The sequence below is a fragment of the Panthera uncia genome, chromosome B1 (assembly GCF_023721935.1).
Source record: "Panthera uncia isolate 11264 chromosome B1, Puncia_PCG_1.0, whole genome shotgun sequence".
Taxonomy (NCBI): domain Eukaryota; kingdom Metazoa; phylum Chordata; class Mammalia; order Carnivora; family Felidae; genus Panthera; species Panthera uncia.
This window is the reverse complement of record NC_064811.1, coordinates 62,714,330-62,786,418: the sequence shown is the minus strand read 5'-3', so window position 1 is coordinate 62,786,418 and position 72,089 is coordinate 62,714,330. Positions and strand designations below refer to the sequence as shown.

The 72,089-nt window shown below is 38.4% G+C and overlaps 1 protein-coding gene and 1 pseudogene across 4 annotated transcripts in view; one reads left to right on the top strand and one right to left on the bottom strand.

Annotated features, from left to right (window-relative positions):
• BMP2K (BMP2 inducible kinase) overlaps nt 1–14,691 on the bottom strand; it is a 130,061-nt gene extending 115,370 nt beyond the window's left edge. For all 4 annotated transcript variants that reach the window (XM_049632098.1, XM_049632100.1, XM_049632099.1 and 1 more), the window contains exon 1: nt 13,973–14,691. In XM_049632098.1, the coding sequence (XP_049488055.1) occupies nt 13,973–14,147 (175 nt within the window). In that variant the 5' untranslated portion in view covers nt 14,148–14,691. The remainder of the gene's footprint in view (nt 1–13,972) is intronic.
• A 9,919-nt stretch (nt 14,692–24,610) lies between these two features.
• Nucleotides 24,611–56,013, top strand: LOC125922379 (PAT complex subunit Asterix-like; annotated as a pseudogene).
• Nucleotides 56,014–72,089: the final 16,076 nt, after the last annotated feature.

Sequence of the window (72,089 nt, the reverse complement as noted above, 5' to 3'; positions counted from 1 at the left end):
TTACACTTGCTCGAAGTCCCGACTCCAATCAAAAGCCAGGGCCTGTATGTGCACAGGAGTCAATTAAGGAGGCCACATGTAGTGGAAAGAGTGCTAGATTAAAGTCATGAGACCTAAATTCCTCCCTCCACAACCAACACTAACAGTGTGACTTTGGGGCCATCACTTACTCCACTTTCTCCCAGTTAAATGAGGGAACTGAAGCTACAATTACGGGAAATTTAATGAATGATTCACTAGCATTTTATTTTTTTTTTTTTTAACGTTTATTTGTTTTTGAGACAGAGAGAGACAGAGCATGAACGGGGGAGGGGCAGAGAGAGAGGGAGACACAGAATCGGAAACAGGCTCCAGGCTCCGAGCCATCAGCCCAGAGCCTGACGCGGGGCTCGAACTCACGGACCGCGAGATCGTGACCTGGCTGAAGTCGGACGCTTAACCGACTGCGCCACCCAGGCGCCCCAAGGGGGCCTGTTTTAGATCACACCAGAAAGGCTCCCAAGCTGTGAACCCACACTGTTAATCATTTCCACAAACTCTGAAGGAGGTATTATCCTCATTTTATAGCTAAAGAAGCTAAGGTTCAAAGAAGTTATGTAAAGAACACAGTAATTTAGCTTTTGGGGGCAGGAGCAGTATTTCAGTTTAGGTTTTTTTGAGTCCAAATGCATTGCTTTTAACTACCATATCTTACAACCTTAGGAAAGGAAATTTAAAAAAAAATTTTTTTTAACGTTTATTTTTGAGAGAGACAGAGAGACAGAACGTAAGCGGGGCATGGGCAGAGAGAGAAAGGGAGACACAGAATCTGAAACAGGCTCCAGGCTCTGAGCCGTCAGCCCAGAGCCCGACGCGGGGCTCGAACCCACGGACCGTGAGATCATGACCTGAGCCGAAGTCGGACGCTTAACCGACCGAGCCACCCAGGCGCCCCTAACTAGCATTTTAAAAGAAAGACTGTGGGGCGCCTGGGTGGCTCAGCCGGTTAAGCGGCCAACTTCAGCTCAGGTCACGATCTCACAGTCCGTGAGTTCCAGCCCCGTGTCGGGCTCTGGGCTGACGGCTCAGAGCCTGGAGCCTGCTTCCGATTCTGTGTCTCCCTCTCTCTCTGCCCCTCCCCCGTTCATGCTCTGTCTCTCTCTGTCTCAAAAATAAATAAACGTTAAAAAAAATTTTTTTTAAATAAATAAAAGAAAGACTGTTAGTCCAATAACACCAGTTAGTATAATATTTAAGAATATTTTATAAAGGAAGCTGAGAAGGTCTTACCCTCAATTCAGATTCTTGTACACCACCCATCACCTCCACTCCTATATTTAGCCTTCCAAAAAGTAAAAATCAATGAACTGAGCCCACAATATCCATAATGGCCCATCATAACTTTTTAAAATACATATAGCCTTTACTAACAAAAGACAGATGCTACTCTAAGGTGAGAACAAATATGAACCTTAAATCCATAACATGAGTTTCTCATACGAGAAATTTATGGACATTAGTTACATCCAACTTTGAACATTAAAGCATGCAAACTCCAACATTCCTTATGGACAGAGTACTACCAGCAGAGTGACATAAACAAACACATACTTTTTTAAAAAACCATGGATATTCAACTTTTTACATCTTTTTTTAATGTTTATTTTTGAGAGAGAGTGTGCGTGCACATGCGCATGAGAGCAGGGGAGGGGCAGAGAGAGAGAGGAAGAGAAAAACTCCCAAGCAGGCTCCACTCTGTCAGTGCAGAGCCCAACGCAGGGCTTGAACCCACAAACATGAGATCATGACCTAAGCCAAAATCAAGAGTCAGATGCTTAACTGAGTGAGCCAGCCAGCACCCCAGATTTTCAACATTTCTTAAGTTCTCACTTCAGTGAGCTGAACAACAAAATCCATAACAGCTAGCTTCAGAATGCTTTATTTTTTTTAATGTTTATTTATTTACTTTTGAAAGAGAGAGAGAGAGAGAGAGAGAGAGAGAGGAAGAGAAAGAGAACACAAGCAGGGGAGGGGCAGAGAGAGGGGGAGACACAGAATTTGAGGCAAGCTCCAGGCTCTGAGCTGTCAGTGCAGAGCCCGAAGTGGGGCTTGAATTCACAAACTGTGAGATCATGACCTGAACTGAAGTTGGATGTTTAACATACTGAGCCACCTAGGTGCCCCAATATGTTTTAAAGTATATATCAGTTTGGATTGAGATCCTTAGAATTTCTCCTTTGGATTTTACTGAAAGATAAAAAATTAACAGATTTAAAAACCCAGTTAACTATTCACTGGGATTTGAACTAGGCTAGTTGGTAAGAAAACAAAACAAAACAAAACAAAGCAAAACAAAACAAAACAAAACCTTTTCAGGTCTACATTATTACTTACAACACAAGTTCACTATCTTACAAACAATCTTCTATTATTGCTCACAGAAAAGACTATTAAAAGCCTATGCACAGAGAGCATATAGCCATCCTACTTCTGGAAAAATAACTCAAAACACATGTCCTACTGATCATGAGTCAGTGGCATCATTTTTTTGTATACAAAGAATAGACCATTAACATTCAGTAGGAGAGATTCTGCTATGCAGGCCAGAGAATGAGAAAGTGGGTCATGGCCAGTGATGCATAATCCCACTCCCCTAGTAAAGGAGTCCTGACAACATTCATTAAGCAAAATATTTCACTATATATTACATGTAAGTCATTTTAATACTAGTATCTTAATGATTCCAGAATGAATAATAAAATTTAGACTAACCACTGACAATCTCATTCAAAAGAGAATACTTAAATATGTAAAAAGCTCCAGCCAGTCTTAACAATGATCCAGCCATAAAAAATTAAGGAAAATAAGTGAACACAGCAATTAGGCAAGACAAGTGGTGTGTTAGAAACCTCTCTTCCAGAAAACCAAAGGAGGAATAGAAGAATGCTGAGTGTGATAATGATCAGTTATTAACAAAACTGCATAAAGACTCAGTTGCTACCCTCTGATCTGCTACTCCAGGCTTACAAATTCCCTAATCAAAAAGAAAACTGAATGTGTCTCTAACTAGAAAAGCACCCCCAATACCATACACACTGGTTAGAGGGGTCCCGTAGAGTAATAATCAAGTATTTTCTACCCCAGAGCATTAAACATATAAGATCCCCTTCTTCCTAATCTCTCATTCTCTTACATACCAGTTGTCCCATTAAGCCTTGGTAAACTATCAACCACTCAAAAGCCATAGCCAGTTGACCATCTCCAATATCGTTACTTTAAGAATCGGTATTCAGAGCACATACTTTAGGCCTGTTCAGTTTGCCCTCTCTGCCCCACAGTACTGGCTTTCTTTAAAGATGACATGGGTCAAGGGAACTCAGGCTAGAACATTTTTGAGAGTCACACTAGTAAGAAGAGCAATGCAGTATCCATAAAACAAAGACGTACTATTTGTGTAATCACTACAGAAATGAAACATGCCAGGAACCCAAAAATAAAACCGGCAGTATTTTTTTCATTTACCAAGATAATGTACCAACATTACCATCAAATATCTCTATCTACTTATTTTAGTTTCCATATAAGGGTGTACCTTGAAAAACGGGGCCAACCTGCTCCTAAATACCAACTAAACTGTTGGATATGTCAAACATGATTGTTATCCAGTTGTCTTATATGTTTAGAGGCCTTCTGGCTGCTTTTCAATTTGAAAACTAAATCTCTTACAAATGTACTGAATACCTATCATGAGTACAGCACTGCTAGAGAAAAAAAGATGAGTACAAGCCAAATCTTAATGGAACTTTAAATCTTGCAGTAAAGGAAACTTTTTATTATACGTTTTCTTGGACTAGAGCAAAGCTGTGAAAAATAAGTGCAATATAAGCAACAGTTGCTATACAGAGCATCAAAGGAAGGCATAATAATTACACCCATTTGGTTGTGAGTAGGGTTTCATAGAAAAATAAAGACTGCCAGAAAGTAACTATATATATAAATGTGTCCTGCAAGATACATTTCAATAGTGGGGAGCCAGGTGTCTGCATTCTAGGCAATGTAACAACATAAGATAACAAACAGGAATGAAAAAGCAAGAGCAAAGTGTAGAAAATATCAAGTGCATGTGCAGTAACACACACCTAGGTTACAGCCAGAGATTAAGACTAGAGGGGAGTTGGGGTCACACTGCAGACCGCCTCCAACCCCATGGTAACAAGTTTGTATTTCACGTGTATTCACATGGTTAGGCAAATGATCAGAAGTCCATTTCAGGAAGAAAAACTGAAAGGAATACAAGAGCTGATTTGGGAGTCGAGAGCCTACAAGGGGAAGAACAGTCTGCATGAGAACATAATTCTCTGAGAAGGATTAAAGACCCAGACTAGAATTGACAGCACTGGAAACAAAAAGTAACGGACTCCTCACACACCTCATGGGTAAGCTTTCTATCCAATAAAGAACTCAGAGCAAGCACTGTCATAACCCTTCCTTACACATTTTTCCAAATAAAAACCTGAAAAACATGAAAATTTCTTCACTTTCAGATGCCCTCCAAAATACACAGGTTATGAGTCACTTGAAGAACACAAACTATTAAAATAACAAAAGAACCAATTAAGGTGGCATATCCTCTGAAACTAAATAGTACTCTGAAATGCCACATGATTTTGAGTGACCATCCCCTTATCTCAAGGTGTACTACAAAAGGCAACTTCCTAGAAAAGAATTTTTCACAATGATTAAGAAATAATGGTATACTGTGGGATAAAATTACTAATCTATACTGAAGCTTGTCAAAGAACTCAAATGCATGATTATCACACACAATCCTGTCATTATGGTCTCAATCTTAGAATTGTTCCTCTTTATCCCTCCTTTCCGATGCTCCTCTTTTATCAGAGGAGCAATAAGGATCAGTTACATAGAATCAGAGAATGCTAAAATGGAAAAAGATGTTACAGATTCATCTTCATCCACTTCATTTTTTTTCTTGAGGAAACAGAGGTCACAGTGTCACAATGCAAATTAGTGGCATAACTGGGAATATCAGCTGGCCCAACTCCCAGCTTTGCCTGTTTTTAATAGTTGCCTCCATGAAGACACCAATTCAAAGATTTAATGAAATGTTAAAATAGGCAAACTAGTAGCAACAACTGTTTCAAATTTTAAAATAATATTCACTGCGGGGCACCTGGCTGGCTCAGTTAAGGGTCAGACTTCAGCTCAGGTCAGGATCTCAGGGTTTGTGAGTTGGAGCCCCCACATCAGGCTCTGTGCTGACAGCTCAGAGCCTGGAGCCTGCTTCAGATTCTGTGTCTCCCTCCCTCTGCCCCTGCCCCACTCAACTCTGTATATCTCTCTCACACAAAAAATAAAAAGTAAAGACATTTGAAAATTTAAAAAATAAAACTAATATTCACTGCAAAATGCCTCTCTAAAGGCTACATCCCAAACTATACCCTTAAACTTTACTGGAATTCTACAAGACTAGGATAAACCAAAAATTCCATAAGAAAGCATATCTGTAAAAAGCCTAACAACCAACCACTCTCCTTCAAAGAGACGCAAATTGTTAGCAGAAATGTGCTGGCTGATCTCATTTGTAAAGATGATACACACAGACAAGAGAATCTCCAAATTAACTAAATGCCCAACTATTTAAAACAGCTCAGTCATTAACCACTCAACTTCCCAACTCAAGTTTCCTAAAAATAGTAGGCTTGTGGGTAGACAAATGGTTCACCAGATGGATGGAGGTATGATAAAAGCAAGGAATAAACAGTCTCAACTCTGTGATGAAACCTTTCTGTAGCTTTGAAATCGCCACTCAAGACTCCTAATTTCAGAATTCCAAGTCAAGCCTTTAATCATTTTGATAGCTACCATATAGATTCTAATAAATGTTTATGTTCTACTTCAAGTTTTGCCCAAAAGGAGGAAAAGAAAGGCTGAAAGAGAACCAAGAAAATCTACAGGATGAGTAAAGAACACTAAAGAAGGTCCAAAATCAATCGAAGGACAAACAGTAATTCCACCTTCTAGTTATGTTTCTTAATATAAACAACATCAAGTACCTTTTGTATTTTTCCCCTCCTGAAGACCCCATAATGCCATAATGGAAAAATGCCAACAAACATTAATTTATTTCTATTATTTTTTAAATAATCAAAGACAACCTTTCCAAACTGTTCAGCATGAGCACATCAATATTAACCACACAAAGCTGATGACAGCTGAAAGCAAAGAAATTTGATGTCGGTGCAATTTAGAACCATTTTTGGAGATAATATATAATTTCCACTATACTGGTTTCAAAAAATTGAAAATTGGGAATTGCTTTAGTGTATCTTGCCCTTGAATAAAACTGCCACCTCTAGAGAAAACATAGCAATTAAAATTGTAACCAAAGAGCTATCCCTATGATAACATAATTTGAAAGAGAAGCATGTGTTAGTAATGCTACAAATCACTTTCATTTCATTGTCAAAGCATACGCTGCTATTCTATATAACTGATTGAAACTTAAAAACTGTATGTGGCTAAATGCTATAAAATAATTATCTCATTAAAATAATTCAAATTTTTTACAAACATAAATGTGATACTCAATTCAGGATAAATATAATACCTAAACTACAAGCAAGTTACTATAATTCCAAAAGCAGATTTCACTGAAAGCTTATAACCAAATCTGAACCTAAAACTGGCCTACATTTATTGAAAGATTTGGCATGTATGGTTAGGTACTGTCACACATTATCTTGTTAATATCACACTTTACCTTTTAATCTCCATAACAAATATTAACTCTATGTTATAAAAAAGGAAGCAATGCTTCCTTGAGAGTTTAATTCAACAACAACAACAAAAACAAAACTGCTGGACAAAATACTGAAGATACAGAGATAAATAAGATCCTGCCCTCAAAAAGCTCACTGTCAAAATCAATTATACAATATAAAACAATTTCATTGAGTGCCTGGGTGACTCGGTTAAGTGTCTGACTTAGGCTCAAGTCATGATCTCACGGATTCATGAGTTCAAGCCTCACTCAGGCTCCATGCTGACAGCTCAGAGCCTGCTTAGGATTCTCTCTCTCCCCCTCCCTCTGCCCCTCCACCACTCGTGCTCACTCTCTCTCAAAAATAATAAACATTTTAAAAAATAAGTAAAATTTTAAAAAATTTCATAATTGCATGTAACAATACTTTTCTTTTTTAAACTTAGCCACCTTTGCTAAATAAAGAAAAATATGTCAACAGTGAAAAATAACTATAAAGGGGCATCCAACTGTTCTTTCTTTGTTGTTTCAAGGAAGCTAACAGAAATGACACTTTGCCTTAAACTTTGTCTTCAAGTTTGTCTTCACCTGTAGGGAACCGTTGGATCACTGTATTGTACACTTGAAACTAATATAACACTATATGTTAACTATATTGGAATTAAAATTTTTTAAAATAAATCTCGCATTTAAAAGAAAAAAGGTGCATCTTATGCCACTATTGACATATGCCACTGTTGACTCCTTCTGTTTCTAGCTTTTGACTGATGAATAAAGCTGCTGTGAACATGCATGTGCAGGTTTCAAAACAAAACAAAACAAAGTCTTCTTTCACCAATGGAGAAAATTCAGGGTCCCCTGACCTAAGCAGAAGACCTTTGATGGGACAAGAAATAAAGAGCCCTTCACTGGTGCTTCTCAATTTGTAAATAGGTCTTAAATTCTATTGAAGAACTCCATCTGGATTCATCACAAAAAAAAAAAAAAAAAAAAAAAAAAAAAAAAAAAAAAAAAAAAAAAAAGCCAAAAAATCATTTCCTTTGAGAAGAATTTGAAGGTCCATGATATGACACAGCAATCTGTGTGGTTCAAAAAGCAATTAATAGTACTTCTAGCCTCAAGAATTTTACTATCTGCTAGGGGAAATGAGACAGGAACAATAACCACCTTAGTGTTTCCATGTGCTTCCATAATTGTATCTCAAAACAAAAGATTAAATGTGAAGAGGGAGGGGAAAAAAGCAAATAAATAGCTACAAATGTCCTCAGGAAGAAGGCAGTGATCATAACTAGCAGTTAGACAACTAGGATTACACAGGCAAAGGTAGTGATAGGCAAGATACAAGATTCAGTCACAGAACAACAGGGAATGGAGCATACTGTAGCTGGAGCAAAGAGTATTATCAGGAAATAGCCTGATTTTGAGCTCCACGCGTTGGGTGTAGACATTGCTTAAAAATAAAATCTTAAAAAAAAAAAAAAAGCTAAGCATGAAGAACTGTGAGTGCCTGGCCAAACAACATGATCAAGATGACTCTCAAATTGTCCACTCCCTCCTCTTCAAGGCATCAGATTCTCCTGGTATTCTTCATAACTCTGGCAGCTCCTTTTTTTACTCTAAATCAGTGGTTCTCAAGGTGTGGTTTCTGGACCAGCAGCATCAGCATCAGTGAGCCAGTTGTTAGAAATGAAAATTATGGGCCTTACCCAGACATATGAAATCAAACCTTGGAGGTCAGGCTCAGCAATCTGTGGTTTACCAAGGCCTCCAAATGATTCTGATGAACACTAATGTATGAGACCAATGTTCTACCAGAGTCTTTCGGTGAGCCTTCTCCTTCTGTACTCTCTCCCTCCATTATCCTGCCCCAGGGCTTTAAATAACAGCCAAATGCTCACTTATCAAAAATACCTATCTCAGGGAAGCTGGGTGGCTCAGTAGGTTGAGCATCTGACTCTTGATTTCAGCTCAGATCATGATCTCAAGGTTGGTGAGTTTCAGCCCTGCATTGGGCTCTGTGCCGGGCGTGAGGAGCCTGCTTGGGATTCTCTCTCTCTGCCCCTCCATCCCTTCTCTCGCGCGCTCTCTCTGTCTCTCAAAAATGAATAAACTAAAAAAAAAAAAAAAAAAAAAAAAAAGATCACTAAGCCCAGACACCTCTGCTGAGTACCAGACCATATACTCAGGATCCCACATGACGTTTATTTCCTCCGAAACATCCCAACTAAATATGTCTGGAACTCCTGGGTATCTTCCTAACCTTTTCCCCCTAAAAAAACAAACAAACAAACAAACCTGTTCCTTCTCTACTCTCCCACTCAACAAATGGTACCTCCAATCCAAGAGCTGCATAAGCAAGTCATTCTTTTAAGTTCCTATAATACCCTCCCCCCAATCCAAACCATCACCAGGTATTCCCATTTAAGCACTGTAACGTTTGTCTCCATCCCCACTGCCACCATCTTAACCATCTAATTTGTATAATTCTCAACCAGTCTCTATGTAATAATCACCATGATCTTCTGAAAATACAAATCAGAGCATATCACTGCCCTAATTTGAAATTTCAATAGCTTCCCACTGCATTTTCAGATAAAATCTAAAATCCTAAAGTCCTGGATCCTGGTCACCTTTCCAACATCATCTTGGGTCCTTCCACCATCTGACTGAATCATTATACTCTGCAGCTCTGGGCATGTTTCAGTTCCTAAAACTCTTACCCACATATAGACCTCTCTCTTCATACTCCACATTACCCCCACCTTCACACCTCTGCCTTTACCTAACTTTTCTTATACTTCAGATTTCTGGTAAAATACCAAAAAAGGTCTTCCTTGACCCTCCAATATAAACTGAATTATTCTCTCACAAAAAACCCTGTGCTTTCTTCTCATGACAATTATCAAAATTAACTACATTAACTTAATGATTTTTTAATATTTATCTTCTATACTAGACTGTAAATTCCGTAAGGACAAAGAAATACGTTTTGTTCTCCACTGTATAAACAGTGCCTACTACAGAGCCTGACACATAAAAGGCATTTAATAGTTATAGAGTAGTAACAGTTGTCAATATTTTTATTAAATCTTCCCCTTGTGCTCTCTCTGTCCTCTCTTAGAAATTTCAACTTACAAGTTACTGGGCACCCACAGATAATTTCTGCAAATGAATTATCATGCTTAAATCCATCATTTTCAGACTGATTTATATTGCAAAATCAAATGTATTTTACCACCTTCCTGTAAAATTAACAGTAAGAATCAGTTAACACTTAGCCTAAATTAACTCACCCTAATCTAAGCAATTATCTAAGAGAGCTACTGAGCTCCTTCTACAGAATTCTGTAGTAAATTCCTGGCCTCCGATTACCTGTACTGACTGTACCAACAACCCCCATCCCCATGACAGAAAGTTGTACCCATGCAATCATATTCAAAATACCACTCATACCCCACCCCCATAACCTCACAATTAGATTATCTCAACAAATTATGGATAGTGTCCCAGCCTCCAGGTTCCCCATTTCTTTAAGCACTTTGTACCAAACACGTTTAGAAAAAGAAGTCCCCTACTTGAGAACCAACTTCTTCCTGTTACCAATCAACATTAAATCCTCTGACGAGCACTGAAGGCCTATGTAGGCATGTGACCAAAGAGCCAGTCCTACGTTTTAATAAAAACTTTAAAGGCGATATTGAATTATATACAGTCAATATAATTGAATTATATGTGCCTGACAATTTGACACTGTTTCAAGCTAAAATTAACATATGGCTCTACCTCATTTCTAGAGGCACAGGCTGCATTTGGTTAGCAGGTACTCCTGAAACTAAACTGTTTTTGGAAAAAAAAAAAAAACAAAACAAAACATGAAAATGCTCCACTATGATGATATTAGTCCTCTAAACTCTGAGCAGGAATTAACAAGGTGCAAGGTGTCAGCATTTTCAAACATACACATACTTAGGTAGAGACTATGTTACAAAGTATATTTCAGAGAAGAAACTCCTCCAACAGTTCAGTTATAACATATAAATATACCTCTGATTTAATTATTTTTAATTAAATATATAATATAAAAATATACACGTATATGTATACATAAATATATACATACACATGTAGTTGATTCTCATTATTTGGGAATTCCATATTTATAAATTCATGTAGTTGCTAAAATTTATCTGTATCCCAAAATCTATACAATGGCATTTTCATGGTCATTTGCAGAGATGAGCACAGCAGTGACAATTTTGAGAAGGCCAGGTGGAGTCAACGTGAAGTTCTGCCTTGTTTATAAATAAGAGCACTTTTTGAGGTCTGTTTAGTGCCATGTTTTTCTCATTTTTGTGCTTTTTATTGGTGATTTCATAGTTTAAAATGGCCCCAAGCATAATGGCAAAGTGTCGTTTCGTGCTCCGAAATTCAAGAAGGTTGTGATGTCCCTTACAAAGAAAATACGCATTTTAGATAAGCTTCATTTTAGACATGCATTACAGTGCTGTTGGCCATGAGTTCAGTTTCAATGAGTCAACAATATATACTATATAAAGTCTTTAAACAGAAACACACATAAACCAAGGGTATATATTGACTGGTTGACAAAGATGTTGTGAACAGAGGCCTGCAGTATCTATGCCTGTATTTCCCAAGGGCAATGGTTGAGTATTCACTAATTCACTACCCAGTGACTTTACAAAAAATACCTACTGTAAATAATAAGAATCAAATATATAAATATGTATTACTTAGAGAGAAAGAGAGAAGGAGGGGGAATATAAGACAGAATACGAGACAGAGAGAAAGAATACCAGATTTATTAAAGACTCACACACACTGCAGAGGTCAATGTGAACAAGACGCCTATGTTTGCAGTAGCATGGCAAAAACACCTCAGAGCACAGCACCTACAGTCTTGGCCCTGTTTAAACAACATGGACCCAAAGCAAAAAAATGTAAAACCTATCACGTTTGTTTTTAGTTCTGTCTTTATTTCTACCCCTTTTCCCACTCAACAGTATACCTCTCCCCAATTAAGGTACTCCAAACTCTAATGCCTTTCCACAACCACTTGCCCTAATCTTACAGCCCAACAAATCTGTCAGTTATTGAATGATCATTCTTGAATGTGAACCAGACCTTGTGCTTAAAGATCTTGTCTAAATTGTCTAAATTATTTGGAAAGGAGACAGGGTATTAAGGATCTTACATAAGAAGAAACTGTCAGGATCAAAAAGTAAACTGAATATACGTAATTTCAGTTGTATGTGTGAAGAGAAAAAAAAAAAATAAACAGGGAAGAAAGCTTCCCCTCCCCTTCAGAGAAGACTAAATAAAAGTCTTAGTCCAGCAGCTGGTGTGTTAAGTGGGGGAGTCCCATCTTCCAAAAGGGATTCTTCAGCTCCTACTTTGTCCTAGCACTCAATTATGAATTTTCCTAAGGAAAAAATGACAAAATTTACAGCAAAAGTTAGTGGAACAATCTAACAGTAACATTAGTCCTTGAATTTGTGTGTGTGGGGGGGGGGGGGGGTTCAGTGAGCACTCCCCCTTTGAAATTATTCATTTTTATTTTCATTTTCCAAAATTACTTAATTTTTACTGAAAATGACTTGCTTAGGGTAATGATAGGATATGTTCAGAGCAGTGATAGAAGCCACAAATCCAAAGTCTAGTTTGATTTAACGTCAATGTTTTCTTTCTACTAAATAAAAAGACTGATCTGGGATTTTGTGAAATAAAGTGAGTTTAATACAACTCAAGCCACACTTCAATTAGTTACTACAATTCACAGAAACAAGTACAGCATGTGAGTTAATAGCCATGTCTTCTTAAAACCCACAACTCAATCTAAGCCAACATTTGAAATCCATGTATAATAAGGAGCTAGGAAATTTTATAGCATAGTAAATCTGTCTATCAAAACCAATCACCATATATTCATTCTTTTGAGAAACTAAGGATCCTTCTCCCACCTCTTTAAGTTAGGCTAGGCTCATTACTAGGGGCAATGTCTTGCAAAACAATGACACTCATCCCCAAATAATTCAAGATTTCTTTCTCTTTAAATATTTTATAGACAAAGCCTTCATATTTTTCTTTTGCACTAGTGTGCTACTGTTTATGGCATTTCAAAAAACCCTAAGTGGAATCTCAGTCTACGGTCTCCAAACCACATCAACGTCTGACTTTCAGAGAACCATAACTACTCTTTAATTTCTTTTCTCTTAACCTTGAATTGTAAAAGGGCCATGTATCAACAAATAATTTCTCACGATTTTTTTAAAGTATTCATTTTGTAATATCCTGCAATTAAAAACTCAAAGATCAAATGAAGCATGCAATAAATAAGAGAAACTATTTTCTACAAGCCAATTACACAAGAAATTCAAAACTAAAGTGCAGGACCTTATTTTTTTAATGGAGTAAACTTTCTTGTAAGCGACTTGGAACCGCTGACATAGCCCGGTAAAGATAATGAAGGACCGAACGCAAAAGTTCACAACTGAAAGTTAACCTGCTTTCTGACCACCCTTTAAAGTACTATCAAAGAGACATATTGAAACGGTATAAATAGTACCCTGATAAAGATACTAAAAAACAAGGACAAATGGACTTCAAGTTTACCTGCTCCCCCAAAGCAACCTACTAACTGAATTTGGGGCAAAGTATCACTCCAACACACGCACACACGCACCACATAAAAATAAATTGTCTTTCAACCGAAGACTGAGCAGAAGCAAACCCAGCTCCACACCAGGGGCTGCAGGGTCCTGTGCCCTGGGGCGCGGGTGGAGACTTGGAGATAGAGAGCAACGCACTACTCCCGCCCAAGCCTCGGCTGGCAGAACAGAGCCTCGATCCTGCACGATCTGACCCTCTAATGAGTCACTGGTCCAATCATGACAACACATCACTCACTAGGACGTTTTCTATTTCTTTCCTCGCATCAAGGAGGGCTGAAAATGACTTGAACTCGTAATGAGAGAACTGTACCCTGGTCAGAGCTGCCAGCAGCGAGAAAAGCCGGTTTCAGAGCAAAAAGCCCGAGCTACTTTTTAAGAGCCCCTGCTGGCATAGCACAGGAGGCAGAACCGACAAGAGTAAACCAAGAGGGCGAGGAAAGAGGCGGGCGAGGACCGGGAGAAGCCACCGCCACACCCCAGCCCTCCCTCACCTGCCTGCCCGAGCCTCCTCAGGCGCCCATACCTTCGGCTAGCGACTCCTCCAGGGTGACCTGGTAGCGGCCGACCGAGAACACCCGGACACCCACGGACGAGCTACCGGAGCTGGAGCCGGCCCCGACCCCGCCGGCCGCGCCACCCGCCGCTCCGCCGCCGCCGCCACCGCCCTCCGACTTGGGCATTCGAGAGAACTTCTTCATGGTCCCGCCGGCGCGCTGGAGGGCGCGGGGTTCGCGCAAGGGCGAGCGAGAGAGCGAGTCCTCTGCCCGGCGCGCGGCCGGTCGTCCGCGAGGGGTCGCCGCCCCTCGCCCGTCCGACCGTCCGTGCGCGCTGCGGCCCGCCGAGCCTCACATCCCGCGCTCCCCCAGCGCACTGCCCCTACCCCACCGCCCGCTCCGCGGCTCCGCTGCAGCTGCCGGGCTCCCGCAGAGGGCGGTGGAGAGGGCGGGGACGGGGCGGGGCGCGAGGGGGCGGGGCCGAATGCGGGGGCGATGCCGCCGCCTCCGCGAGAGCCCCGGGCTCCCAAGCAGCCTCGCTGAGCGTCGGGAGCGCGAGCCCGGGCGGGGGGTGCCAGGGAGGTAGGTGGGGAAGGGGGCGGGGCGGCCGGCCCCTCCGCCGAGTGGGCTGGACCTCTCCGGCCGCACACCCTCAAGACTGCAGCCAGGGGCGCCGCCGCGGGAGCTGGACCTACGCCGCTCGCTACTCGCGGCCGTTGGCGGTGCGGTGCCGCTGCCCACCGCTCTCTGAGGCCGGGCGCCCCGCGCAGGCGCGCTACCCGCGCCGCCGGAAGTGACGGTTCCGGCTTTTGTCACGTGGAGAGGGAAGGCGGGGGAGGTGATTGTGGGGGTTGGGAACTTGGGCGAGGTCCGGGGCCTCCGGTCTGGGGGTCCCGGCCAGGAGGGTTCAGGTCAGGCCTGTGGGGCTCCGGCTTCGAGCTGGGGGTGGGGCGGGAACTGGGTCCCGCGGTGGCAATGCAGCAGGGCCTGTGATCTCGGCTAAGAGTTGGTGTGTCGCTCTGGATACTTAAAAATGCCGCCAACAACTTTGCCCCCGCTAAGGAACTTCTCGCTGCATTTCTAAGCCAGTTTTCCAGACCTCCCCTGAGAATCTTCTTCCGTTCGCCCACCCCCGAGCGTGGGAGGTGGGAGCAGCACGGAACTAGAGCGGATTCCAGTAACCCAACTTCTAAAGCCACCGTGTCACACTCTGTTAGCAGGCGCCTGTGCTGGGAAGCGTTTTTGCGGTTTAAAAATTGCTTAGGAGTACTTTCTAAAATCTCGTGTGCTGTGCAACAGCCGTGTGAGATATTCGGAACAGGTATTAAGTGCATTTACAGACCGTTCATCACCTTTGGCCAAGAGAGCTTAACCGACTCGCCCAAGGTCACACGGCTGGGTAGTGGCACAGCTGGGACTACAAGGTCCATCCTCTGATACTTAGTTTCATACTTTAGGCCATTCTGAAAAAGTAGGTTGAAAAACGGCAGGTTTACGACGGTTGGGAAGCGTTGAGTTTCCTCCAACGCTCTTCTAACAAAGAGATTTGCCCACTTAAAACAAAAAGCTCATTGCGTCCTTTTCGTAAATTGCAGAAATCCCAATGCCTACAGAATGAGGCAGGCAAAAGGAACATGGGTATAAGACATTGGGGAATGTAAGAGAATGACAAATTACAGAGCATGTGTAAATAAAGCACCCAATTATCAGCTTTAGACTGCTTTCTACCACCCTGCCCTTGTGAATACAGGCCCATTGTGGCCAGGGGTTCCAATTAAGAGAAACCAGATATCTGGAATTTTTTTTCTAATATGGCATTTTCTAAATTTTTTAAATGTAGGCCAAATAAGCTGTGCCTGCAGGACTCTAGTATGCACCTTCTATGAAAGTCCATAAATGTGGTTCTATCCCAACCTCTATTTCTTTATCCAACTTATTAGTAGGATACAGGCAGATGTGCTTAGGCAAAAGACTTTGAGTTTAATAATCTTCCACTTTTCCTCCCCTCTGCTATTTGAAGAAAAGCTATTTCTGCCAATGCCAAAACTGTGCTCTGGATTTAGGCATCTTTGCTACATAACCCACTAAGCTAAAATTCTTCATCCAGAGACCTGACCTTTAAAGTACATTCCAGCTCAATGGAAGTCAGATTATATGTCAGATGATTGATGTGGTGTGACAATTGGGGATTTCCATCTAGAAATAAACTGAGCATTTTCCTTACTGTGGAGATTCACTGTGGAGTTTCATTTCTACAACATTTCAATGATCTTTTTCAAGCAGTCTAATGGAGAAATTTTGTCGTTCCATACAATTCAAAACTGGTATCAGCCTAACATACAAAGTTTGGGCTTAATGCAACCACGCCTAATCGCAATACAGTAATAGTCTCCTATGATCACAGCAGATTTACCACAATTGCTGTGGCAAAGAAACTCACTTTTGTGTACCCAAGTAACCTGACTTCTGATATGGAGTTTGATAACTAGTTTAAGGCATAAGACCCTCTCAAAAATTATGTGTAACACCAAGTAATGTATACTTCAATTTTCCACCAAGCATGTAATAAAATTTAAATATTCTCCGATCTTCACCGAGTGTTAGTTCCGCAATATTCTATGAAAACTAATAACATATTATTAAGAATGCAAAAGTATTATATTACTAATGACAAGAGTGCCGAACGTTTGCAAACACTTTTACCAGAAAAGGTGTTAAAATTAACTATCACATTGTATCTTCCTACAACTTTGTGAACTGAGAATGAGTATTCTTGAACCAATTTGTAGGCAAAAATGAGACACTAATTCATTAAAAACTCTATTAAGAATTCTAGTCTTTAGTTTTGTACTCATTATTAAACCATGGTTACAGATGAACATCCAATTTGGCTTCCTGCCGGAAAATAAAATCTCTAGGAGAAAATGTATGGATGATGTAGATTCTGTTCCTCTAAAATACTGTCATCGAGGTAACTTATAGTAAGTACACAAATACAGAATGGTTTAATAAAGGTAAAAAACTACATTTCAGTTTTTTAATACATATCTCAATATTTCAAATGTTTATAGCTTTACTGCTATAATAGTAGTTGGAAACTAGCCATATAATGGAAGACTTTTTTTTTAATAGATTGCTTCAGTTTGCATAGTTTCATGTTACAATATTCTGATAAAGTCAACAGATCATGGGAGCCAAATAAAGAATTCCAATAACCTTAAACAAGAAGGATTTTGACAATGGAGGAAGGAGGGATTATTGTTGTATTTTTGTCTTCTAGTGGAAAACTATAACCTTTCTTTTTACTTTGACCCTCATCCACTTTACACCAAGGTGACTCTCAAAGTTGCATGGAGTGAGAAAAACTGACAAAGATCAAACAAAATGTGCTTATCCAAAAGGTTTATTCCAGTGCCATTATAAGCTTTATAAGTCATCTCTTCCAGTGCCTGAGTAATTTTTTTTTTCTCACAAGTCAACGTTTTCCTTTGATGACATATCTTCTATTATTAGCCTCATTATGCTTACTGTTAGGAATAATTATTCTCCCTCCCTAACAATATTTATACCTGCATAAATACCCATATCTTTTCTTTCCAAAAGGGTAGCAGTCCTGAAATCCATTAGAATATAAACCTGTTTCCATTATTTTAAAATGTGTTTTTTGATGTCACCAACATTTAAATCTTTTGTTAAAACTACTCGACATCATCACTATACCTTGTCAGAATTTATATACATCTAAGAAAAATCAATATGATAGTGTAGTTTAAAATATCAAGATGCTCACAAATATTCGTAACAGGAAAAATGACTTATTTGACGTGAAATACATTTCTATGATAGAATTTCTCCTACAACTTGACCATGCTTTTTAAAAAGACTACAAGAGGTAGGCAACTTCACCACCAGAAAAGGCACTTTGATAGCCAACCCAGCTGAAGGTGGAGGTGGGAGGGGTAGGGAGAGGTTCCAATGGGTATAAGCACCTCAGGCTCATCTGTCATGGCAGGAATATCTTCCTGTCTAAAGAAGTATGTGTCCTAGTGGGATTACAGTCACACTCTTGGGTATATTCCTGCCTTCCCTCTTCTTGATACCTTTTGCATTTCCCTCCTTTGGCGGAACTCTACTACCCCGTTCCTACCCTGCTCCCAGTTCCATTTATATAAAACTTCGGTGGAACGTAAAATAAGAACTAGTTCTTATTGGACATTTGCAACATATCAGTGCTATTTGAAAATGCATTACATGTATGAACTCAGTACAGAAGTGATGAGCTCTTAAGGTTGTACTTGTACCGTATGCTGCCTTCAAAGCTCCACCCAGCAATATGGTTGATGTTATGATCTTAGAAACTGCTGGGGGCAGAAAAGTAGCTCTCCTGGTTTGGGAAGCAGGTGAGCAGTCCCCATGGGAAAATATTGAATTCTGTCCCTGAACTGAACTAATGCTAAATTTCTACACTTTCAGCACATTCAAATATACACAAGCAAAACTGTATTCAAGTTACTATAAAGGGACAGAGAAAGCAAGGATTAAAGCTAAATTCAGCTTTTGTTTCAATCCTTATCAAAATGTGCATCTTGTTTTACCCAGTCTTCTGCCAACTGTGGTAGAGACTATTTATTCATTGAATATGTACAATGTGTAAAAAAAAATGTATGAACCAATATATAACAAGAACTATACACTATGGTAAGAATCATGAAGTTTCAGAGCTAGAAGGGGATGTAATCAAATGCAGCATCTGAAAGAGAAACAGGAACATTTTTTGAGCACCTCGTATGTCTCAGGCAATATGCTTAACCCTGTATAAATGTTCTCTATGTATCCTCTAACACGGGAAGTGAATATTATTACTCCCAACTTGTGGTTTTCTCACTCCAGCCACCCTGAACCACCTTCATTTCTTGCCGATCTGTTTCAGGCCCCAGTGCTCACTCCAGTTAGAATGTCTTGTTCTTTCTCACAACCACCTGACTTAATGGGTGACTCTGTGAAACTCTAGAACCACCTCCCCCGTAAAAGCTTTCCTGATCTCTGCCATTTGCCAGTTCCAGGTAGAATGGACTCATTTGTATCCCATACTACTCTTTGTAGACTTCCAGAACTACACCTATCAACCTATTACAAGGGCTTCCTTAAGTGCTTGTCTCCCTCTAGTGACATTAAGAGGCTTAAGGGGAGGGACCATGTCACATTATTTTCTTAAAATTTAGTGCCAAGCAATGTGCTTGACATATAGTGAGTATTGAATAAATGAATGAATAACTTACCCTAGAATCGGGTAAGTGGTAGAGTTGGGGGCTTGAGACCAGGCTCAAATCTCAGATGTGTCTGAAAACCCAAGCTTCTTAGCTTTATCTACATTTAAGTTTTGGTCCCTTTTAAAATAGGAAAAATACTGGGGCACCTGGGTGGCTCAGGTTAAGCGTCCGACTTCGGCTCAAGTCATGATCTCGCGGTTCGTGAGTTCAAACCCCACGTCCGGCTCTGTGCTGACAGCTCAGAGCCTGGAGCCTATTTCAGATTCTGTGTCTCCTTCTCTGTCTCTGACTCTCCCCTGTTCATGCTCTGTCTCTCTCTGTCTCAAAAATAAATAAACGTTAAAAAAAAATTAAAATAGGAAAAATACTGTTTTTTACTTGTTTTTTGTTGTTTTTTGTTTGTTTGTTTGTTTGTTTTGTTTTTTAAAGTGAGAGCTGGCAGATCAATGGAACAGAATAGAGAACCCAGAAATGGACCCACAAACGTATGACCAACTGATCTTTGACAAAGCAGGAAAGAATATCCAATGGAATAAAGACAGTCTCTTCAACAAGTGGTGCTGGGAAAACTGGACAGCAACATGCAGAAAAATGAACCGGTACCACTTTCTTATACAATACACAAAAATAAACTCAAAATGGATGGAAGACCTAAATGTAAGACAGGAGGCCATCAAAATCCTTGAGGAGAAATCCTCTTTGGCCTTGGCTGCAGCAACTTCTTACTCAACACATCTCCAGACGCAAGAGAAACAAGCAAAAATGAACTATTGGGACCTCATCAAAATAAAAAGCTTCTGCACAGTGAAGGAAACAATCAACAAAACTAAAAGGCAACCGACAGGATGGGAGAATATATTTGCAAACAACATATCAGATAAAATGTTAGTATCCAAAATCTATAAAGAACTTGTCAAACTCAACACCCAAAAACTAAATAATCTAGTGAAGAAATGGGCAAAAGACATGAATAGACACTTTTCCAAAGAAGACATCCAGATGGCCAACCGACACATGAAAAAAATGCTCAACTCACTCATCATCAGGGAAATACAAATCAAAACCACAATGAGATACCACCTCATACCTGTCAGAATTGCTAACATTAACAACTCAGGCAACAACAGATGTTGGTGAGAATGCAGACAAAGAGGATCTCTTTTGCAAGATAGAAGGTAGGAATGCAAATTGGTACAGCCACTCTGGAAAGCAGTATGGAGTTTCCTCAAAACATTAAAAATAGAACTACCCTATGACCCAGAAATTGTACTACTAGGTATTTATCCAAGGGATACAGGTATGCTGTTTTGAAGGGGCACATGCACGCCAATATTTATAGCAGCCCTATCAATAATAACCAAAGTATGGAAAGAGCCCAAATGTCCATCAATGGATGAATGGATAAACAAGATGTGGTACATATATACAATGGAGTATTACTCGGCAATCAAAAAGAATGAAATCTTGCCATTTGCAACTACGTGGAAGGAGATAGAGGGTATTATGCTAAGCGAAGTTAGAGAAAGACAAATATATGACTTCACTCATATGAGGACTTTAAGATAAAAACAGATGAACATAAGGGAAGGGAAGCAGAAATAATATAAAAACAGGAAGGGGGACAAAACATGAGACTCTTAAATATGAAGAACAAAGGGTTACTGGAGGGGTTGCGGGAGGTGGGATGGGCTAAATGGGTAAGGGGCATTAAGGAATCTACTCCTGAAATCATTGTTGCACTATATGCTAACTAACTTGGATGTAAATTTAAAAAAAATAAAGTGAGAGCTTGGGGGTGATGTGAACTATGAGTATTAAATAATACACAATACCAATCATTATGCTGGATGCATAGAAATGTCAGTTCTCCTGCCTTATATCATCTTGTTCAAAGTTGTATTACATGTGACAGAGCTAGGATCCAAACTACCATGTTATCTTTTCATCACAGGTGCTTCCCAGATCAAATCTCGTGATTCTTATTTGGGGTGAGCTTCAGGCTTCTTAGCATTTATTAGTTATTTTATCTTTTTCTGTTTTGGAAGACTTTAAACTGCATTGTAGTAGAGGATAATATAGGCAGAGTTGGGGCACTGAAAAGCTTCAGGAGAGTAGGAACCATGGCTTCTTCATCTAAACGTGCCTGTCCCCTACTAAGTGCTTAATAAACATTGTGGAACTCAAGTGCATTGGTCAACTTAAACCTAGATGGTTTCTTGGACCTTCATGAACAGTCTTAAGGAAGAAATTCAGGTAGCTAAAAAACAAAACAAAGCAGGAAATGGGAAACTGCTCAGTGTATGGAACTATAAAAAAAGATATTCGATTCTAGAGTGGAAAACTTAAACAAAAGTGTGAAATCAGGACAGGACAAGCAAGAGTAACATCATCTTGAAAACTGGGAGTAAATCTGAAAGCCAATCTTGAGGCTATAATGGAAGCCTCGTCCCCCACCACTCAAAACACACAAATCCGCTCTAAGAGACTGATTTCTTTCCCACTGGTTGATTTATCTCACCCTTTTCCTTCTGTTCTTGCTGTTTCCCTGACCCCAAACAGTCTTTCCCTCCTCCTCATCTGCTTTAGACTTTTGCATCTCTCCCAGTTACAATTGACCAGAGACTAGGTGAACAAAGATAAATTTGACTGTACTACTGTTTAAAGGTAAAAGAGAAGTGACTATTACATATCTTCCCTCAGAAAAATCTCTATGAAGTGTGACTGGATATTATATGAAAGTGATTTCATCATTTGTTTTCATCTTGGTGAAGATCAGACAACACTTTCATGCATATTTCAAGCTAAAATGAAAATTATATTTGTGTACCCACTTCTTAAATTATAAAATTTGCAAATTGATTTGTGTTGACCTTCTTCAATTATGTTGTTTGTATGTTGCTCTAAAAATAATATTCAAGGAAATCACTCTTAAAGTACAAGTATTCTTTTTTTTTTTTTTTGACCTTTTAGTTTTTCAGACTTCAGCACTATACCTTGTTCCTGTTCTCTCTCTTATCTGCTGACAGCAGTGGGCCTACTTACGTGGACAGATTAAAAATACTTTTCCCATTTACCATGAAAACACCCAGCTAATATTTACTGATAAACTAGTAGCAACTACAGCATCTACAAAATGCAGGAGGAATTCGTACCCTTGAGTAAAACTTTAATTCCGAAGTGAAAAAGATTATATAGCTAAAATAAATTTGTATATTATTAACATGTTAAGTCCCCATTTGTATCCTTTTTATAGACAAGCACATTTTTTATAAGCTCTAAAAGTATACATTGTGTGTGTATAGTCAACTACACACTAAAATGTTCATTCTGTGTGGACAGACACCAGACGCAAAATTTACACATATACATAAACTTCTTTGGTCTTTGAAAACGTGTCTAACAATACATTTTAATCAAAATAATTATGAGAGATATTAATGCCAAAATTTCGTACTGAAGAGGATTAACCAACTATAGATTTGGCCCACTTAAACTTTAAACTTTCTTGTAAATAGATGATCAAAACCTTGAAAAATCAAGTCAAACAGCTAAATTGTCTCAAATCATTTCATATAACAATTTCTATTTTTGTTGAATTTATCACTTGTTTTGATAACATTTACACACAGCCTCAAAGACAAAGAGTAACTTTAGCAGCTTGTCTAGTCCTCTGTGAGTAATTAAATTAACTAGTCACTTATTGCAGGCTTATATACACATACACGAGCACACAACGTTGTACCAGTCACATAGGAAAATAGAAATAAGACATAAGATTCAATTTCTAAGCCAAACATTGAATCTAGTCAGTGCAGACATGTTTTCTCATGTTCATGATCATCCTATGCATTCTTTACATTTGTTCTGCTTCAGACCAGCATGTTGTCTCTTCCACCACTGTTAACTTTCTCACCTATGACCCATTAACTTTCCTATGATAATCATAATGAATAATTTTGGTTTCTTTAATGATTATCCTCTACAGTAATTCCTTGCACATCAGGGATAAAATTTAGTTGAAATGTATACTATGTGAGCATTTTGGATAAAAATAAGTACCTTTAAGAGGAACATCGGAATACCTGGCTGGCTCAGTTGGTACAGCATGTGACTCTGGATCTTGGGATCATGAGTTTGAGCCCCACATTAGGTGTAGAGATTACTTTGTATTTTTAAGTTCTATTTACTTAAGTAATCTCCACACTCAATGTGGGGCTTGAACCCATGACCCCAAGATCCAGAGTTACATGCCCTACCTACTGAGCCAGCCAGCTGTCCTGGGGGTAGAGCTTACTTTAAAAAAAAATGTTTTAAAAGAGAAGCATCTTTCAGTTTAATAAAAATATTAAGAATAAAAACACATTCCCTTATTTAAAAGAGGTTTCTTTAAAATTCTTCATCAGAAGGGGTGCCTGGGTGGCTCAGTCAGTTAAGTGTCCGACTTCAGCTCAGGTCATGATCTTGTACTTTGTGAGTTTGAGCCCTGCACCATGCTCTGTGCTAACAGCTCAGAGCTTAGAGCCTGCCTCAGATTCTATGTCTCCCTCTCTCTCTGTCCCTCCCCCACTCACACTCTGACTCTGTCTCTCTCTCAAAAAAAATAAACATTAAAAAAATTTTTTAATTCTCCATCAGAAGAATATATCATTAGCAATTCCAGTAGAACATTCATTAATATTTCATGTTGTCACATCTCAACTCGAAAAAGCTACACTAATCACTAATTCAACTAATTCAATCTATCTGAATTACTAAGAATTTATAAAAATTTTCTAATTAGACACTAACCAAATCTTTAAATTCTAAACCTGATTTTTAAAAAGAGGTAAAACATAAGAGGTACTTGTACTTTTGTTATATGATTATCTAGGGAAAGTCTTTTATTCGCACCTACTGAGTAGGATACTTTAGAATGTGTAATCAAAATCAGCTTCATAACTATACTTTATTACGTAGTGAGTGTTGTTTATAGTAGCACTTTCAAGACAGTATGTTATGTTTAAGAAATACAATTTCTTATACAAGTTCTACTTGTTCTTGTCATGTAAAGCCGTGTGTTTTGTGAAAGAAATTGAGAAGAATATAGCTAGATTATTTCTGTGTTTTTTATTAATAAGAAGAAAAATAAAGATTGACAATTTCACATAAGTCATATTTTCTCAGATGAAAGCATGATGTTATATAAAGACAATAGTGTTGGTTATTTTGCCAAAATTCTAACGTCGAACATTTAATAGGGTCAATGCATAATGCTCTGAAGACAAATTTAAGTTCTTGATGATGACACTAGTTTGCTTGATTTGTTGAGCATGTTAATATGTGGTATTTCTACTAGGAATTCAGCAAGAGCATAAAATAATCCTTTCTCCAACAAAACATTACCATCTCTCTAGCGCAATGGATGTTAGCAGAAGGGAAGAAAGTAAGTGTGAACAGAGAATTGGCATCCAACATTTACATGTGTAATTTATATTTTTGAATCCTAATATTAAGACTACCTTTTATAAACAATCTGGGCCTCTGTCAATTTGTGTTCAATTTAGGCATCATTGTTCAACAAACACTTATTAAGCCAACCACTATGTGTGACTCTGCAAGGAATAGAGTGATTAATAAGCCACATTCTCTTTATTAAGGATTCAGAGTCTAATGAAAAGACAGATGTATTCATATGTAACACACAAGGCAGAATGCTAAGTGCTGTAATAAAGATAGGAACAGCTAAAGGAACATGGTGAGAGAGATCTGTTTTAACTAAGGTAAGAAGGAAGGGCACCTGGCTGGATCAGTTAGATAGAGCATGAGACTTTTGATCTCAGGATTATAAATTCAAGCCCCACATTGTAGAAATTACTTAAAAATAAAATCTTTAAAAAAAACCTAAGGTATCAAGGAGGGCCTTGTAAAGGAGGTAGTATTTGAAATGATGGTGACGGTGATGATGGGTCCTGTAAGAGTGACTTAGTCTGCCCCATATCTCTCATCTCATTCCCCTTTAACATGTTCTGCTTTGTCTTTTTTCTACAGTACTCATCTTGTAATTTATTTATTATACTTATTATTTATTTACCTAAAATGTGAGTATTCAGGCAAGGATCTTTGTTTTGTCTGTTGATGTACTTTGGTGCTAGAATGTTCTGGCACATTGAAGGTGCCAAATAAATATATGTGGAATGAATTAATGAGGAAAAAATATATAAGTTCACCATGGAGGCAGAAAGTGCAAGGTATTTTTTCAAATGATTAGGGGGCCAATATGGCTGGTATGAAAGGCATGTGTTGGCTGTATGATATAAATAGGAAGTGATAAAGTGGCTTAAGTATTTTTCCTTCCTTTTCCAATAAGTAATAAAACCAATTTCTCTGTCACAGAATTTCTCATCTGAGAAACTGATGGTTGAACTGTAATAATATGCATTTTACAAATAATTGTCAAATAAATTAAATAACATGAAGCTCTAGTTCTGAACTCGTTGTAATTTTTAGCTATTTTAGTTTTATTTGCCTATATTTTACCTTTACTTGGGCTTTGCTGCCCTGAAATTATACTCTTTTGCTAAAGTTGCCTCTATGCCATTTCAGTTCATTGTTTTAAAACAACTGAATTCTACAAAATACATGTATCCCCTGTATCAAATGATGTTGAATGAATGTATCCAACATTTGCCAAAGTCAGACGATATCTGAATGCAACATAACATGCAATGTCATGGTAAATACATGCTAATCTCAGCTGTTGCATCAACTAGCTTTCACTGTTCCAAATTGCATTAACTCATGGAAAAAAGTATTGTCTTAGGAATAGACCTATGCAGCTAGAATCACTAAAAATTCAATCCATGCTATGGTAGCAGGTTGGTGTCCATTTTGCAAATTCACCTTGTGAACAAATCCACATCCTTTCTATTCTTGTAATTCACAGGGTCACTTATTTACCCAACTGCTCATATTTTTCTTCCTGCTTATTTTTTCACATCAACATTTAGTAGTATCATGAACCATTTTGCTCAGTGTCTAGCTCACCCTTGTCCAGACTTTCTGAGATGTTCCAAATGCTCTGAATCCGTGCAGTCCTACATGGTAACCACTGGGAACATGTAGCTATTTTTAAGCATTCAAAATCTTGCTACTGAAGCTTAATAACTGGATTTTTATTTTGTCTAATTTTAACTAATTTAAATTTAAATATTCCCATATGCCTAGTGACTGCTATATTGGACACCAGAGACCTAGATATCATTGTTTCAGAAGATTCAATAATGACTATCTACTTATTTATTTGACGTATTTATGGAACAAAATATATTGTATGGGTTTCCATTTCCAAAAACGTAAAGTAGAGATTTTTTTTTTCTGTTACTCTTTCCCTATTTCTCCCAGGACTTACAATATAAAACAAACTTGAAAAGACTGAAAAGTTGAGAGAAGGCAGACCAGCTAGGGACTTTGGGACCTGAAGGACAACATGGTTCTGAGTTCCCTGGGTTTTCTTTTTGCCTCATCTATTCAACATCTGTAGCTGAAAAAGCAAGCAACCCAGGATGCCAATGGACACAGACAAAAAAGCCTCAGCAAAAGCTTACTCTCTCAAACCAAAAGTTCTAGCAAGAAAAAATTCATTTCAAACATTAATTTCTTGCTTCCAAACTTCTCTACCTTTCTGTGGTACCAAACACCACAGAAAATACTGTAGTCCCTCCCCCACCCAGACTAGTGAAGGCTGAGTGAGGACTTCCATCCTCACCAAGCTATAAGGAGGTGCCAATCCCCAAGGTGGTGTCAGAGAAGGCCAACTAGCAAACCAGGACTTTCATCCTCACTGGCCTGTAATGAGTCCCTCCGTAGTGTCAATGGAGATGACATGGGGGGTTTGGACTTCCATTTCCACCCAACCATAATAAGACACTCTTTCCTCTCCCCACTGAGGTTGTGTCAGAGGGACACCAGTGGAGTGTCAGGACTCTTATAAGCACTCATCAGTAATAAGGCTGCCACCTGTAATGCCAGTGGGGATCATATGGGGTGATGAAATTCCTCTCCTGCCAGCAGTAATGAAGAGTCTGTCCCCATAAGATGACAACAGAGGTTGAATAGAGAATATTGACTTCTACTTCCCCAAGCTGTAAGGATGTGGTGTTCACCCTTCTCCTGCCTGAGTGGTTTCAGAGATAGCTAATTAATACAGAGGGTTTAAATAAGATTCATAATCTTATGATACAAAAATATTTAGATTTCACTTTTTTTAAGTTTATTTATTCATTTTGAGAGAGAGAGAGAGAGAGCATGAGCACAAGAAGGTTAAGGGCAGAGAGAAAGGGAGACAGAGAATACCAAGAAGACTCCACACTATCAGCAGCCAGGAGCCCAATTCAGGGCTTGAACCCACAAACCATGAGATCATGACCTGAACCGAAATCAAATCAGACACTTAACCAACTGAGCCACCCTAGATAGGTGACCCTAGATTTCATTTTGAAATTCACTTTCATTTTACAAATTACCAACAATGAAGAAGAGCTCAAACCAGTATTGCTTTTTCAGAGGTTCAGTAATAAATGAACCTCAATTAAATGAGTGAACACCAAACTCATATGAAAAAAGACAACTAATAGAAGCCAACACTAAGATGACAGAGATGTGAGAATTAATCCAATAAAGATTTTAAAGCAGCATGATAAAAAACTTAATGAGCAATTATAAACACACATGAAACAAATGAAAAATTAGAAGATATTGAAAATTAAATAGAAGGTTATAAAGAAGATCGGGGTATCTGGGTGCCTCAGTCAGTTGAGCATCTGACTCTTGATTTTAGCTCAGGTGATGATCCCAGGGTCATGGGATTGGGCCCCACATCCATGCTCAGCATGGAGCCTACTTAAGATTCTCTCTCTCCCTCTCTGCTCCTCTCCCTGACTTGTGCACACTCTCTATTTTCCTCTTAAAAAGAAAAAGAAGATCCAAAGAAGAACCAATTGATAATTTTAGAAAATTGTAAAAAAAAATTTAATAATAAAAGTTAAAAATTCAGTGAATAAGCTCAACAGCAGAATGAAAGGGACAGAAGAAAGAATCCATGAATTGGAAAATAGAACCTGAAAAACAGAAAAAAACTAAAAAAAAAAGTGAATAGTCTCAGCAACCAGTGGAATCAAAACAAAAGATCAAACACTTTGTGTCATCAGAAGAAAAGGAGGGAGAAAGCGGGATTAGAAAAGAACCTGAAGAAATAATTACCGAAAACTTCCCAATTTTGGAAAAGGCAAAATTTACAGATTAAAGAGGCTGAGCAAACCCAAACAAAATAAGCCCAAATAAATCCACACCACAGCACATTAAAATTACACTTCTGAAAACTAGAAACAAAAAGAATTTGAAGGCAGCCAGAGAAAAGTGTTACTTTACCTAAAGGGGAAAAATAATTCAAATTATAGCAAATTTCTCTTCAGAAACTGTAGAGAAAGGAAGGAAGTGGTATTAAGATCTTTTAAGTGCTGAAAGAAAAGACTCATCAATCCAGAGTCCTATACCCAGCAAAAATATCCTTCAGGAATTAAGGAGAAATCAAAAAATGCTTAGAGATATGAAAACTAAGAGAATTTGTCACCATTCCGAGAGAATAGCTAAAGGAAGTTCTCAAAAAGGAATGATAAAAGAAGGAAACTTAGAACATCAGAAGAACATGGTAAGCAAAAATATAAGTGAATATAATTGGTTTCCCTTCTCCTCTTGAGTTTTCTAAATTAAGAATGATGTTTGAAGCCAAAAATTATACTGAATGGTTATCCAAAGGAAATATCTAAGATATTTATACTTTAAATAAAGGAGATAAAGGGACATACAGGAAGATAAATCTCATACCATATACAAAAATTAACTCAAAATGGATCTTGGGTTCAAATGTTAAACTTAAAACTATAAAATTTTTAGAAAAAAAAAGGTAAAGTGTTAGGAATAAGCAAAGAGTTCTTAGATTTGACAACAAAAGCATGATCAATTGAAGAAAAATTGTTGAGTTAATTTTTGCTTGTGAAAAATTGTGTTAAGATTATGAAAAGATAAGTTCCAGACTGAAAGAAAATATTTATAAGCCACACATGCAATGAAGAGCTATATCTAGAATATATAAAGAACTTTCCAAATTCAATAGTAAAAGAATAAACAGTCCAATTGGAAAATGGACAAAAGATTTACACAGACATTTCACCAAAAGGATATAAAAATGCACATGAAAAGGTATACAACATCTTCAGCCATCAGGAAGATGCACAATTAAACTACAATGAGGTATCAATACATACCTACCTGAATGGCTAAAAAAAATGGTAATACCACCAAATGCTGGCAAGAATACAAAGAAAGGGAACTACTCATACATTGCTGGTGGGAGTGTAAAATGATATAGCCACTCTGGAAAAAAAGTTTAGCAGTTTCTTTAAAAACTAAGCATGCAATTACTGTACAACCTAGCAACTGAACTCCTAAGCATTTATCCCAGAGAATTGAAGACTTATGTTCATATAAAAACCTATACATGACTATTTATTCATAATAGTCCCAAACTGAAAACAACCTGATGGCCTTTAATACGTGAATGGTTAAACAAATCGTGGTGGTATCATGGAAAACTATTTAATAAAAAAGAAGGTGCTATTTTTATATTCAGCAACCTGTATGAATGTCCAGAGAATTATGCTGACTGGAAAAAAAGCCAATCCCAGAAGATTATATATTATAACTTTAGGACAAATCATTTTGTATATAACATTCCAGAAATGACAAAATTATAGAAGTGTAGAACATATTAAGAAGTTTCCAGGAGTTGGAGGGGTGGGGATAAAGGGAAGTAGGTCTGACTACAAAAGAACAACGAATAACATGAGGGTTCCTTGTAATGGAAATGCATATATATTGACTGCATCAGTGTCAATATCCTGGCAGTGATATTGTACTGTAATTTTTTTTTCAACGTTTTTTTATTTATTTTTGGGACAGAGAGAGACAGAGCATGAACGGGGGAGGGACAGAGAGAGAGAGAGACACAGAATCGGAAACAGGCTCCAGGCTCCGAGCCATCAGCCCAGAGCCTGACGCGGGGCTCGAACTCAGGACCGCGAGATCGTGACCTGGCTGAAGTCGGACGCTTAACCGACTGCGCCACCCAGGCGCCCCTGTACTGTAATTTTATAAGATGTTACCACTAGGGGAAACTGGGCAAAGGATACGTGAGACCTCTCTGTATTATTTCCTACAACTGCAGGTGAATTGACAATTATCTTAAAAGGTCTAATTAAAAATAAACAAATACATTGCATGAGCCAATTCATGTTCAGCATTAATATTATTCAATTTTAATATTTTATTTAGTAAAGAGGGGAGCCTGGGTGTCTCAGTCGGTTAAGCAACTGACTTCACTTCAAGTCATGATCTCTCAGTCTGTGAGTTCAAGTCCCAGTTTGGGCTCTGTGCAGACAGCTCAGAGCCTGGAGCCTGCTTCAGATTCTGTGCCTCCCTCTCTCTCTGCCCTTCCCCGACTCATGCTCTGTCTCTGTCTCAAAAATAATAAATAAACATTTAAAAAATGTAAAAAAAAGATTTAGTAAAATAAAATGAAACTTTATAATCTTTTTGCTTCTAGCTGACACTTAAAATGGATTTATCTTAGTTTTATCCTTCTTAATACTTTAGTTCAGAAGGATGTCTTCTTTGATTTAGAAGAATTACTACTCTATTGTTTAGTATTATTGCTGTCTAATCTGATAATTAATTATTAGTTTTCCTGTAGACAATGTTGATTTGAGATGTGTTCCTTTCTTTAGCAGCTCTTGGAATATATATCATATTCAAGCCTTTGAAAAGTGTATTCTCCAATTTGTCAAGCAGAGAAAAGAATGACTATTAGATTGTTTCTCTTCCATCACTACTGTTTTTACTTTTAGACTAACTATTGTGTTTTAGGTTGTTGAGTGATTTTATTTCATTCATCATCCCAATTTTCTTTTTTTTTTTTTTTAATATTTATTTCTTTTTGGGAGCAAGAGAGAGAGAGAGAACATGCATGTGCACATAGGAGCAGCAGAGGCAGAGGGAGACAGAAAATCCCAAGCAAGCTCTGAGCTGTCAGCACAGAGCTGGATGTGGGGCTTGAATTCATGAACTGTGAGATCATGACCTGAGCCGAAAACAAGAGTTAGATGCTTAATTGACTGAGCTACCCAGGTGCCCCCAAATTTTCTTTTAATAAAAGTAACTGACAGCCTAAAACAGAAAAAAAATTAATACAGTTTCTTCAGAAGAGTTGCTCAGTAGAACAAATATTCCCATTCTGTCTATTCATTCAACAAATATTTACTGAGTCTCTATTATGTACCAGGCACTATTCTAGAGGTTGGGAAAACAGTAGAAAACAAGAGAAATATCCACACCCTCACGGAGTGTTCACATTCTAGAAAGAAGATATAAACAGATAATTAAGATATATATAACATGTATGTTAGGTGGGGATCAGTGCTATGGAGAAGAAGGCAGAACAAGGGACTGAGGAATGTCAGTGCTAGGTGCATTATTAAATAGTGCCATCAGGAAACTCTTGCCTTATTTCTAATAGTGGGCACTTACACTGTAGCATGCTTAAATGCAAATTTTCCAAAAGTGATTATAATTCACAGTAAAAGACTATGCATATAGAACAGGAATTTGCAAATTTTTCTCCACTGTGATTCATGTGACTAATAATATTCACATGTATCACACACTCCCATAAGTGGACCAGTGGTCAGTGAGACTTCTTGTGTGCCATGTGTATATCTGGCTATAATTCCACTTTGTTCTTTCTCGGGAAAATTAACTCAAATGAGTGAGAGTGTATGTTATTGTGATTGTCTTAAATCTGAATATGTTTAGAATTCATCGTTTTAAAAATTCAGTACTTTGTTGCTTTCAATATACAACTGATTTCATCACATTTGCATATTGAATCATTGGCATGAGAGTAATGGTAACTGCATATGTAGAGTTATATCCAATTGGTAGCTCACAAACCTCCTACCTGTTCTTAGGAAATAGGTAATCATAACACCGTTCTTACAAATAGAACAAAAATTTTGAGACAAAAGGCAAAAATTATGGAGTCAATAGTTTTAGAATAGTTTCAGGTGAACACTCTTGATGCATATTTCAACAGAAGCTGAAATTTTGGCATTAAAGGAAGCAAATACTCAGTAGACTGGATGACTGAATTTTGCTGCCTCAGGGGGCAAATTTTCCTGGCTTAAAAGTTAAATAAATCAATTGTTATTCTATTGCTGCTCAGTATTACTATTCACTGGTTCAAAGACATTTCAAATGAGAAAATATCAAGCATATAATTGCATCCAGCCAAACAAAGTCCAAGGTAAAAAACCCTCACTATTAGGAATTTCTTTCAATGCCGTAAATGTTTATGAAGTGTCCAAAATGGGACAAGCACTATGCTACCCACTGGAAGCCAAAGAGAAAATTAAGATTAGGTCTTTTTTTTCTTCCTTTCTTGATTTGCAATAGATCTAGCTTTTATTGGTTAGTACACAGCCCAACAGTGTTAGCTTTGATATTGCCTATGTGGTAGACCTATCATGAGACAATGCAATTAGATCTTAGCTTAGAAATTTTCAGGAGGAAAAACTTCTGATAAAATTAATGATGATGCTAAATTGGTAATTTCCATTTGAAGGGATAAGGAAAATGTGGGTCAGGGGTGTAGGTGAGGAATCCCTTGGCTTCGCACTCAGAGGAGCCTGTGGAGCTATGCTGGTCATCAATCAAAATCCCAAATCCTAGTTTCACTTTGCAGCTTCTTAAACTGTCCATAATCCCATCTTCCTGGTTTCACCTAATAGGTGCTTAATACATTGTTGCTGAACAAATGAAGCAGTAAGTCCAGCATCCCAGCTGAAAGGTAATTCTCCAAGATCCTGTAACCCAAGTTCAAAACCTGCCTAATGCTTTCACTTCCGGGGTCTCCCGAAATAGTTGCTGACCCCGAACAGACAACTGTGGGAGCCACTTGTTCAGGCTTTTGCCCTCCATGGTATACTACTTCTTCATAGAGCTCCATAAACCTCCATCTTATTTATTTTTTTAAGATTTTTCTTTCAAGTAATCTCTATACCCAACATGGAGCTTGAACTCACAACCCTGAGATCAAGAGTTGCATGCACTGCTGACTGAGCCAGCAGACACTGCAGGAAACGCCCATTTCAGAATGAGAGTCCAGAAGCAGAAATTAGAGCTTGATAGTCATTAGAACTTCTTCAGGTAATTTAGCTACTTGACAGAGATCTAGTCACCATTTTTAATGGGCAGGTTTGTGTAGAATGAAAATAAAGGGAAAGTTCGAACCTCACTTCTTCTATCTCCTTTCAGCCTTGGGGGCTCAACTTTGTGGGTGAAATGGGTTCTGAGAGTCAACAATAGATTCAAGCATTGCCATCAGGACTTTCAGCTTCCCTCCATGAGTGAAGGAAGTTGAGCATGATCTTTGATCCCTAATTAATGAAGAAGACTCTTGAAACTTACCAGTCTCTCAATCCATTTTCAGGAATAAAATTTAGTTTCGTCATGTTTCTTATGCAAACCTAAGTCATGATGGGAAACTACTCAATGTGGTACCTGATTTCTCTGTATAATAGGTTGCATCTTGGTCTACAACGTAGATGAGGGGTTCTCTGAGGTCCCTACCTCAATGCTTGCCTTTCAAAAGCATTAGATGATCTTTCTTAGCTCTTTGGCTTAGAGATAGAAAGCTACAGTGGGATTTCCTGAAGCTCAGGGCTGAAGCCACAGATCCCTATTCTGTTTCTGTCCCCCTCAACACTAAAAAGGTAGTTTAATTGACTGTTCACTCATTTTCCTTCTAACCAACAGAAGATGCCACTTAGAATATCTTGAATTTGGAAATGGTGAACATATGCTTTAGACTTTATTCTAATCTTGGGCATATGTTCCAGAGCGAGCATGAGAGAGAGAGAGAGCGAGCTATCTGCTGAGGTTGTTGTGGTTGATGAGAACTCTTCTGTCCTCCCAAAAGAAAGCATAATTCTGGTCTTAACTGGACTTTGTGGTGGCAAGGAAGTTCAGTGATGTAAAATATTTTCGTATGTTGATAGTTTGGAAAAATGCCACATGAATGATACTAATTCTTAAAACTTAATCACTACATGTCCAAATGTCCAAATTACCATCTTTGCCTATTGTTATTTCACATCTATGTTTAATGGCAAGCACACTTAGTCAATCCAAGTATAGCCTTGAAGGTTATCTCATGGTTGAGCATCCTCATCGGTCTTCAATGTTTATTTCCAGCAAAAGAAAAGATGCATGTGCCATGAGCAATATAAAATTAGGAATTCATTCATTCTTTTAGTAATGATTATTTGTTGAGTGTTTACTATGCACAAAACACTGAGTTCAAATTAACTCTATTCTGGAGGCTTTTTTTTCCTATTTACTGTTCTTCATTTGTCATGGATGATTGAACTGGCTACATTGGAGTTTATACTTTACTTGTGTGATCAGACTTTATTCTCCTTTGTCTATTTTCTTTTCCTACATTAGCAACAATGGCTACAGTTATGTCTTTTGCTTTAAGTATACATTTCTGAGTGCGAGTGATTTGCAAGTATTTAGAATTTTAAGTCATACACTACCCCTAAGTTTTCTCATTTGTTAAAAAGGAGAGGGGTGCCTAGGTGGCTTAGTCAGTTATGCATCTGACTTTGGCTCAGGGCATGATCTCATGGGTTTGTCAGTTCAAGCCCCACACCAGGCTCACTGTGCAGGCTTACTACTGGCAGCACAGAGTCGCTTCAGATCCTTTGTTCCCCTCTCTCTGTCCCTCCCCTGCTCACTCATGCTCTCTCTCTCTCTCTCTCTCTCTCTATCTCTCAAAAATAAATAGATGTTAAAATAAAGGAGATAAAATTTAATACTTGTTTTGCCCATAGCCGTCTAGGATTTTATGATGTTAGTTTATAAATGTTGACTATAAGGGGAAATACTTTTGCAAGCAAAGTTCTAGGGAGTCTTGAGTAAAGTTAAGTAGGTGAAATTTATCTTCTGTATTTCATTTCTCTGTTTTTAGTACCCATCACTCCACAAAGGCCCCAATATCCCTGCCCTAAATGGGAGGAAGAAAAAGGACAAATCAGTTCTGGCACTCATCAGCCATGTAACCTTGGGTAAGTTATTTATCCTCTAGGGCTGGAAGTCTTCATCTGTAAAATAGGGATTACCACAGTACATTCCTCATGTAGTCATTGTGAAGATTAAATAAAATATTGAATGTGAAGCACTCAGCACATGCACATGTCCACATTAAAGGTTAGTAAAAAATTGCTTGGTTTTTATTTTACCAAGTCAAGAAAGAAATGAAAGGAAAAAAAAACCAATCTCCATATTTTATCACAATCATTTCATGCAAGAAATGACACAGTACCGTTTAAAAAAAAAGGACATGATATCAGAATTTATAATTTTAATTTAAAAATTTACTACATGGTCCTCGTTGCTCATATTTCATCATAAATTAATGAAAACTTCATCTTGGATCATCTTTAATCTGCAGACTTGTGTCTGGAAAACACCACAGTGACCTAATTCTCTTTTTCCATCAAAATTTCCCTACCATGGTCTCATTCCCTTGAAGCCCAGTTCTCTTTTCTAACATTACAGCTCATTGGTCTACAGTGAATGCTAAAGGATAAGTGTATTCATCTTTTCAAGAGCATGATTTACATTCTGATATAGGAGGCTTTATCCCAGTAAGTAATAGTAGTGGTGAGAATTCCACACCACCTGGCGATTCTGGTGATAAAAGATTTGGGTACAGGTGCCCTCTTCAGTGTCTTGAACGCCCACCTGCTTCATACATGTATATGGTGGCTCTGTACCCAACTGTCCTTAGGCTTAAGAAAGACCTGCAACAGATAGGCTGGGCCTTTGAACGGTTTCCTTAGCAGCACCTGTGAGACACACTCAAGTATCACTGCAAATGAAATAATGGTTAGAAGGTTTTCCTGATTGTGTTTCAATTTATGCTACTTCTCCTGGTTAAAGCCTATCATCTTTAGTGGGTCTCTGGCCTCTCATGACCGTGCTGGAGAAATAACTTATTTCTAGTAGGTTTCTTCCAAGGATTGATGTGGAAGAGTCACACCAGGTCCCAAAGGTTGGCCTGCATTCAGCTGGCCATTCGAGGTGGTAAATAACGGGCTTCTCTGGGGGCAAGGGCAGGAGTACTAAAATAACAAGATTAGATTCCATTTCAGATGTTGCCAGGGTTAATGGACAGGACAGCATACAGCACACTATTGTGCAATAATGAAGAATATAAGGCTGGGGTCCGAAAACCTTGGTTCAGACCTGAGGTGAGACACTTACCAGCTGTGGAAAACAGTTTCTCTCTCTAAATTTTAGTTTTCTGAAAACAGAGTTAAGAATAGCACCTACATCACAGGCTTGTTAGGAGGATTAAACAAGCTAACTCATGTATAACGTTTTAGCACAGTGCCTGCCCATGGTAAGTGCTAGGTTAATATTAGCTTTGTTATTCTTATGTGCATTGTAACAGGATGTGCCCACTTTACTGCTAGCTTCATTAACCATTTATACTAAGTGTATTTGCTGTTTTAGTCAGAACATACTCTGAAATCACAAAATATGCAAACTCAGGTCCCGATCTGAACAAATAGAAGGCATGTCTTGGAGTTCCCCTCTCAAAAGGTTCCACAGAAATATCCCAGCCTTTACTGAACTTTATTTTACTTCCTCAAATCACCTCTCACTTCTCTTTTGTTGCTACTGTCAGTCCTGTCTTGCCTAGATTGTTTCTAAGAGAGAACTTTCTTTGTTGTTGTTGTTGGTTTGGCGTGTTGTGATTGATGGCACATTCTTTAACCATGAGCAAACATGACTTGGGCTGTCTAGTGGGTGGAACATCTCAATTCACATTGTTTCTAAAGAGTAACACTCAATGAGTTGTCTTGAAGTTGTCAGATTGCATAATTATAGTCAATTTTCAATTATCCACATAAATAAAAAGGCTGTCAGTACAGATAACAGAAAATTGCAGCTTCTGAAATTGTGGTTAACCATCCAGCAGAGTTGAGCCTTGCTACTATATATACCCAGTGGCAACACCAACTGGGTTAAAGGAATTTAGCTTCCCTATAATCTCCTCGAAACCCTATTCTTTGATACGAATACTTGGCATTTTCTCAATCTTATGTAAAGGGTTCAGAAATTACAGTTTCGAGTCCTTTCTTCCAATGAGATAACAGCTCCTGTATTTCTGTTAAAACAAATCCAGAGCTGGCTCTGTCATAGGTTTGGGCCTATCTCAGGCAACGTGTCAACCGCATGTCCAAGCCATGATGCATATGATTAATCTCCAATGCACTCAACCCAGAGCGTGAATAACTATACATCTGGCCTGCCTCATCTTCCTGAAGTCAGTTTCAATATATAATTAGAGGGGAAAGTGGCAGCCTGAGACAGCCTATTTCAACAGTGGAACACAGAGATTGCTAGACATTTCTTCTTTACCTAGTCTCCTCTAGTTTTACCACTGATTTTATCCCTTGGGGTCACACAGGACAAATCTATTCTTTTTTTTTTTAATATTTGGAGAAAGCTATTACATCCTGCCTGACATGACCACTAAGAACTGTATGTCCTTGGCTAAATTCTTTCACCCTTCATCCCTCTGAGCTTTTTTTTTTTTTTTTTTAATTCTTGAAAAGGAGGGAATTGGAGTAGGTAATCTATGATAGATCCTTTAATTTTAATATTATTTAATTCTATGAAAATTTCTTTTGATACTAGTATAGAATAGTTTATTAACTATATTACTATATCCTACACTATAAATGTATTTACCATATGTATTATCAAATTTAATCCTCATGATATTCCTTATAGGACAGTTATTTTTATTTATAAGTGAGGAAACAAAGGGTCAAAGAGATTAAGTAAGCCATGCCCTGAGTTTCTGGTACTAGCTCTCTGTTTAAGATAGGTTTTACGTCCACGTTTTATTTTCTTGAGAAATTAACTTTAAAATCCCTAGGCTTAGTTGTCCAAATGTAAAATGGGTTAAATAACAAAACCAAGTTGACTTTCAGTTCAGCAGAAGGTATAGCATATTCTATGGTCGTTGCCATAAGATGTGAGGCTTCAGGAAAACTGGCTAGGCTCATTCAGGCAGGGTAAAGATTTGGAGATTGTTGAGAAATCAACACTAGAATTCATAAGCAAATGAGCCTCTCACCAGGGCCTTAAAAAAAATAAAGACAATATTCTTCAAAGGGGATCATTTCTCCAACATTCTATTCACGGGGGCCTTCAGTATGCCAGACATTGAAGTAGTCACTTATAGTTAAAAGTTTCTCGTTTATTACTCATAAGAACTTTGTGGAGTACCAGTCAGCACATGTATAATTATCCTCATTTTACATAAGATGAGATTGACACTAATAGTGGATAAATTGTTTGCTCAGCCAGTAAGTGGAATATGAGGATTGTAACCAATGCCTCTGAGCTCCAAGTTCCAGAAACTTTCCACTCTGCCAGGCTTTCCCAAAGTGCGCTTTAGTCCGTACTCATTTTCCAAAATGATTTTCCAAAAAAAGGATGCCACAGTCAACTATGCTTGATGTTGCATACTGTGGTATCCCTTAGAGGTTCACAGAACTTAGTGTATTCAAGGTTCCCAGGAAATTCTGGAAAGGAAATGTGTTTAACAATTTCCTTTCAAACTTTCCCTAAACTTATTTACAAGGGAATTTCAAGTCCAATTAACACATGTTATAATCCTGAAGAATTAAATCCTATTTAACTCTTTTTGAGAAATACTCCACCATACCAGGCTATGTTAGAAAGTAATTTCTACAGAAAAAGATTGTCATTATAAACCAACATTTTCTTCATATTAATATATATACATATATATATTTTTCATGAGTTAACTAGTGAAGGTCTTGAGATGAGAAGCCAGGTAGTTACAGCCATTCAACAAATTTCCCTGCTTTTTTTCTTGTTTATTTATTATTTTTGAAAGAGAAGAGAGAGCACAGTGGGGGAGGGGCAGAGAAAGAGAGGGAGACACAGAATCCTAAGCAGGCTCCAGGATCTGAGTTGTCAGCACAGAGCCTGATATGGGGCTCAAATCCATATACCAGGAGATCATGACCTGAGCTGAAGTCAGACACTTAACCGACTAAGCCACCCAGGTGCCCCCAAATTTCCCTGCTCTCACATGAGAGAATAGTATGTACTGTGGAATTGCATACCTGAGAATACCAGGTGGAAATACCAATACAGTATATATACAAGTGTATGACATATTCTTATGGTACCTATTTTATGTTCTGAAGGATTTTATTTATGCATGGAAAGCACCATTTGCTCCTTCCCCAAATTTCTGCTGTTTGACACATTTTACATTTTTTATTCTAATTTGAATGAAAGAAAAATGTATTTTTTTTGAGATATTATGGAGAACTTTGTGATTGCTTGAATGCATTAATGATGGTAAAGTGTTTTAAAACTGAGATTGGAAATCATTGAACAAGATAATTAAGTTGGATTTAGCTATGAAATTAATATTAAATTCAGCTCTTTAGTCTATTGCTTATTTTTAAGATCTGCCTGCCAATAAACATTGGTTCTGTGGAGGGCTTTAAACATTTTCAAAAGTTGTTTTTTAAGTGGTAATCATGAGTCAATAAGAGTCTTAGAAATTTCTTAGTGAGGTTCATTGTTTAGGAAGTGAAATATAACTCTCAGATGACCATAGCCATGGAGTGACAAAAGCCAGGGATGTGTATTTTATTGAAAGTAACCAGAAAATGAAAGAAACACAAAATAAGTTATTGCTATAGAATGCGTATAAATATCTCTTGATATTTGTCATTCATAGATGCTGTTCAAGTCACCTATTGCTATGTCATAACCAAAATTTAGTGGATTAAAATAACAAGCCTTTTATTATATCTCACAATTTTATGACTCATGAAATTGGGAACAGTTTTGCTAGGTGATTCTTCTCAATATACTGGCAACCAAACCTGTCTAAGTGGTCCATGATGACTTTGCCCGCGTGCCTGGTGCTTTGATGGGACAGCTAGAGAGCTGGGCCTCTCTCTTTCCTCATGTAGTACCAGGACTTCTCTGTGTTCCAGAGTAGTTGGACTTTTTACTTTTCAACAGGGTGGTGAGTCTTCTTACTCAGCAGCTCAGAACTCCAAGAGCAAGTGTTACAAGAGACAGAAAATGAAAATGGTTGGGTTTTTAAGGCCTGGACCTGGAAACAGGCATGATGTCACTTCCACTGTGTTCTGTTAGAGAATATGGGAGGGTATAGAGTCCATTTCTCAGTAGGAGTATCAAACGATTTGCGGCCACCATTAAACTACCACATGGACCTAAACTGGCAGAAGGGCTTGTGTCATGGAGGAAAATAATACAAACTCTCTTCTGAACTTTTAAACAGGTTAGCCCTTTGGTAGAAATGTCCTTTTAGTCATAAAGCCAAAGTGACACTGTAAAAATATATACAATATGACACATCTAAATCAAGTTGTGTTGTAAAAGAACCACATGTTGGTTCTGACTTTCCATTTGAACATTTCCTCTGTCCTGGTGCGCTTCTTACAAGCTCTTTCAAGTCATTCATCACTCCTTTGCTAATTTTTGTAGCTATGATAGCTAATTTTTGAAGAACATCTCCCAAATAAGTAACAAAATAAACCATCAGGTAAAACAAACCTGCCAATACTAATAACACAATGATTAAGAGGATTATGACTGTTTTCATTGCCTAGTAATGTCAGAGTTGTGCTTTTGCACTGAGCAGAGCTTTGATTTTGATTTGAGGTCTATCTTTGTTCTTATCCATGAAGATTTATAAGGTCTAAAGTACTTCAGAAGAGTTTAGGTATTAAGTATTATTTGGATGAGGCAAAAGAAGTCCTCTGGAGACCCTTTCAACTTTAGCTTTTTCTTTGACTCTTCCCTTCTGTGTCCCTTCTCCCAAAGCAATGGCCCTTTCTTAGACTGTCGGTGGCTTCATGTGATCCCTCTCACTTAACAGATATTTAATAAAAATTATCTCTTAATGTAAAGAATAATTTTACTTCATGTGAAAATGATCTCACTTCAGGAAGATAATTATACAAACATTCCTCAGTGTATTTTTTCTTTAGAGTCAAACAGTAAGATAGAGCAGGGGTCGGCAAATGACAGCTTGAAGGTCAAATCCACCCAGTTGTGTAATTTTGTAAATAAAGTTTTATTGGAACACAACCACACTCACTTACATATTGTCCATTACTGTTTTCATGCTACAAGGGCAGAGTTGAATAATTGTGCCAGGCACCATATGGCCTGCAAGACTGTCTTAAAATATTTACTATCTGGTTCTTTCAGAAAACTTGGTGCCTGTGTAATGTCTTTGGAATTTTTCTAGAAAACTAATTTGTTTTTGTTTTAAATATACTTTTGTTAATGGGTAATAAAAGATTATTTTGTGTGGGTAATAAAAGATTGAACAAATCATAGTGTTTTAGTATCATGAATAAATAACAAATACACTTTAATAAAACATTGAATTTTGTAGAGATTAAAAAATCTCTCCTCTGTACTGTGTTCTAACTTACTTCTTTTGCTGCTGATCTGCCTTTTGTAATTTACCGAGTAACTTGAAACAAAGGCAGCCTCAGAGCTAAGACACATGAATGTACAAGGAATAAATGAGTCAGACAAGGGAAGTTATGGACATAGTGGCCGAAATTATGTTAATTCAGTTCCTCTGCCTAGCTTTTGAAGACTTGGTTTTGACTCGCATCATGTCTCCATGACTTCCCATGACTCCAGGGAAATCTGTGGACCATTTAGAAGGAAATATATATACTTGCCCACCTCTTGCACTTTTTTGATTGTGCTCTGTCTACATATGAAAGAAAACGGGTGGTTGATAATACCCAGTGTTAGCTAGGTCATTGGCAAACTAGCCTTCTTATCACTATCTGTGAGAGTATAATTTATTTCAATGTTTCTAAAAGGCTGTTTATCTTGTATACTTTCCATTACTTCATTAGGGAAATATTAGCACTTAGAATCCATTGCTAATATTTCCCTAATGAAATAATGAAAAGTATACAAATTTATTTACAAAGACATTTACTGCAGCTGTATTTATAATAGAACATTGGCAACAATTTTTATATCAATCATAAAAGATTAAATGCAGTAGAATAAAGAAAAACTGTGCATAATTTTGAGGTGGAAAATAAGTGACAAAATAGTGCAAACTATTTTTTTAAGTGTATACATAATCTATGCATAGAAAAGTCCAAAAGACGTACACTACAAAAGTAATGGTGATGATACTTCAAAGGTAGATTTATGGATAATTTGATTTTGGTTTTGGATTTTTTTTTTCATATTTTCCATAATGGGCATGCATTCATTTTGTGATTAAAATAACAACAAATATTTATTTAAAAGATCATATTAAGGGGAGCCTGAGTGGCTCAGTCAGTTAAGCATCTTTCTGTTGAGTTTCGCTCAGGCCATGATCTCACGGTTCATGAATTCAAGCCCCGTGCTGGGCTCTGTGCTGATGGTGAGGAGCCTGCTTGAATTTCTCTTTCTCCCCCTCTCTCTGCCTTTACCCCATTCATGATCTGTCCCTAAAATAAAATAAAATAAGATAAAATAAAATAAAATAAAACAAAATAAAGAAAATATTAAGAATTTTTAAACATCCTCTATTTATCAACTGTTACCTCAATTGACAAGAAAAGTGAAGAGGCTTTTATTGATTTTCATGGAATTTACTTTGTTGGCTGAATTCATATAATTAAATGAGTATTTGTAATTATGTAGGCATAGCCATGGATTTTAATTTCTCTGTGTCTCCCAAATATTGGTATATACTTTCCAGATGGAGTCTTTTCTATATTTCTTTCCTAAATGCACACATCTTTTTCATCTAAAATAGAAAATATGTTTTCAGAACTAAAATGTTAGCCACAGCCTTTCCTAATAAGAATTCATAATTTAGTATTTACATTATTTAACTTTTTGTGCTGCTCAGTTACATTTACTGAAAGCATGATTTTCAAAGAAAAGTATGAAGACGGAAGACCCAAGAACAGCCTTTCAACATTTAAATATGTATTTTCTTGAGTGTTATGATTATAAAAGATGGTGCAACACTTGCTTAAATCCAGGACAGGACTAGTTTCCCTTCACCATGTGAATCAAGTCACTTTCAGTAAAGAGTTTTGTCCTGTAGGCTCCTTTGCTCTCTGGCCTTATAGCTAATGCTGTAGAACAGAGGAGGCCAAGAAATGCAACTGTTAGAGGCCAAAAACACCTGCATGATAACCAGAATCAACTTATGTCTTGAAGTCCACTGAACAGTTCTGGTATTTATATGGCTTTTGGCCAGTGGTTGCTGAGATACTTCGTACTCTATTTCCCTCTTCTGCATCACTTTGCTCTCCCTTCAACAACTACTAATCAGATCGTTTACAACCTAAGCAAATACTTTCTATCAATCTAGCTATAGAATTGATTTCATTCTAATGAAAGACTCACAGAAGCTGTGTGAACTCAAAATGTAAACAGGGTAATTTTCTAGCAACTGTGAAAGAAAATAGAATATTTAGACAACAGGTGGTAAAACAGATTGCATTACGGAAAGTGTTAGCATTCATTAGGAGAGAGTTAATATTAGCTTTGGCCAAAAAGGTAACCAGGAACGTTGTACATAAATGCAAAGTTGTCCATGCTCGCAGTCCTGCTAGAAGTCCAAGGAAACCTTCTAATGTTTATTTATTTTTGAGAGAGAGAGAGAGAGAGAGAAAGAGAGCCCAAGTAGGGCGGGGGTGGGGGGGAAGACAGAGAGAGAGGGAGACACAGAATCTGAAACAGGCTCCAGGCTCTGAGCTGTCACTTACAGAACCTGATGTGGAGTTTGACCCCACGAACCATGAGATCATGACCTGAGCCAAAGTCAGATGCTTAACTGACTGAGCCACCCAGGTGCCCCCCAAGGAAACCTTTTAGACTCTGTAACAGAACTTGCCAAAAACTCTGGGAATCTCAAATTTGGGGCTGTGCGTCTTGTTCTAACTGAAGCCCTTTTTTACATTTGCATTGAGAAAAACAAAGCAGTAACTACATCAAATGTTGGTCTGTGCGGGAAAAGGTTTGAAATAAATGTTAATAGACTAAATTTTTTAAAAAACTTCCATGTTTTTTAATACCACATTTCAAAGCTTATCACAAATGTTACAAATGACCTTATAGATTTCATATATGTCAAGACATTTTTATTTTCATTTACATTATATGCAGTGAGAATCTCACAGGGGAAACAAAATATTGTAAATATGAAAGGTGAGAGAACAAGTATTTACCATTTAATTTCAATATATACAGTTGCCAGTTCAGCATTTTGCCACTTTGTATACTTTGAACAAATTGTCACTAATTATATATTTAGTTCCAATGCATGGAAACAAGCAGAAAGAAATTTCCTTGAAAAAGATCCATATCATAATTGTTTCATGCTAACATACTGTCAACACATTTGAGCTTTCCAGTTAATTGTGGTTAACTCGAGAAATAAGATCTTTTGAGTATCAAATTTATCACTTCAAATCCTTAGATTAATTGCTGAGTATAACTTCTCATACCTCATTCAGTAGCTTTTTCAATGACAATTATTTGGGGCAACTGGGTGGCTTGTGACCAAGCCAGTTAAGTGTCTGACTTTGGCTCAGGTCATGATCTCACAGTTCATGAGTTCGAACCCCAAATCAGGCTCTGTGCTGACAGCTCAGAGCCTGGAGCCTGCTTCGGATTCCGTGTCTCCCTTTCTCTCTGCCCCTCCCCAGCTTGCTTTCTCTCTCTCTCTCTCTCTCTCTCTCTCAAAAATAAATAAACATTAAAAAACATAAGGATTATTTGATGGTGATGATGCTGGAGATGGTGCCCTCCCAGGATGGAATGTCATGTATGCTGTTTGTAGGTATTACCTGATACTGATTTTTACTTAACAATATTCAGCCCCTTATTAATATGACCTTCACTTTTTGATTAAGCGCAAGCATTTTAAGACCTGTAAAAAGCGGATGATTTTGTAAATCTCAGGTTCCTTCTTTCCAAGAGTCTCTAAACTCTTGTTTCTATCTTACTTTTCATGTCTGACATGTTATCAAACTCTGATCTACTGGAAAACATACTGAAAAAAAAAAATACGGGCTTTGCAGTTAGATACCTTAAGTTTCAATTCTTGCTTTTGCTATTTTTTTGTCTGAGCTATGATCTGAATGTTTGTCTCCCTGAAAAATTCATGTTGAGATCCTACCCCCAAATGATGGTATTAGGACATGGGGTCTTGGGGAGGTGATTAGGTCATGTGGGAAGAGTCCTTACTAATGGGATCAGTGCCCCTATGAAAAAGGCGCCAGAGAGATCCCTAGCTCCATTCACCATGTGACTTTACAGGTGAAAGATGGCCACCTGGGAAGCAGGCTCTCACCAGACCCTGGACCTGCCAGCTTCTTAATCTTGGACTTCAGAACTTTGAGAAATAAATGTTTGTTGTTTCTAAGCTAGCCAGTTTATGGCATTGTGTCATAGCACTCTGAACAAACTAAGACAGTCTGAGTTTAGGAAGTTTTCACAATCTTTAGAGATTTTGAGTGGCTACATGTGGAAAAGTGGTTAGTTAGGGCAATAAGAAGACTTGCTTTTGGTGATTGCTGTCCCAGGTCTTAAGCTGGGTCTGATCATAAGCATTCTTGAGATGGCATTTGTCCTTCTTAGTAAGTAAACGCTTCAAGTTTAGAAAGGTTTAAAATACTCCAAATTAAAAAAAAAAAAGCAATAAAATCAATCCAATCCAGTCCAATGAAATAAAATAATCCAAATCAGGGCACCTGGCTGGTTTAGTCAGTAGGGGATGCAACTCTTGATCTCAGGGTTGTAAGTTTGAGTCCCATGTTGAGTGTAGAGTTTACTTAAAAAGAAAATCTTTAAAAATAATAATAGTAATCTAAATAATACTGTAAAAATTCTCATATTTAAGAAGCAATCTGTACACATTTAGCATTCTTTTTTTTTTATAACCAGCTCCTAAATATACATGCCTGTCTGTTAACAATTTCACATCATTAATACTTCTCAGTGAAGAATTTCCTAAGTAACTGAATTAGTTACTCTACTATACAGAGTCTTTTCTTTTCCTATGTAAATTAAAATATATTTTAACTGAGATTTATTGATCTGCTCATATATATATATGTATGCAACAGATACTTACTGAGCTCCTAAGGGGATCAGATATTCTAGCTGCCTTGCTAGGAATATTCGAGCAAATAAACTAGATGAGGTTGCTGCTCTTGTCCAGTTTACATGCCAGTGGAATTAGACAACAAACAGTTAAGAACATTTCAGATAGTGATACTTGTTACTCTAAAGGAAATAAAACATTGATTGGACGGGGAGAAACAAGAGGAAGTTTAATTGACACAGGGGGGTGGGGAATAGCCTAATCTTGTTGCAGAGTCCTCTTGTCATGAAGACAGAGAGTGGTTCTGCAAGCCAATTTCTTAATTCTTAGAAAAAAAATGTCTTTTGAGAGAGAGAGATAGTACAGGAGCAGGGGAGGGACAGAGAGAGAATCCCAAGCAGGCCCCAAGCTGTCAGCACCAACCTCTATACAGGGCTCGATCCCAGGATGGTGAGATCACGACCTGAGCTGAAATCAAGAGTTGGATGCTCAACCGACTGAGCCACCCAGGCGTCCCTGAATGCATTTTTAGTATTTCAATTTAAAGAAGACTGTAAGATATTTTATGTTTGAATGTTGACATATGCAAATAATTCAAAATATATGTTTCCTTGATTGTATACTAAATTCGGCTACATGAAATACTTTAATTTAGGTCTATATTCCTTAACTAGAAGGCTCATTTGACCTTTCTCTTTCTTAAGTTTTAATGCATTTGATGAGTTTGTAATTTTTACAGCTGTTCTTTAGTTTTTGTGGGTTTTTTTTTGATAGCTTTGAAAACCATTTTACCATTGACTTGTGTTGGCAAAAATTCAGGAAAGACAATAAATCATCAACAAAGTGTCAATTTATCTCTTTTATATTACCTTTTTTAAAAAGCCTCTAATTTCAATATCTGAAAAACTACTCACTGGAAGAGAGAAAGTTTAAGACTTTTTTTTTCTAATGATGGCAAAACATTTACACACTAGATGGCAAATTAACTTTTTTTCCCTCATCCGATTTGTACAATTCTACCATTTGGGATTCCATTCTAGAGCTAGCTCAAATGTGTATTACTTTAGTAATAATAATAATAATGATAATAATAACAGCAATAAAAATAGTAACTTGCTATACTGGGTAAGTTAAGATTAATCTTGATTCCCTTCCAACCCTTGAGAACAGGAAGAAGTTCTCACACGAGTTCTCCCTCTCTCTCCTGGAAGGTCTATGAGCTGAATAGTAGCACTAGTTTGTACATTTCATCTCCGTGATATTTGAATGTAGAGCTCTAGAACAAATATTGGAAAGAAGGAAGTAAGGCCAAGATTCAAGAAGGTTGAAGAAATTATGAGGAGTTAATTATCTAATTTAAGTGAGTTTAAGGCATTTAATCTTTTTAAGTTATATCCAGATGAATGTTAAGATGCTCTTGGCTACAATAACAGAAATCCTCACAGAAATGACTTAAATGATAACATTTATTTTCTCATATAACAAAGAGTCCAGAGGCAGGACACGATCAAAATTTGGCTAATTTAATGGCTCAGTGATGTCATGAAGGATTTGGGTTCTTTGCATCCCTCTGCTTTGCTGTCCTCAGGAATGGTTTTAACCCTTTATTTTTCTCTTTGCTCAAAGATGGCTGTCAGTAGGCATCAGTCTCTAAACTTTAATCATGATCAGGAGGTGGGGATGGGAATCTGGTTTCTTAAAATCACATAGCTGTATGGGAAATATGCTATTTATGGAGTAAATAGAAATAGGTGTTTGGTAGACAACATTATGATTATTTTGAACTACTAAAAGAGTTTGCAAATGAGATCAAGGTCAAATGTGATCAAGGTCCTTACCTTACCATCTCTGGTGGTTTTTAAATCCTGGCCTACACCTGCTAATTCTGATTCACTTCATCTGGGATGGGGCCTGGGCTTAGATGGGTTTTAAAAGCTCCCCAGGTGATTCAGAGGCACCTGTGTGGCTCAGTCGGTTAAGCATCCGACTCTTGATTTCTGATCAGGTCATGATCTCACAGTTCATGAGATCGAGCCCTGAGTTGGGCTCCACGCTGACAGTGCAAAGCCTGCTTGGAATTCTCTCTCCCTGTCTCTCTGCCACTCCCCGCTTACACGCTCTCTCTCTTAAAATAAATAAATAAATAAATATTAAAAAAATAAAATCTCCCCAGGTGATTCTAATATACAACTGGCTTGTGAACCATTACTGTAAAGAGACTATTTTAAGCAGGATGATGACAGAGTCAGATTTGGAAGAATTGCCTAAGGAGAAATTGTCTAGAATGGGAGGGAAACTTGAGGAGTGGTATGAGAGTTGGAAGTCAAGAGTGTCTGGAACCCAAGAAAGAGGGAATGGCCATCAGTGTCAAATTCATTACAGAGGTCAGGACTGGACCTAAAAAGAGACTATTGGATTTTTCTTATTAGCATCATTTACAAGAGTAACTTTAAATAACTCGGAGAAGAGAAATTGAAATTCACTTGGGTAGAGTGGTTAATAGAAGGGCAAAAAGGGAGGGCATTTGGTTGTGAAGGGATGATCACTATAGAAAATATGGGGACTTTTATAATTTAGCATGGAATTTACTTGAGGTATTTATATGTTGAGAGCAATGAATCTATTTCACCATTAGCATGGATGAAAGTGATTTCTATGTTTTCTATTGCAATAAGCCCAATATGAGTGGATCCCCTGACATGAAGACCAATGTGACATATACTGTGAGAAAACACCACCACTCTTTCCACTTTGGTAAGAGTATGCCATCCTTATAACAAGTAGGTTTTCTATTCAGCACTGGTCAGATCACATCCAGAGAACTGTATTTCACTTTGGGCATCATTCTTCAACACCTTTTAGGAGGTTTATCAACAAATTGGGGGCCATTCCAAGGAAAGTAAGTAATCAAAATATTAGAGGAAATCAAAACCATGTCATACGACATATAGTTAAAAAAAACTGGGAATATTTTGCCTGGGGGAATAAAAAGATTTGAGAGGACATAATATTTTATATTTTTGAAGGCCATGAGATGGAAAATGAAGGAGGTTCCCATTAATGCTTGGAAGACAATATTTTGGCTATAACCAAAGCAAAATTATACTGGGGGGGGGGGCTAGAAAAATAGAGATAGCTTTTTTCCAGTCAGAATAGGTATGACTTAATGGAATAGAGAGGCAGTGGCCTTCTTGAGAGCAGGAAAATTGGGTGCTTTAAATAAGGGAGAAAATACATATGGAACAAGAGAATGAATCCAATGGCCAAGCAAGTAGAAATGGGTTAAGGCAAAGCACTTATATGCTTGGATGGCAATATGGTTCCTCTAAGCAATTAAAGTATAAAGAATGATATAAATCAGAAGAGACAGGAATCCTAATACTAGGTAAAACCTGTGAGGATTTGGTTTTATGATCTTACATCTCTATATCTAGAGGTATGTATCTTTATATATCTCTATATGTAATACATGCTCATTATTACAAAAAATTCAAACAATATACAAGCATACAAAATAAAAAGAATATTTTTTTCATACCCGCAGGCTTCCAATGAATGCTATTTATTACTCACCCATGTTCAGAACCAAGGAGGTAGAGAGTTGGTCAGATAGACACCAAAATGTCAGCTTTGTTACTGTTACAGCTATTACAGAATGTGGCCTGTGTGGGAGACAGCAGTGAGCCTTGCTAATACCAATTCCTTGGATAGCACTCAAATGCCCCAGTCATCAGGAATACTATACAACCTAAGAATGTCCACCTCCATAAAACTTACAGCATGGAATGGAGGAGCGGAGGAGTGGGTTCTGTTGAGGTCTGATTCCCAGCAGAGGGAAAGACATGCTGTGACTAATTTACACCTGTTCACTTCTTTTGCAAACCTAACCCTCTACCGTCTACAGGAGTGATATTTCTCTAATGCCTGCTCCTTACCTGGAAATAAGAGTTGGAGAGAATAAGCTTGTTCCATCATATTACCCAGACACCTCCAAGGAGAGGAATAGGAATAAGGGCCAAGGTCACAAGTGTGAGGGAAACTCTTCCTCCAGTGAAACAAAAAATGTGGGAATGACTTGTTTCCACCATCCTCACCACAGGAAACCACTACTAACAGTGTGAAATTGTTTGGAATTTATCCTTCTAGACTGCTTTTTTTTTTTTTTTTTTTGCAGATGGATACAACCTTTACAGTTTTTTGTACAAAAAATCAGAACATTATGTAAACTATTTTATTATCTCTTAATTTTGCTTAACAATATATTGTAGACATTTTTCAAATAGATGTATATAGATGCAATGTATTATTTAAAAAATTTTTTTTTAATGTTTATTCATTTTTGAGAGAGACAGAGACAGAACATGGGTGGGGAGGGGCAGAGAGAGGGGAGACACAAAATCCAAAGCAGGCTCCAGGCTCTGAGCTGTCAGCACAGAGACTGATGCAGGGCTCAAGCTCACAAACCGTGAGATCATGACCTGAGCCGAACTCAGTCGCTTAACCGAGTGAGCCAACCAGGTGCCCCTCAATGTATTATTTTTTAATGTCTATTTATTTATTATGAGAGAAAGCGTGTACATGGACAGGGAAGGAAGGGGCAGAGAGAGAGACATAGAGAGGGAGAATCCCAAGAGGGAGAATACCAATCCCACTGGTAGTGCAGAGCCTGATTCAGGGCTCGATCTCACCAACCATAGGATCATGACCTGAGCTGAAATCAAGAACTGGACACTTACCCGATTTAGCCACCCAGGCGCCCCTCCAACATATTATTTTTAATAGTACTTAGAATTTTGGTGAATTAACAGTTCTTCTATTGATTGACATTTAAATTCTTCCTATTTTTTTATTACTATTAAAAATAATGACTTGTAAAAGATCTTTGTGTATTCAAGGACATGGACTCTCATTAGTGCTGTTTCAGGTATAATGAGCCGCTTGGGGCTGAATATATTTAAGCACAGACAGATGGTGACTTGGCAGGTATCATTTAAGAAACGGCGGAGGCTGCAAATGAGCAGTTAGAGCGGAAGACAGTTGTGAGCTGCCCCATGGAACTCTGGCGAGTGAAGGAATTGTGTAATATCAGTTGTAAAAGTTATTCCAGCCTTAGCAAGTTAGTTCTGCCTCACACGCATCTGCTCAAGTTGCTGGAAAGTGTACCTTTTGTTCCTGAACAGACCTTCTCCCCACAAGATCTGTATTATCTTTGCTCACTAACTCAGCAAGAGATTTCCTGACCAAAGTTTCCAAGAAACCCAGGGAAGAAATTATATCAGTGCGTGACCTTTGAACCCAATATCTCAGCTGTTTACCATTTTCTGATGAATTTTCACAGTGCCTCTGCAAACCAGGTCATCAAGATAAGGGAAGAGGCAGCCAAGATTTTAATGGCAATAGCCAACATTACCTTTTGTTTTCAAGTGGGGGGAAAGTGTGACTATTTATAATCACTTCCGAGTGAATGTTTCCTCTACTTTTTTTTTCGTGAGCCCAAATGTGGAGCCTTTAAGAATATTAACTTGTCAGCATTGTCCAGAAATTTTTTTATAGGTAGGTAGTATGAAATTAAAGGCTGCTGCTGACTCTGAAGTTATATGACTGACATTTGCTGTTTTTGAAAAGAAACTCTAGAATAGTTTCTTTAAAACTTTATTTGGAAATAATTTCATTACAGAAAAGTTCCATGAATAGTACAAGGAACACCCATATGCTCTTTACCCAGAACCTCTCCCTCTCCTCTCTTCCCTTTCTCCCTCTGTCTCCCTATTTCTCTCTCAGATATATGGATATATGTGTGTGTGTGTGTGTGTATATACACACACACATATATCCACGTATACATACATGCATTTACATATTTCTTCTGAGCTTTCAAGAATCAGTTATATATGCCTAAAGATAAAAATATTCTGTTACACAGCCACAATACAGACTTCAGTTTTAACACTGTGTCCTTACTTAATTTAATAAGAAACCAATATAAATCAATGTTTCCAGTTCTCACCTTTGACTCAAGTTCTAGAACAATATTTTCAGGTCTTAGTAGATATTTCTAGTTTGTTTTTCTACAAGCACTCCAACTATTTTTACACATGCCCCATGCTCCAAACTTTGTAAATCCCTGTCTTTGTTTGAATTTCCTTTGAAAAAAGAGCCTGAGGTAAGGGCTTAAGCACCAGTAGTTTTGAAGGAGATGATTCCATGGGGCCAGAGTTAAAGCATAGGAGAGAATGAGACAGGGAAGAAGGGAAAGCTGACCATGTAACGGTGCATTATCAAGGTCACCCTTGAGGATAGGTCCTACGTCACCTCCTGAGAAGCATACAGAATGGCTCTCAGAATTGTCCACATAAATGATAGCATGCAGGAGTATTTAACTGGGTTGTGATACCCCATTGGTTAAGAGTTACCTTTGGGAGGCTCTATTTTCCTCATCTGAAGGCTGAATTTCAGTTTATGAAATACCCTTTTGGATTTGATGTTAGTAATACTAAGTTGACACAAGAATTTTTGAATTTTCTGAACAGATAGATGCTTTTGCTACAAAGTCAAATCAGTCCTTCTAAAAAAAGGAAAAACCAGTTTTGTCAATGTGGATGTCAATATCAAAGGGAAATGATTTTTTTTTGGGTACTTGCATCAATGATAAGAAAACTTTTAAGTATTCTTGGAACAATTTGGATAGGTGAATATACTTTTCCAACTGTAAATTTACAAAATCTAATTCACAAAATATTTCTGATAAAAATTTAAGATCTAAATTGAAATATGCTGTGAATGTAAAACACACACTCGATTTTGACGACCTTATATAAAAAAAGAATTTATAACATCTTGTTAATAATTTTACTATTGATAATATGCTAAAATTATACTTTGACATATTGAATTAAATAAAATATACTATTAACTTTATTTCATCTGTTTCTTTTAACTATTTTTAATTTAGCTACTAGAACATTTAAAATCACACATCTGACTACATTGTATTTCAATTGGACAGTGCTACCCTAGAAAATTCCCTGTGAAACTTAGGTATCAATAAAGTAATTGAGTAAGGTAGCAGGATATAAAATTAACGTGCAATATTCAAATCTCTGAAATCTCAAATCTCTTAACGCCCCTTTTCAGAGGCATCAAAAAAAGGTAAAATATCTAGGAAGTTTACAAGAAATGTTGAATACATATACAAAGAAAGTTATAAAACATTCCTGAAAGACACACAAAGAAACTGAAATGAATTGAAATACGTCCCTTATTCTAGTCTCAAAATCATTAAGATAATCAGTTCTGTACCTAATTTGGAATTTTAACATGATCCCTATAAAAACACCAACACTTTTTTTTTTTTCTGGAGCTAGACAAGTTGATAGGAAATAAAGTTCATATGGAAAAATAAACATCCGAGAATATCTAGGAAAACACGGCAAAGTAAAAGCTACTCTGGGAGAGAATAGCCATGCCAGCTATTAAAATACTCTGCAAGACCTCTATAATTAGAACCATATGATGCCAGCACACACATAATCAAACAGACCAATGAAATAGAATTAAAAGCCCAGAAATAGACCCAAATGTGTATGGAAATCTCATATACGATAATGATGGGATCTCAAATCCCTGGGGCAAAGATGAACTTTTTAATAAATGCTATTGAGACAACCGGGCAGCCGTTTGGGAAAAGATGAAATTAGATTCATTCCTCACACCTCACATAAAAATAAACTCCAAATGATTCAGAGATAAAATGTAAAAAATTAAACTATACAAGCACTGGAAGAAATACAGAATACTGGTGAATACAACTTTAATGTCAGTGTAGAAAAAACTTCTAAGGATGACTCAAAATTCAGATGTAAAAATAAGTCTCACATTAAAAAACCTTCTTGCATGAGTGCACAGGCAGAAACATACCATAAGCAAAGTCAAGAGTCAAATGACAAAATTATAAGAAAAGTTTTTGCAGTGTATATCAGAGATAAAGGGCTAACACTTCTAATATAGAAAGAATTTCTAAATATTGGAAAAAAAATTAAAAATCCTATTGCAAATAGGGAAGAGACATGAAAAACAACTCACACACACACACACACACACACACAAAAGATACAAAAATCAATATGTGATCCTGGAGCACATTCTGTAAAAGAGGAGGGAAAAAATTATGTAAAGGACATTATTGGGGCAATTGACAAAACTGGAATGTTGGATAAATGTATTTGTTTTATATTTCCCGAATTTGATTACTATAGTGTGGTTATGTAAAAAAATATCTTTGTTCTTAAGAAATACACTCTTAAGTATTAAGGGGTAAAGGAGTGTGATACAAATGGCTCAGGAACGTGTGTGTGTATGTGTGTGTGTATCTAATTCTCATTAAAGCTCGGGACACCTACTGGTTTAGAGCAGGGGTTGGGAAACTGTCTCTGTAAAGGCCTGGCAGTGAGTATTTTCTTTGTGGACCGGATGGTCTTGGTGGCAACTACTTAACTGTTGTTGGAGCACAAAAGCAGCCGTAAAAAAATACATAAATGAATGCCTGTGCTCTAATAAACTTTATTGTAAAAAGTGGTGGCTGATAACTTGAACATTTTGCAATGTAATGTACATAAATGTTGAATCAACTACACCTAAAAACTAAAATAACATTGCATGTCAACTATACTTCAATTCAAAAGAAAAGAAAAACAGGTGGCAGGATTCCCCCCCGCCCAACTGCCGCCCATCAAGGTTATATTAATTTTGGTAAGAATAGATACTGGGGAAACAGAGGTTTGGCTACAAAGTACTTTGTGCAGGACCCGGTATTTAATTTCTAAGTAGTAGATAGTGGGTTTTTTTTTCAGTCATAAATAGACTTTTTTTTTTTTTAATTTTGTTTTTTTTAACGTTTATTTATTTTTGAGACAGAGAGAGACACAGCATGAACGGGGGAGGGGCAGAGAGAGAGGGAGACACAGAATCGGAAGCAAGCTCCAGGCTCTGAGCCATCAGCCCAGAGCCCGACGCGGGGCTCGAACTCGCTGACCGCGAGATCGTGACCTGAGCTGAAGTCGGACGCTTAACCGACTGAGCCACCCAGGCGCCCATAAATAGACTTTTAAAACACTTTTACTTTAAAACTAAACTTACAGAGGGAAGCAAAACAACTCTAACAATACATCAGGCCCACGGAGGAGCCGGGCAAAGCGCTGGGGTACAAGCCGCAGTCAACTGAGTGTTCTCAACGCTGAACTCCATGAACCTGCTTGGCAGGAGGTTCAGCACGTGCAGCCTCCTGCTCAGGCGGAAGTGGTGCATCTGGGTCGCTGTCTACTGCTCCTTCATCAGTGTGGCCAACTTCTGGAGCTTTGAGGACCCTAAGTGGATGACAAGTATCCACGTGCTGTCCATCTCTGCCGTGGTGATGTCGTATCTGCAGAACCCTCAATGCATGAATGCCCCCTGGTGATGTCAGCCTAGGACCACTCTATCCATTCCCTAGGCCTAGCCCCTTGCGGTGCAGCCTCCTGCCCTCAGCTGCGGTTCTGGGCTTCCCTGAGTGACAGAGTCACAGTGTCCTCACCTAGGTGGAGGGAGCCTGATGCTTTCTTTTCCCGGGATTCTGCTTCTGCTGGGCAGAAGGAAATACCCTAGGCCTATCCCTCCCCTCTGCCTTCTTCACCCTGCCTGCTCCAGGCAGATATGCTATCCTTGTCTCTAGGTGCAGCCACTCATCTTTCAAAAAATATTTAAAATTTTTTTTTATTATTTTAAAGAGAGAGAGAGAGAAAGAGAGAGGGAGGAAGGGGTAGAGAGAGAGGGAGACAGAGGACCGGAAGCAGGCCCTGTGCTGACAGCAGGGAGTGCAACACAGGGCTTGAACTCACAAACCTTGAGATCATGACTTGAGCTGAAGTCCGATGCTCAACCCACTGAGCCACGCAGGCGCCCCTTCACTCATTTATTTATTCAAACTAGTTAATGATGAAGTTTTGCATTCTGGCAAAAACACACACACACAAAACCAAAAAACTAAACTTACAGAAAACGTGAAAGAATAGTATAGATAATACCCATATACACTTTACCCAGATTCTGTAACTTTAAAATATTTTGCCTCATTTGCTTTATTCTCCATTCCCCCCTCCCTCCCTCTCTCTCTCTCTCTCTCTCTCAGAATAAAAAGTATATTTATAGTCTTTAAAGAGGCAGTTGGATGTGTCCATATGAGCACACACTAGCCAATGGAAAGTGAGCTAAAGTGAGATGTACAATTTCAGAGATGCTGTTGAAGAGAGAACACATGATCACCTGTTCCCTTTCAGCCCCCTTGCAGCCTGGAATGTGTGCCATTCTGGACCAGGTGGATGGAAGTAATTCCAGCTGGATAGAAGAACAAAAATGGAGAAAGAGCTGGGGTCCCTGACTTGAATGCTCATGCACAGATTGTCGATTGAAAAAGAAAAAAAAAATGCTGTCTATGTAATCCCCTATTATTCAGTTCCTATTAGACCGTTAAAGCTCCATGGTAAGTGATGCTTGAGCATCATAAGCATTATCAATATTCTGTGGTAGTAAAGAGTATGCATTCTGGCCCTACACTACTGAGCAGTGTAAACCCTGGTTCAGCCACTCAACTGCTGTGTGACTTTGGGGAAGTTATTCAACATCCCTCACCCCTCTCGGGGTTGACATGAGTACCTAACTCATAAAGTCATTTTGATGATGAACAGACTTAAAGTGCTCAGAGCAGGGCTGGTGTGCAGCAAGCGTAAGTGTTAACTATTCTTACTCCTCACAAATACTTGAGACGTGGGTATTATCTTGAACATTTTATAGATGAAGAACTGGAGATTCAGAAAAGCTAACTAATTTGCCCAAGGTTACATAATTAGTAGAGTGGAGCTAGGATTTAGACTCATCTTACTCCCACGCCTGTGCTTTCCACTTCTATAGCTTTTCACTCTATATTTTTAATGTTTTAACACATTAGAGTGGTCATCTTAAGGAAAACCAACATTTTGCCAGCCTTTCCGATATTTGTCTTCTGATTTAGTGTTGCTTTTATTTGGATTATGATGGAGGTAGGGATGGGCCCTAAAGTTCGTAGAAGCTCCATATGACCTGGGTCTTCCTTAGCAGATGCTTACCCAGCCCTGTATGAGTTAAAGATTTCAATAATATTACAAACTGGTAGGTTTCTTTTTTTTTTTGTAAGACTTCTAATGTAAACTTGTATAATATTTTGACCTATGCGCGAATGCACACTAAGACTTGATAAGCTCCCACGCATCTTAAAATATAGTTAACTGTAGCTCCAATTGTAACTGAAGAGTTGAGGGCTCTTAAACATCTCTGGGGTACTTTCAGAGGTCCCCTGGAAACTGAAATCCTTCTTTTGGAACTTTAGAATGGGACAGGATCAGGTGTTAGTATTATGTTTGCAATTTTCCTTTTCTTTTTTTCCTTTTTAAATCTGTTTTGATCACAAATTAAAGGCTGTACATAATATTGTTTTTGCCCAATAGTGACTGTGTCCTCAGACTGTTAGGGGTCATCTGTTGGGAGCGTATACCTTCTGGAGGCTTTTGTCCTGCATCAATCTGTCACATATAGCACGTACAAATACATACACCCTTAAAAATTTTTATAGTTAACATTTTCTTTCAATATTTATTTTATTTTAGTAACATTTTTGACATTGGAACTTAAGAAAAGCCTAATGGGCTACAGTGTTACTTTCAAAATGATTTTTAGTTTTTTGAAAAATGTTTAATTTTTTAAAATAAATAATGCAGTCATGAGATTCAAAAAGCAGAAGGCATAAAACAGTATATAATCTAACATTCTCCCTCCCATCCTTGTCTCTCAAATGCCCAATTTCGTTCACATCTTTTCTTGGTTGAACATAAATCCTTCCAAATTCATTTATATGATATACAAGCAAGTTCTTGTACAGATTCTGATTTATCTCCCTTTTTTATACATAAGGTAGCATATCATAGACCCTGTTTTGCACCTTGTTTTTTTTCAGTTAATGTATCATTCCATATTAGTACATGGAAGTTCAGTATAGAATAGCGGTTAAGCACATACACATTTGAACTGCTACATAAATGTCAAAAATAAAATAGGGTTGGTTCTGACATCACCCTCCAAAGTCTCTGGAGAGTGAACTAGTTATAACTTAAATTATTTTGGCTAAAGCAGCAATTCTGATCCAATCTAGGTTCTCTTTTGTGCATTCTTTTTTTTTTTTTTTTTAACGTTTATTTATTTTTGAGACAGAGACAGAGCATGAACGGGGGAGGGTCAGAGAGAGAGGGAGACACAGAATCTGAAACAGGCTCCAGGCTCTGAGTGGTCAGCACAGAGCCCGACGCGGGGCTCGAACCCACGGACTGTGAGATCGTGACCCGAGCCGAAGTCGGCCGCTCAACCGACTGAGCCACCCAGGCGCCCCTCTTTTGTGCATTCTTAATGGCCAGAAGTTGGAGCCAGATGTGATAAGAAAATAAAGGAAGGCAGCTCAGCTGTGCAGAAATCCAGACCTGGCTCTGAAAACTTTAAAGAGGACCTTCAGTGATTGTATCCCATGAAGTAATTTAATTATTATACAGGTATCAGGGAGCAGACATACAGAAAGCAGTTCAAGAGATGTCAATAAAGTGGATCAGAATTTGCCACCCAAAATATGCCACTTTGGCATAAGGATTATTTTGAACTGAAGGCAATTAATAAACAGGAGACACAGGAGAATATCTCTTCCCTCCCCCTTTCTCACTGAGGCATTAATTTCCCTTTGTAAAGGTAACATAAAATTCCTTTTATGAAAGTGTGTCCCCTTCCCTCTCCAGCATGGGGAGAACAATCCTCATCACAGGCGACAAAGTCTGAGATGAATCTGCATAAACAAACCCTACTAAAATAATCCTTATCTTAAAAACCTTGCAGGCCTAAGCACTTCTTTGGGTTGTGTGTGTGTGTTTAACCTATGAGTGCATACAAAAGAACCCCTTCTCCTGTTAATCTATCTTTTATCAATTTAACTTGCAGCCCTCATTCACTTACCATAAGAGGACGTAGGAAAAGCTTTTCCTCCCCTACCACAATGATTATAAAGAGTTCCCACAGAAGAGGGGCACCTGGGTGGCTCAGTCGATTAAGTGTCTGGCTTCAGCTCAGGTCAGGATCCGTGGGTTCGAGCCCCATGTCCGACAGAGCCTGGAGACTGCTTCAGATTCTGTGTCTCCCTTTCTCTCTGCCCTTCCCTGCTTGTGTTCTGTGTGTCTCTCTCTCAAAAATAAATACACATTAAAAAATTTAAAAAAAAAATTAAAAAAAAAGAGTTCCCACAGAAGAAAAAAAAAGATGTAAAGATGCCAAATTGTTCTCTCTCTCATTAATTAGGAAACCAGTAAGATGTGAACACCAATTCAAAGGAAACTTCAGTGAACAGATATATATATATCTATATATCTATCTATCTATATATATACAGGCAATCAGGAGTACTGAAATGAATTTGCTAGCAGAGGCAAAATTGGCCTCTTCCCTATGATGGAACCCGTTGCACATTCACCTTGACAAAGTTTATTTGCATTTCTATAAACAGGAATTTTGACATCACCATCAATTGTCTACAACTTACGGAGCTGTAAAATCGCTCAGACAATGAAAGGCACAGAACCTATAGAATGAGATTAAAAGGCTTGCTAGACAACACCTCATATTCCATTAAGAAGACACCTGGAAATCTAATTTTTTAAATTTGTCCATTTCAGAGCCTTTCACAAATTTTCCTCAAAGAATGTTATTGATCACACACACACACACACACACACATAGTCACAATAAAAAAAAAAACAAAACAATAGATTTTGTGAATGGGCACTTAACAGGCATTTCGTAAGTGCTAATAGAGTAGAGCGAGGTTTACTCTCTGGAAAGAATTATGTAGATTCTAACAGCTTCTACTTCCCAGTTTTTAGTACCCAGCATATTACTCTGTTCAGTTGAATACATTGCTAAAGTGAGGTATAACTGAATATGACCTGCAGTCAGCCCCTGGAACAGGGCACATGCTCTTGTCCTCCTTCCGTCCCGCATTGCTCAGGGGACCCAGCAGACAACTGCAGCTCGCTGGGGAACTGTATTGCAAGGGTCATTGTACCTTCCCCACACCATCTCCTTGGTAACTCTTTCCCCCTCCTCCCTACCTTGTTTTCTTCAACAAGCAAATTGGCGATAACTATTTCTAAGGCTGTAGGTCTCCTCTCGGGAGAGCTGCAAATAGCAGAGGGAAGTTCCCAGCAGGTACAGCTACCAGTATACAAGTATTAGGCCACCCCCACTAAAAACAAAACAAAACAAAAAATCAAAGGCAGAGAAAGGGGTGATTTGCACCCCAAGGGCTTAGCTGCTGTCAGTTAAGAGGGTGTTAGCGGGCTAGGTCGTATGTGAGGCTGGCAGATGTGAGGCTCGCAGAGGATGATCAGTTCTGAAAAAGAAAAAAGTAAAACAGGGAAAAATGGGTTTAGTTTTTCAAGAAGTTAAAGTCTTCTTCTGCGTTCGCTTATTCATCCGTTCATTTATTCAGCAATATGTACACATGTGTATTAATAGGGTCCGTGGCACTCAGTGGGAACATACAGACTCTACACTTTAATGGACTCCATCATTCCAATCTCTTAATGGTTGATGTTGTTACTTGGTTCATAGTTACTCATGTCTTGTAGCTTTGAACATTTGTTTTGTCTATCTCCTTTAATAAGATTTAAACTCCTTGAAAGCAGTGGAGTGTCTCATTAAATTTAATTTTCCACAGTCCTTAACCTCATTCTTGGCTTTTAATGGACTCTCAATAAGTATTCGTTGCTTTGGTCGATTTTTATTCTTATTTTTATTTTATTTTATTTTTTTTAAGAAAGGCAGACTGCCACGTGCAGCGCCTCATTTGGATGTGTCTGGAGTCTTGGAAGCTTGACTACCCTACGTTGTCCTACAAATGGACCTTGAGAGCTTGTTTGGAGGTTCTAGCTCTAGCAGGGGAGCGCAGCTACTCGTATACCCTTGACGAAGAACGGTCCTCCTCTATCGGGGAAGGTCGTCCTCTCCGACCGAGCGCTCAGCTTCGGGAGGGACGCACATGAAGCGGTGAGGGAGGAAGGGGACACCCGCCTAGCCAGCCAGATCAGCCGAATCAACCCTGGCGATCAATGGCGTGACAGATGTCGCAGCCAGATCGCCCTCACATCCGGTCGATTTTTATTTTAACCTCAAAACTATTTCTGGAGATTGTAGGTGAGAAAACGAACCAACTCTTTCACATTAACACCTGACGTTAAACATACGCAAAATCAAGCCCTTCAAACTCCCTGGGCCTGCTCTGCCAGGGCCCAGGAAGGGAGGGAGGCCTGGGGGTCAGCGAGAGCCCACTGGGCACGCCTTTACACTCTCCGAGGGGGGTGGGCCAGCGTGGGCTTGCCAGGTGGGGAGAAGGAGGTGGAGAAAAAGGCCCAAACGCGCAAGTCCACGGCTTCCCTCTCTGAAGTTTGCTTTCTCCTTTTCTCACTTTCACAATGACAAGAGATTACGGTCTCCTGCCCACTGTCGGGGGTTGGGGATAGATGTTGCACACTGCACCCTCGATTGCCAAGCTTCTTCTCTCGTCCAGGCTTTCCACAGCAAAGCTTATTCTTTCATGTTTGCAGAGCAGCTCTAGGTTTTAATTCTTAAGTGAGGTTTCCACTGGCAGCTAACAACGTCGTTAGTTCATTTTGAAAAGGAGTTTCACTTCATTAAAACACAGTGAAAGGCACATCACATTTAATAGAAAACTAAAAATGTCCATGTTCAATGAGTTGCTGCCCCAGAATGAGAATGAGGACGGGCTGCAAAGAGCCTGGGTTGCAAAGAGAGAGTGTGTTCCCGCTTCGAGAGATGCCCAGTTCTTCCTACATGCCCTGGGGCCTTCGACCCAAAGTGGGTCAGCGGAACACCAGCCTCCGTGTTCCATAGACGTTCAGAACGTCTGCCTCACTCCAGATTTATCCAGTAAAAATCTGCATTTTAACAAGAGCCCCAGGGGATTCGTCTTCCAATTAAAGTTTTGAGAAGCATGGATAATATCGGGATGCATGTGACTTGTAAAAGACTTCAAAGAAGGGCTTGCATCCCGCCCTGGAGGAAGGACGTCTTCCCCTTTCTCCCATTTCAGCCCTGTACCCAATCATTCTTGTGGAATACAGAGGATCACTTTAGGCTGAATCAGCAACTATACAGATCAAAGTTCGTATGTTTAGAAGCCTCTCAGTCAAGCAGGAAAGATTACATTGTGGCTTTTCATCCTCACCAGAAGTAGGTGTTCCTTGTTTGTGTTTTACAGGTAAGGAAATGGGGGCTCGGAGAAGTTAAGTGATTTGTCCACAATCATCCCGCCAGTAAGTGGCATTGCAGAGATTCAAGCTCCGTCGACCTAACACCAGAGCTCGTGAGTTTTCGATGGTTTTGTGGTTGCTATTGTTAGCGGTATTCTTTTTTTAAAAGTTTATTTATTTGAGAAAGAAGAGAGCACGTGTGTGTGCCAGCAGGGGAGGGGCAGATAGAGAGGGAGGGAGAGAGCATCACATTCAGGTTTGGAGCACCGTCAGTGCAGAGCCTGAAGCGGGGCTCGATCCCATGAACCGTGAGATCATGACCTGAGCCAAAATCAAGAGTTGGTTGTTTAACCAACTGAGCCACTATTTTTTTTAAAAGTTCTTAGCTGTATTCTTTTTAAACAGCACTCTACTTTTCTTTCCCTTCATATATATATATATATTTTTTTTTTCAGGATAAATTTATACAACAGCCTAAATTAGTGCTATGTTTCATAAGGTTTAAATTTAGTTATTTGCAACTGCCAACCACCTGGTCCCCCTTCAAGCAATTTCCAACGCAAGGTTCAGTAACTGCCAGGGGAAAGGGAAGGAAACAGAAAGGCGGAGTGACAGAGCAAGGGTTCCACTCCGGAAATGACCCAGAGAGGAGTCTAAGCTATGCCAGAAACAGGAGGGAGATAAAAAGGCTGAGGACTCAAAGCTGGAGCAGAGGAGAACTGTGTAAACACATGATTCTGTCATCTTTGGCAGTTCTGCCTTTTTCACCTCATTCTGGTCGACTTCCCACACTTTACACAGAAGGGACAACAACGTCAGCAGTGACAATGTCAATGCTATGGCATGGGACACTCTCACCAGAAAGGGTGTGGGGCAGTGCTCTGAACATGGCCACAATCCACGGCTCTATGATATATCATATATACTTGTGAAATGTGAAATTTTCCATGCCTCTCCCTCTTGCAACTTGGAGAATAAAAGAGATTAAAAAAAAAAAAAAAAAGGTAGATGGGGTTGGGGTGAGAATGTGGCAGACTGGAGCCAAAAGTTTTATATGGCAACTCCAGGCCTAAAATGAAGATTTCTATGAGACCTTTCATTACTTTCTGAATTTTATTTTATTTTATTTTATTTTTTTAATGTTTATTTATTATTGAGAGACAGAGAAACACAGGGTGTGAGCAGGGGAGGGGCAGAGAGAGGGGGAGACACAGAATCTGAAACAGGCTCCAGGCTCTGAGCTGTCAGCACAGAGCCCCACGTGGGGCTTGAACCCACAAACTGCGAGATCATGACCTGAGCTGAAGTCGGCCGCTTCACCGACTGAGCCACCCAGGTGCCCCTCTGACAGAATTTTAATACAGATTTCACTTTTTTGAAGTAGACCAGTCCTCCTCTGCATTGCAAAAGGAAAAAAAAAAAAATACCATACCATATATTGAACTCTGCAATATTTATCTCCTTTAATTTTATTTTTAAAAAATTCCAAAGCCATGGAAAAGTTGAAATAGTACAGTGAAACATGTGTATCCTTTACCTAAATAGAACAATAGTTATGATTTTGCTGTGTTTGTTTTCTGTTTTCATTGAATCATCTTTGCAACACTCTAATCCCTAAATATAAGCATGTATCTCTAAAAACAAAGACATTCTCTGTATAGTTACAGTATCATTATCATATCCAAGAAATATAACATTCATTTAATATCATCTAACTTGTAGCTCATATTCACACTTACCCAATTGTCCCACTTATATTCTTTATAGCAGGTTCCCCACACAAACCCCGCCCCCATTTTTGATCCAGAATCCAACCTTCATGCATTATATTTGACTGTAAAATCTCTTAACTTCCTTTTACTTATTTATTTATTTTTTTGAAGGTCGGGGGAAGGAACAGAGAGAGAATCCCAAGCAGGCTCCATGCTGGCAGCGCAGAGCCCAATAGAGAGCTTGATCCCATGAACTGTGACCTGAGCTGAAATCAAGAGTTGGATGCTTAACTGACTGAGCCACCCAAGTGTCCCTCTTAAATTCCTTTTAATCTAGATGAAAACAGTCTCCTTGTTTTCCCTCCTCTTTTCTCATCTCATTTTCAGCATCTAGGGCATTTTCAAATAGAATCTATCACAATCTGAATTTTCCTAATTTTTTTCTTCATAGTATGTTTCATATTTGTATGTATTTAAAACTGTGGTGCTTAAACATGATGTTGAGGGAGAAGATAGCTACCATGAGCCAAACTTCTTGAGGTTAAACCTTGCCTTATAAGTCTTTAACTAGACTAGGTGAAATTGTCTAGAATCTACCAGGGCAAATCTGACCTGCCTGATATTGTAAATAATATTTTGTTGGAGTTCAGCCATTCCCATTCATTTATATATTTTCTATGGCTGCTTGGTTGCTTTCCTGCTAAGAAGGCAGAATTGAGTAGGTGTAAGAGATTGCGGCAGCCTGCAAAGGCTAAAATGTTTACTATTTGGCCCTTTGCAGAATAAGTTTGCCAATCCCAGATCTGGAACAGGAAATGCAAATATTACTTTCTCCTTTGTCTTCTAGTCAACGCATGGTTCAAATGCTTCAAATAGATCACACAGATCCCCTTGATGATTTAAATGCATCAGTTGGGAAGAAGAAAGAACTACATTCATCAAGACCATTAATCTTGATTTTTAAAATTTCTCCCCTTTGAAAAATCTTTTAACACTCCTACATTGCTCACTTGGATTTAACCCAAATTCTTCAGCATGAAATTCAAGGAAAGGCTCTTCATAACCTGACCCTAGGCACCATTTCCTGCACCATATTGGTTTCCCTACATTCTAGTTCAGTGGTTCTCAAATGTAAGGGTATGAAAAACAAAACAAAAAACCAACAAACAAACACACAATCAAAAACCCATAACCATTCCAGGGGCATGTTTAAAATTCAGATTATCAAGTCCTACCTCCAAAGATTTGAATTAAGACACTCTGGGACGAAAGGCGGTAATCTGCAATTTTCACAAGTACTCCAAGTCAATCTGGTGCTGGTAGTCCAAAAAACCACATACAGAAAATCACTGATTTAGTGACAGCAAAGTATTTGCATCTGACCCCTCCACGCCTTCCAATGCCTTTCCTGCAAGTTTGTTTAGTGAATGTCCCTTGGTGAAACTGCTTTAATGTTCTTCCTACTGGGCTTCCTCATAGTCTACTCACTCTGGTCCGATTTCATGGAAATGTACATACCTATTATCATTTCTCTCATTACATTATTTCAGTTTATCACCTGCCAGCCTCATGGAGTGTTCCTTGAGGGCAAGAAGAGACTCAGCCATGTTTGCACCCATGGCACAGTGCCTTGCACATAATTAAATGGGGATGAACATTGAAATGAATGCTTGAGTAAATAAAATCGCTATTGGACACAGATTTTATTTGAAGCTATCAACATAAATTTTATTACATTGTACATGTTGATAACTTAATTAGATGAGCTCTCTCCTTTATATATGTTATATAAAATATATTTATTATCTAATTTGTAAAAAGAATTTGGTGTTAAAAGACACCATGAAGAGAGTGAGAAGAGAAGCGAGTCTATGAGAATTTATTCCAACTGTGTGTATTTGACAAAAGATTCCTAACAAGCATGTGTTGAGAGCTGCTATAATTTAATAAGAAAGAGACAAACTACCTGATTAAAAACACAAGCAAAAGATTTAAATAGACATTTCACACACACACACAAAAAGGATGGCCAAATGACTAGCAAGGGTATTAAAAAGCACTTGACATTCTTAGTTATCAGGGAAATGCAAATTAAAACCACAATGAAATACCACTGCACACCTACTAGAATGACAAGGAGTTGGCAAGGATGTGGAGAAATGAACTCTCATGCATTGCTAGTGGGAGTAAATTGGCATAATCATTTTAGAAACCTGTTTGGTAATCTCTGTGAACTCTAAATATACATCTACTCTATAACCCAGCAATCCCACTCCTAAGTATACACCCAAGAGGAATAAGGGCATTTGTTCTTTAAAATACATGAAAAAGAATATTCATAGCAGCTTTATTCATAATAATCCCAAACTGGAAACAACCCAAAAGTTCATCAACAGGGGAAGGGATAAATCATGTGGAACAATCATATGAGAGAATACTATACAGTGACAAAAAAAAATGGATTATGAATACACACAAAAACATGGAAGATTTCCACAGGCATAATATTTAGTGAAAGAAGTCAGAAATCAGTACATACTGCATGATTTCATTTTTGTGAAGTTCAAGAACAGATAAAACTAATCTATGATCATGGAAGTCAGAATAATGGCTATCTTTGGGGGGAGATATTGACTAGGAAGGATCAAAGGTAACTCTCTTTTGGGATGCTGGAAATATCTCATATTTTGATCAGGTGATGATTTCCTGGTGGATATATATGTAAACATTCATCAAACTGTACTCTTAAGATTGGTACACTTAATGCACTTATACATATGTTAAATTTCAGTGAAAAAGGTAAGAAAAGAACCCAGGACAGTTGACATTACATCTCTATTACTAACTGCAGAGGTACAGGTGACATAGCTACAAGATTTTGTTAACTACTTACATATTCAACTCTTCCCCAACCAGGGCCAGCTCCTCATCTGTAAATAGGGATTAAATAGTACTTTCCTCATCCAGTTGTTGTAAGGATTAAAAAAATAAACACAGGACAAAGAATTCTGGACAGTGTGTGAGACATGTAAGTGATAAGAGTTCATTATTATTATGGCACACCTGTGCTAAAATTTACACAGTACTATAAAACATACATGGCTGGTACTGTAAAACATATGTGATTTTCAAATCATTTTTAATCTTTTTTTTTTAAATTTTTTTAACGTTTATTTATTTTTGAGACAGAGAGAGACAGAGTATGAACGGGGGAGGGTCAGAGAGAGAGGGAGACACAGAATCTGAAACAGGCTCCAGGCTCTGAGCTGTCAGCACAGAGCCTGTGATGCAGGGCTCGAACTCACGGACAGTGAGATCGCGACCTGCGCCGAAGTCGGATGCTTAACCGACTGGGCCACCCAGGCGCCCCTAAATCATTTTTCATCTAATGGCTGCCAACTTTTTTTTTAAAAAAACATGATTGTCTCCTACAACCTGATTTAAAAAAATATATATTTGTTTATATGTATATATATATATATATATATATGGTAAAACCTTGGATTGCGAGTAACTTGTTCTGTGAGTGTTCCACAAGACAAGCGAACATTTCTAATAAATTTTAACTTGATTAGTGAGCAATGTCTTGCAATGCAAGTAGAACGTGATGCCAAATGTCACAGGATCACAACTGAGCCAATGGTTCTTGAAATTCACTTTGATACACAAGTGCTTTGGATTACAAGCACGTTTCTGTAATGAATTATGCTTCCAAAGCAAGGTTTTACTCTGTGTGTGTGTGTGTGTGTGTGTATTAGAAATGGCAAATGAAAAAAATAAACAAACCCATAATCTATTACTTTTATTTAATAATATTACAGTTTCAAAAATATCAAGTGGAACCAAAAAAAGCAAGCAAAACAAAACAAATTGCATCACTTTTTAAAGACTTCATGAAATAATAGGTAAGTGTCCCTCACTTTTCCCCTTCGCTCTTCAGAGGTAACCACCATTATCAGATCAACCCGTGTTTGAATTTTGCGTTCAGGAAAGAAACCTTCTGCTCTGTGTGTATGCTGTTGGTCTGAGGATGATTAATAGTAAGCAATCAGTACACAAAAGGCAAGGACTGATTAATTCAGGTCTCTGATGGAGAAAGTGCCTTGGAATGTATTCTCATCTTGGTGGAGTCATAAGTTGCTCCTTTGTCCCTTTGCCCAAACCAGCCCCTGCAGCATCACTCCTGCTAGCACCAAGACGTTTGGTAAAATAAGTACTAGGCATGCACAACCACAGACTCACAGCTGAGGCTTTGTCTTTTCTCAAATAAACATAATCCCAACAATGAGACTCTGTCTGTGGAGACTAGGGGGTGGTGGGAGGGGTGGTTACTCAAATTCTCTTTTCTGACTACTTATTACATTTATAAAGCTTTCCCCCCTCACTAACCCTGTTTTTCTCTCTTCTTGAACAGCTCCCAAGTGACATTTGATGTTCTCTCTAGGGTGACTTTCCCAGGGGGGTCCCATGAGCCCATTAGGATAATGTGACTTGCCCAAAGCCTTTTTCCACAGCTGAAGGGGGTGTGGTGGGGCTGAAGGGTTTCTGGAGTCTTCAGGCCCTCTTACCCAGAATCAAGGGCCTAGTCTTTCTCTTTGAGAATTATTTGATGCTCCCCTTCTAAAGCTCACAAATCTTTTAGAATGTTTCTAGACTCTTCAGATCAGATTTGGGTTGGGTTTAGGACTCACATGTCTTTTTATCTTAAATTTTAAGATGTGAGAAAAGGTTTTACTTTGATTTGCTCTCTTCTTTCCCCCATCTATATTCACTTGAGCCCTATTCTAAACACTTGTGCTAGCATTCTGCCTTTTCCGCTCCTCAAATCCCTTGATTGGTTTCATTCATTAATTCACTCAGCTAATACTTGGTTGAGCCCTTAACTATTGTCAGGCCCTGCTCTAGGTTTAGGGTTACAGCAGTGAATAAGACCAGGTAAATGTATAGAGAACGAGATGTTGAGATCAGGGTCTTTATTTTAGGTACACAGGTAAGACCTTTCCAAGAAGGTGATATTTCTTTTGATGCCTTTACTTTTTTCTCCAGTCTTTCAAGGTGTTGGTGATGATTTCTGTACCTCTTATTCTACTTCACCCTTCTTCCCTAGACCTTATGTCAGGACACCCTTCGCTTTACCCCTTCCATGATTGTCCTACATTCCTCTGCTTGCTCTCCCTGACTGTCTCATATTCTCTCCCTAATCATTTCTGGGAGCTTCCTTAAACAGCCGTAGTTCTGTCACAAAGAATTTGCATGTGGGTGCTTAACACATACTTTAAGTCGTTTTAATATCATTCATATGCCTTGGAAATTGCTATTTGAAAAATAATTCTAGTATAAACCAGAGGTTTTGAAACTCCTGGTTTGATGAACTGTTGTACGTGGAGGATAAAAGCTTTAAGAGAGATACCTCTCCTGGCTCCTTCTGCTCAGCCCTGCAAATGTGGCTCACACTTACAAAAATGTCAGTTTCATGGAGTTTTGCCTTCATATACAGCCATGGGGGTAGCTATTAAAAAGTCACTTTGTACTGAGTAGCATACATTGAAATCTGGAGTGGAAATGACTCTTAAAAAGAACCCCACACCCATTTTTAGTGTGACTCACATTTTGAAAGAAGCCCAAACCACCTGTTGTTTATTCCCTACTATCTGGAACTCTACCTTCGTTTTTGGGTTTCCTCCAGAGGATATGGAATAGGGATTTGCACCTAGTTTTCCATTTAACAAATAAATTCAACAATGGGGTGGATGCGGTGAGTTTCATTAAATAATATACAGGGGCTGAAGGTCTGAGTTTCTTGGCTTTCTTAGTCAGACCCTTGGTACGACATAACCTCTATAACAAATGCCAGTGCTTAGCATGGTCCATGACTGGACCATGATTGCTAATCGATGTATGAATGAATAGGAAGAGAAGGGCCATGTCTTGTAAGTAAACATTCACAAGGTCTTCAGAATAATTTGATTCTGTCTCATCCATTATTTGAAAACTGTCTATGTCAGTTTTTAAGGCACTTTTATTCTCACAATGAGAAGCAGAGTTTATTAGAACAGTAAACATGAAACTACTATCTACACAGACCCAATGGCCTACAAAAAAATACTTTGCACTCTAATTAAGAACAAAGCACCCCATTACATCAGATTGAACTTTGGAATCACATCTTCGTTTTTGTTTCATCTTGTAATACTGAACAAAGAGTCAGATGGAAAGGTCAGGAAAAGTAGCTATTTGAGGATTTAATTAATGGATCCAGTCTCACAGCTCCTTTAGGGGCTGCTCAGGTTAAGCCAGAAGTATGGTCGCATTGTGATGGTTAAGAATCTGGCTGTCGGTTTTGCAGGCTCTGTGATTTCATTCTGTCCATTTGCCAAGGAATGAGCTGTCAGGCTCTGTCTACTTCTCAGCTTCCCTTCTGGGTCTGTGCCTTCTGCCTCTCAGCCTCAGGCATAGCCCCACCCAGATTCTATGACCCGTCTAGTGTGGAGGCCAGAGTGTTCTGGGGCTTTGCTACTCAAAATACGATCTGAGCAACAAGGACATCATCAGCCCACTTGTTAGAAAATGCAGAATCTCAGGCTCCCCCCACCCCCACCCCAAACCTCCTGAATTAGAAGCTGCCTTTTTAGCAAGATCACTTGTCTGCACGTTAAAGTTTGACACACACTATTCAAAGGGGCTCTAGCCCAGAAATGAACAGCATGGTTATCAAACTTTACTGAGCCTCAGAATCACTGCCAGCATCATTTATACAAAAATGAACATTCCTGGTCCCCACCCCAGAGATTTGATTTAGGGAGTCTGGGGTAGGGCATAGAATCTCTCCTTGCTTGGGCCCGTGCTTCTGGTCTGGTTCTGAGCTCAGTTCCATCCTGACAGTTGAGCTTCTCTACAGTTTTGTGTCTTTCTTACATTTCTATTAACCAGTGTCCTGTGTCACAGTCGCTGCTTTAAAGATGATTTTCAGAGGTGGCTTCAGGATTTCTATGCAGAAATGTCTTAGAACAGCAATCTGGTTTGAAGAAGGAGGCTTGATATTGTTTCTGCTGAATGCTTTAGATAAGGCTGAGGAAGCAGCACTTGCCCATGTCAAGAAACCAGAGATGAAAAATGGAGATTGTTGGGGGATACCATTACCATTTGCTTTACTTCTGCCCGTGTCTCCCCCTGGACCCAGAGGCCTTCTCCTGAACTCTAGACTTGCAGTTAGAGCCCTTTAACCCCAAAACCAGTCTCTGCCCAACTCAGTGTAGGCATTTATTAGGAAGAAATCAGATGACTCACAGAACAACAACAAGACCAGAGAACAAGGCTCATAAGTGGGTAGGAAGCAGGGCAGATTTTGGGGTCTAGGTAGCAGGAGCTCCTTGATGGCTTTTTCTGGGAGCCACCCCCAGAATGAATGAGTTCCAACTATTTTCAATTCTTTTTGCTACTTTTCTGAGGACTCA